Source organism: Eucalyptus grandis, chromosome 6 (assembly GCF_016545825.1).
Source record: "Eucalyptus grandis isolate ANBG69807.140 chromosome 6, ASM1654582v1, whole genome shotgun sequence".
Classification (NCBI taxonomy): Eukaryota; Viridiplantae; Streptophyta; class Magnoliopsida; order Myrtales; family Myrtaceae; genus Eucalyptus; species Eucalyptus grandis.
The window spans coordinates 46,849,198-46,918,075 of record NC_052617.1 but is presented as its reverse complement, the minus strand read 5'-3'; the positions used below and the strand labels follow the sequence as shown (position 1 = coordinate 46,918,075).

Here is a 68,878-nt window from a genome sequence, read left to right as displayed (position 1 = left end):
ACCACCTACGGTGGCCTAGTTGGATAAGGCTCTTATGATCCTTTGCGAAGAGGAGAGGAGTTCGAATCCCGCTGGCCACACGGGATCTTAAGTGTGACGTCGGGGTGGTGGGTCTTCCGCTAGCGTCACCCCGGGTTTACCTCGCCGGTTGTCAGCTGTACGGGGGTTCCCGGGTCATCAAAAAAAAAAAAAAGAGTTGTGACAGCCTAAATTTTCAGATTTCGTTTTCGATTAAATAAATTGGACCTTTCATTGATGCGTCTATAGTGCTATTCTCTGAGCTAATCACTTATGAGATAATTAGACTATATGGGAAAACCATTAAGAGATTTTAACGCAATAGATTTAAGAATTCGACCAGGAATTGACTACTCGACCGTGTTGATCTACAAGGGTCATTACGGCACAATTGAAATCGATCAAAGACCGGAGATAGGTCGATTTGACTAAGATATGTGATTAGAGTGTGGGTGATTCCACCTGATTGCAAAATACTCGTCGATCGGTACTAGATTGATTTTTCTATTGTTTTGGTACCTAGTGCCCGTAATTGAAATCTCGACATTTTCACGACAACCGAGGGTTGCCAATGTGTTGAAGATGTACATTTTGACTCGAGATAAATTGATCACGGGTCAATTGCACTAAAAATTCCTAAAAACTATCCGATAGAATAGATCACACTAATATCGCAACATATTGAAATTAACCGCGAATTTAACCCGATTTCAAAAATTGAAAGTTCTTTCGTGTCACGATCTATTTTGAGAACGTTGACTCATCCTCTGAATAATTTTCGGAGATTCCGAGATTTTTATGGAAAATCAATTCAGACATTGTGAAAAAATAACGGAAATTCAAACGGGCCGAATTGAAGTGAAATTTGTGGAAATGTGTGGGATTTTTCTTCATCGAAATTGGACCTCGATTTGGAGAATTGGTGGGGAAATTGAAGTTCAATTTGTTAAATTCGGAGCCTACATTGGGGGGTGCAATTTTTGCATCAAAATTGAGTTTATTAGGGAATATTCTTGTTGGAAAGTAATGGGAGACAGGCACTTAATTGTAGGGATAATATTGTGGACTTTCCTCCCTTTTTCCTTGGCCAACCTCACACGTCTCTCTCTCCCTTATCCATTCTCTCTCTCCCTCCTTCTTCTTCATTCGACCCTTGCCACAGCCGAAGACCACATTTGCCTTTGCTTTGTTTCCTTTTTGTTTGGCCATTTCCCCACCAAACGACTACACTCGCCTTTCTCGGCCACGCGTTCCAGTCAACCAGCAAGTTTGGTGTTGACTCCTCTTCATGTGCCAGCCTCTGCCATCCACCGAAGCTTCCATTTTTCCCTACATTCTCTCACCGCACACCCACGCATCCAAGTCTTCAACTTCTTCGGTCAAAGCCCCAACGAAAGGCCCCTTCTTTGACTCCTCCAGCTGCCAGCGAAGCTCGAAGCCATCGAAGCAGCTGCCAGCGACACCAGCCTGCTTCCTCTCTCTTTGCTTTGTTCCTTAGCTGCAGCTGCCCGTGTGCGTCTCGCCCTTGATCCCCCAACTCAACGCCAGCAAGCTGCCAGCTAGCCTTCTCATCCATCGCGCGTCTTCAACGGTTAAACTCTCAGCTCCAGCTTCCACCAACAGCTTCTTCGAGCCATCCACAATTCCAGCGAAGCCCGAAGCAGCACAACCCATTGATCCTCCTCCATTTCCATCGAAGACTTGCAGCTTCGTTTTTTTTTTTTTTAGCCCAGCATAATTCAGTCCAGGTTAGGCCCATTTGAAGCCCATGAGCAAGCAGCCCACGAAATTTCTTAACGTTTCAATTATGTTAATTTAGTCATTAACATTTGAGCGAAATTTCAATATAGTCATTCCGGACTGCTGAGCGACGTGGGCCTGGGCTAAAGCTACTTCCACCACATGTGTTGGATTGGGACGCTGACGGCGGAAGATAAAATTGTTGCGTGCCCTCCAAATCTACCAAAAAACCGAGGCAATGGTCTTGAAACTAGGTAGGAGCTGCTGCTGTGTAACCCTCTCTACTAGCCATGTATCCATTCTGTGCACTGTTTGTGGGGAAAGCCGAATGCTGATCTGAGGGTGAGACCATATGCCCTAAGTCCATGGACAGAATAAAAATAGATGTTCCATAGTTTCTAGGGTTTGTTGATGGCAGAGGTCACAGACTGGATTTGAGGTGATGCGTCTTTGAAATAGGTTATCTTTTGTTGGTAGTGCATTGTGGCATAAAGACCATAGGAAAGTACGTATTTTTGGGGCAGTTTTCACTGTCTATATTCTTCGCCACAGTAAACTTGGTGGCTGCTATGATGTCGAGGCACGGTTGCAGCTATGGCTACTAGCTATGTTTCTAAGAGCATGGTAACCACTTTTCATAGTGTATTGGTCATGTTTTGTTGCAGTCCAAATTAGCTTATCATCAACATAGTAAGGTCTTACTGGAATGATAAGGATTTCTGCTATGATCTGATCTTCAAAAAGCTAGTGTAGTAGGGGAACATTCCAGTTGTTGTGGATTGGATTGATAAGATCTGCCACCATCTCAGGTTCTCCTCTAACAGCAGGTCCGCCTAGTATCCCTATAGGTAACCATCTATCTTTACGAATACTAATCATTTTCCCATCACCAACTGACCATTGAATATGAGGTAAAATTGAATCCTTACCAAGCAGAAGGCTCTGCCAACCCCAGGATGGTCAATTTCCTCTGTCCACAAACTGGAAGTCCTTGAAATGAAAGTAAAGGCCTTTAAAAAGTAAACTCCATAGAGATAAATGTCACGCCTCGATCCTCGGGCACACACTCATCCCTCATCTTTGGTCGATTAATAGCGACGTCCCATGATGCATCGCCGACATTTTCATTTTAATACGCATGCGGAAGCATATAATAATAATCCCCAAACAATAAAGCAATGGGATAGAAAAGTAGGGCCAATTTTCCACAACCTTTCAAACCAAACAAACCTTTTATAAGAAACATGTTTATTCACAACATCAGGTCACTTACAAAAGTACCGGCTTAACCAAAAAGGAATTGTCCTATGACCAACAAGCCAGACATGTTTGTCGATTTTGTTTCTTCCACCTTCCCAAACTGCGGGACTTTCGGTTCTCCACAATCGTCACCTAGGGACTTGAAAACGGTTATATAATAATCAGTGAGACAACGTCTCAGCGAGTTCTACCCCCTAAGACCCGATTAGGAAGCTAATATGCTCTAAAGGCTGCCTAAGCACAACACGAGTCAGAGGACGTACCTTGGCCTCAGTTCCTTCATGCAAGTCAGTATATATATCAAATATATACAATCACATCACATCACATCAATAAGATCGAATTGTCGATCAATCGACTTAGTCGATTACAAGTCACCACGACTTTTCCCTGGTCGGTACATTCAATATCATTTACTCTCCAAGATAGTATATCTAGTCATCGAGCCCATTTGCATTCTCCAGGTTAACGTACTTAGTCACCAAGCCCATGTGCCTTCTCCAAGATGGTATATCTAGTCATCGAGCTCACGTGCATTCTCCAGGTTAACATACTTAGTCACCAAGGCCACATGCTTTCTCCAAGATGACCTGCCTAATCACCAAGCCCACGTGTATTCTTTAGGTTGACATACTTAGTCACCGAGCCCACGTGCTTTCTCCAAGGTGATATATTGAATCGCTAAGCCAACAAAATATAATGTCTTTCTCCGAGATGACATCCTTAGCTATCGAGCCGACGTAGTATGGCATTCTTTTTCACATTCTATCATACCCGATAAAATAGCCGTGTGTGGGTACACGGTTGGCCTTAGCCAAAATATAACAATTTTACTTTTCATAAGTCCCACCATTTTCAACAGCTCATAACATACTTTTGGCACTGTAAACCGATGCTCGATTAATTTCCAATCAATTCAGCACGATTTAGCACTCAAATAAATAAACGGATTGGACCACGATAATCAGCATAAAATTTTGGTCGTCGGCTATTCCAGCCTAATTTTTGAAAAATAAATAAATAAATAAATATGAAAATTATTAAATAAATGCAATAAATCCAACTTAGGCCCGTTATAATCTAATTGAAAGTCGAGACGAGCCTGAAAAATTACCGAGACTCGTTCAATAAATACTAGGACCTACTTTCTTGCTAACTACATTATCCATTTACCTAACATGCATTAATAAGTCTCTAATTTAATTACTTTAATCTAATCTATCCACCTAATTGCACTTAATTAAATCTAATCAACCCCTAAGCATCATTAGCATACTAATAAGGGATTAGTGAGCAAAACTCACATGTTTAACAATCCGTTCGGATCGAAACGTTGGGAACGAAGTAAGGGTCACTTTTCTCCAAAGCGAACTTAGGATCCGAGGTTCACAAACACCTCAAAACGCGCTTAGAATATGCTGTGAAACCCACTTCCAAGCCTTCTGTTTTGGCTGCAAAAATAGAAGAAAACAAGTTGGCTTGGTGCGGTGAGGGCAACGGTGGATCGGTGGGGGATTTCGAAGGTTTGGAGGGCGGTCCACGGCGGCTCACGGTGGTTGTAAGTGCTCCGGTGTGGCTCCAGCAGATGCGCAATAGTTGCTAGATCACGGGCGAGAGGGGCGACGGGGTCAGGCGGTGGCTTGCGCAGGCAAGGCGGTGCGGCTCTAGCGGAAGAACGGCGATGGCGTGGCGGTCCTGGCGTGCGACGGCTGCAGTTGGTTCTGCTCTGCTTGCTAGCTGCTGTGGATGCCGAAAATGGAGGGGAAAGGGACGGTGGATGCAGCTTAAGGGAGAAAGGGAGAGAGATAAGGTTGGAGGGCCCCTTGGTTTTGAATTTCCACAAAATTGTCCCCCCAAAGACTCATCCTAGGCCAAGCATCTCCCTTGGCTGTCCATGAGCCACCAAGGCACACCCACAACTCTTGAAATGGTGCATTTTGGCTAGGCTAAGGGGGCATGCGAATTTGTTACAATTCACCATCAATTGGACACTTGATTCACTTCAATTCAACCTCATTTGGCTCGCATAATTTCATTTGGCACCTCAATGCTTCAATTGACATTTTTCCTCACCAATGAATCCATCTTGCATCCCAATTTTGCAATAAAAAATAATCCCTGGCATTTTCTAAACAAAAAGGGTCATATGCCGACTTTTTCCCAAAAAGTCTCGGGTTGCAGAAAAATCTTCTAAGACTGAGTCAATGTTTCTAGAATTTATTGTGACATGACAGAATTTCAAATTCGCAGTTAATTTCACTCAGACGGGTTTTTAGCGTGACCTAGGTTACCGGGAAGTTTTCGGAGCTTTTTAGTACAAATGACCCATGGTCGATTTTCTTCAAGCCACAATGAACCCACTCGACTCATTGGCGACTCTCAATTGTCGTGAAAATCTGGAGGATTCAAATTCGGACACAGGGTACCAAAACGACAGGAGAATCAGTCTAGGGCTGGTCGACGAGAATTTTCCAATTTAGTGGTATTACCCATGATTAGCCACACATCTCAGTCGAACAAATCTATCTTTGATTTCAAATCAATTTTATACTGTGCCGTAATGGCCTCTAAAAATGAGTACAGTCGAGAAGTCGATTCCTGATCGAATTTTCAAGTCTATTGCCTTAAAATTCTTTAATAGCTTCCCTGAATAGCCTAGTTATCTCGAGAGTGATCAGTTCTAAGAATAACCCTATAGGCACGTAAATGAAATGCCTGATTTATTCAATAGAAAACAGGACTGAAAATCTGAGATGTCACAACTCTTCCCCTCTTATAAAAATTTCGTTCTCGAAATTTAAACCTTTACAAAACTTCATCAAAATGGTGGGGGTACAACTGTCTCATCGACTCTTCAGTCTCCCATGTCGCTCCTTCAGTACTGTGGTGTTGTCAGACCACTTTGACCAACAAAATGGTCTTTATACGTAGAACTTGCTCTTTACAATCCACAATTTGAAGCGAGCTTTCAACGTATGACACACGGTCATCCATGTCCAATTACTCAAAATTGAGCACGTGGGTCGGGTCAGGCTCATACTTCCTTAACATCGACACATGAAAGACGTCATGCACTTGCGCCAATCTCGGCGGCAATGCAAGATGATACGATAGGTTCCCGATTCTCTCAAGAATCTCAAACGAACCTACATACCTCGGACTTAGTTTTCCTTTCTTTCCAAAATGCGAAGTTCCACTCATTAGTGACACTTTTAGAAAAACGTGATCACCAACTTGGAATTCCAAAGACCTTCGATGCTTATCTGCGTAGCTTTTCTGTTTGCTCTGAGCAGTCTTTAATCTGCCTCTAATCACTACCACGGCTTCTATTGACTGCTGGACTCTAACTCTAGGCCTATAATCTTTCTTTCCCCAACTTCATCCCAACACACTAGTGCTTTGCACACTCTGCCATACAACACTTCAAAAGGAGCCATCTTGATGCTCTGCTGATAACTATTGTTGTAGGCAAATTCCACTGGGTGTAGCTAATCTTCCCAACTTCATTTAAAGACTAGTACACAAACTCTCAGCATGTCCTTGAGAGTCTGAATGGTCCTCTCAGACTGGCCATCCGTCTAAGGATGATATGCCGTACTGTACTACAGCTTGGTACCTAAGGCACTCTGTAAGCTCTTCCAAAAAGCAGCAGTAAATCTCGAGTCTCTATCTGAAGTTATCGTAACCAGCACTCCATGCATATGAACTACCTGATGCACGTACAGGTCTGTGTGCCTATCTAGACTGAGGTCTTTTCGCACTGCAATGAAGTGAGCCGACTTCGTCAATCTGTCGACTATTACCCAAATATAATCATTTCCTCTTTGACTCCTCGATAGTCCAGTCACGAAATCCATCGTGATATGCTCCTATTTCCATTCTGGGATCTTGAGAGGTTGCAGAAGTCCTCCTGGCTTGAAATGCTGAGCTTTTACCTGTTAACATGTTAAACACTTGGCGACATGTTTGGCGATGTTCGCCTTCATCCCAGACCACCAATAGTGTTGACGCAGATTCTGATACATCTTGGTGCTACATGGATGAATGTTGTAACTGCTACGATGTGCTCTTGATAAGATATCCTTTTGAAGCTCCACATCGTCAGGTACAACTAAACATCCTCGAAACCTTAGCGTTCCGTCATCAGAAACTTGAAATTTAGCCTTTCTCTTCTCAGTATCCTCCTGTAGAATCTTCTGTACATCTAGATCTGTCGGTTGAAGTAATTTGATTCTAATCTGGACATCCGGTTCAATTCTGAGGGTGGTCATAAGACTTGAAATGTAGCCTACCTCAAATTTGAACACCGAATTTTGAGCTCTCTCGATTAAGTTCCACTCCTTAATCAAAATATGAGCAACTGAAGACTTTTGACTCAAAGCATCGGCGACCTTGTTCACCTTTCCCGGGTGATATAGAATATCACAGTTGTAGTCCTTCAACAATTCCATCAATCGGCGTTGTCTCATGTTCAACTCCTTCTGAGAGAACAGGTACTTGAGACTCTGATGGTCCGTGAAGAAATGGAATCTTTTCCCACACAAGTAGTGCCTCCAAGTCTTCAACGCAAATATGATAGCTGCAAGTTCTAAGTCATGCATCAGATAGTTCAACTCATGAGATCTCAACTGACAGGAGGCGTATGTAACAACTCTGCCATGTTGCATCAGCACGCAACCCAATCCTTTGAGTGACGCATCACTATAGATCTCGAATCCTCTAGGACCAGATGGAATCGTCATCACATGTGCGGTAGTCAGCTTTTCCTTAAGCTCTTGAAAACTACTTTCGTACTTGTCTGTCCACACAAATTTCTCTTATTTCTTTAAGAGTTTTGTCAGTGGCGACGCTAATGATGAGAATCCTTCTACAAACCGTCTGTAATAGCCTGCCAAACCCAGAAAACTTCTGATTTCTGTCACTGTTGTTGGTCTTGGCCAGTTAATCATTGCTTCAATCTTGCTCGGGTCCACTGAAATTCCTTCGCCTGAGATCACATGCCCTAAGAAAGTAACACGAGTTAACCAAAACTCGCATTTACTGAACTTGGCGTACAACTAATGGACTCTCAGTGTCTGCAGTATTAGTCTTAAATGATTCTCGTGCTCTTCATTACTCCTCAAATACACCATAATATCATCGATGAACACGATCACAAATTGATCTAGATATTCCTTGAATATCCAGTTCATCAAATCCATGACGGTAGTAGGAGCATTCGTCAACCCAAATGGCATCATTGTGAACTCGTAATGACCATATTGAGTACGAAATGCTGACTTAGGAACGTCCTCCTTCCTAATTCTCAGCTGATGATATCCTGTCCTCAAGTCGATCTTTGAGAAAATCGACGCTCCTTGCAATTGATCAAACAAGTCATCAATCCTCAGCAGTGGATATTTGTTCTTGATCGTTACTTGATTGAGTTGCCAATAGTCGATGCACAGACGCAACGAACCATCTTTCTTCTTTACAAACAAAATTGGTGCTTCCCAAAGTGCTGCATTGGGATGAATGAATCCTTTTATCTAATAGCTCTTGCATCTGCACCTTCAGTTTCTTCAACTCAGATAACGCCATATGGTAAGGAGCCTTAGAGATTGGCTCTGTCCCGGGGGCTAGCTCAATCACAAATTCTATCTCTCTTTCTGGCGGTAGACCTAGCAATTCCTTTGAAAAGACATCCGGAAATTCTTGTACCATAGCAATGTCTTTCATTTTCAATTCCACAACTGTCTATCTACGACAGTTGCCAGGTAACCTTGAGAACCCTTGTCTAATAGACGAGTTACCTCTGGCGACGAGATTAGGACAATCGAGGGTCCTCCTCGATTTTCGACAAACTCGAAGCTCTTACCCTCTAACGAGTTAAACTGAATCGCCTTCTAATAGCAGTTCATTATAGCTCCTTGCTTGGTGAGCCAATCCATGCCAATTATCAAGTCAAAGTCATACATGGCTAGAACTAACAAGTCTATTTTCCCCACTCACTCACCAATCGCTAACTTGCAACTAGAACAACCCAAAGTAGCAATAACTTTATCCTTCAATGGTGTAGATATGCAAACTGCCGGCTCCAACAATATAGGACTTAATCCTAACAACTTAACATACTGCTCGACAATAAAGGAATGAGTTGCTCCAGAGTCGAATAAAGCATAAGCAGGTTGGTCATTCAGTGTAACCATGCTTGTGATCACATCAAGTGTAGCCTTTGCCTAACCCTGTGTGATGGCATACACCATGCCCTGAACTGGTGGTCTCAGCCAACCTCCTTGCGGCGCGTTCTGAGGGGCATAACCCCTGATCTGACCCATTGGCGGTGGTGGCGGTAACTGACGTTGTCCTCTTGGTCGCCTAGGACAATTCCTAGCTATATGGCCCTGTTGGCCACATTCAAAACACGCACCCAGCGTAGATGGGCACGGGGCTGACCCGTGTCATCTTCCACAAAAACGACACATTTCATTCCTATTGGGCATTAACCTGCTAAATCCACCCTTCTTGATGGGCGGGGCTTGGAATCTTCCTCCAGACATAGGCCTCTTTCCTTAGCGAATTCCTTCTCGGTGAGCATTAAACCTCGATCTAGACGAGGGGACTTGTTCGTTCAGCCTTCTTTCGAGCAGTTGTGCTCAATGGTAAACTTCTTGATAATCAATCAAATCAAATGGTACCAACGGTTGTTTCAACTCACATCGAAGGCCATCCTTGAACCTTCGAGCTTTCTCCTTAGGGTCTTCAATAAATCTCGGAGCATATTGAGATAGCTTCGCAAATTTGACCCCATATTAGTCAACAGTCATTGACCCTTGATGGAGTCGTAGAAATTCTTCAATCTTCTGCTGTCTCGCATTCCTCGAGAAGTATTGCTCATTGAACGCTCTGAGGAATGCATCCCATAGCGGGACCACTCATTCGGGAAACACTCTCTTTGGCGGCTCTCCACTAGGTGTTGGCATTGCCCTGTAACTGATATACTGCTAGGGTTACCTTCTCTGCCTCAGTGCACATCAGAAGTGCAAAGGCTTTCTCTAGATCTTTTATTCGCCCTCTAGATCTTTGATCTATAGTGAGGCGGTCTCAGGATCTCCAGTACCCGAAAATCTTGGCAGACTCAGCTTCAAAAACCGCTTCACCAGCTTGTGGATCGGTCTTTCTCTCAACACCTCTATGTTCTCTACTAGAACATCGGCAGGTGCGGCAGCAGGTGTGGCGGCAGGTGCGGCAATGGCTGCAGCCTCAGCAGCAACGGCGACAGCAACAGCAGTAGAGGCGGCTTGAGCAGCAACCGCAACGACGACAGTAAATGCGATAGCTTGATCCTGGGCTTGTTGCCCCCATTAACTCTCTCATGACATCCAAGGCCTGACCAATCCTGATAGTTCCCTTATCACCTGGGGCTGCTACCCTAGCATCAACTGGCAATGGTGCTACACCACTGGCATTGGCCTGTGCTTGTCCCTTACCTTTGCCTCGGGTACCAATCCTGGTCGACGTTCTAACCCGAGTTGAAGGTCTAACAACTCGCTTACTCGGAGTTCTCTGCTCTGGCTCGCTCATGGTTCAGTCTTTACTGATACCTGTCTTCCAAATCCACACTGGATTAGAAGATGAGCAACACACACGCGACAAACAATTTTACCAAACAACTACCATCGACATGCACCAGACATTAATTTAAATGTCTTTCCTACCACTATCCCATGGTCCATCACTCCAATCCCCAACGACCATTGCTCTGATACCACTTAAACGAGGATGTCACGCCCCGATCCTTGGGCATGCACCCATTCGTCACCTTTGGTCGATTAATAGTGACATCCCAGGATGCATTACCGATCCTTTCATTTTAATACACATGTGGAAGCATATAATAATAATCCCCAGACAATAAAGTAATGGGATAGAAAAGTATGGCCAATTTTCCACAACCTATCAAACCAAACAAACCTTTTATAAGAAACAGGTTTATTCACAACATCAGGTCACTTACAAAAGTACCGGCTTAACCAAAAAGGAATTGTCCTATGACCAACAAGCCAGACAGGTTTGCCGATTCTGTTTCTTCCACCTTCCCAAACTGTGGGACTTTCGATTCTCCACAACCGTCACCTAGGGACTTGAAAATGGTCATATAATAACCAGTGAAACAACGTCTTAGTGAGTTCTACCCCTAAGACCCGATTATGAAGCTAATATGCTCTAAAGGCTGCCTAAGCACAACATGGGTTAGAGGACTTACCTTGGCCTTAGTTCATTCCTGCAAGTCAGTATTTATATCAAATATATATGATCACATCACATCACATCACATCAATCAGATCGAATTGTCGATCAATCGACTTAGTCGATTACATGTCACAACGACTTTTCCCTAATCAGTACATTCAATATCATTTACTCTCCAAGATAGTATATCTAGTCATCGAGCCCACGTGCATTCTCCAGGTTAACGTATTTAGTCACCAAGCCCACGTGCCTTCTCCAAGATGGTATATCTAGTCATCAAGCCCACGTGCATTCTCTAGGTTAACATACTTAGTCACCGAGCCCACATGCCTTCTCCAAGATGACCTGCCTAATCACTGAGCCCACGTGCATTCTCTAGCTTGGCATACTTAGTCACCGAGCCCATGTGCTTTCTTCAAGGTGATATATCGAATCGCTGAGCCAACAAAATATATCGTCTTTCTCCGAGATGGCATCCTTAGCCATCTTCTCACATTCTATCATACTCGATAAAATAGCCGTGTGTGGGTACACGGTTGGCCTTAGCCAAAATATAACAATTTTATTTTTCATAAGTCCCACCATTTTCAACATCTCGTAACATACTTTTAGCGCTGTAAACCGACGTTCGGTTAATTTCCAATTAATTCAGCATGATTTAGCACTCAAATAAATAAACGGATTGCACCACGATAATCAGCATAAATCAGTCGTCAGCTATCCCAACCTAATTTCCGAAATATAAATAAATAATTAAATAATTATGAAAATTATTAAATAAATGCAATAAATCCAACTTAGGCCCGTTATAGCCTAATTGAAAGTCGAGACGAGCCTGAAAAATTACCGAGACTCGTTCAATAAATACTAGGACCTACTTCCTTGCTAACTACATTATCCATTTACCTAATATGCACCAATAAGTCTCTAATTTAATTACCCTAATCTAATCTATCCACCTAATTACACTTAATTAAATCTAATCAACCTCTAAGTATCATTAGCATACTAATAAGGGATTAGTGAGCAAAACTTACCCATTTAACAATCTGTTCGGATCGAAATGTCGGGAACGAAGTGAGGTAACTTTTCTCCAAAGCGAGCCTAGGATCCGAGGTTCACAAACACCTCAAAACGGGCCTAGAAGATGCTATGAAACCCACTTCCAAACCTTCTGTTTTGGCTGCAAAAACAAAAGAAAACAAGTTGGTTTGGTGCGGTGAGGGCAACGGTGGACCGGTGGGGGATTTCGGCGGTTTGGAGGGCGGTCCTCGGTGGCTCATGGTGGCTGTAGGTGCTACAGTGTGGCTCCAGTAGACCCGCAATAGCTACTGGATCACGTGAGGGGCGAGAGGGGCAACGAGGTCAGGCGGTGGCGTGCGTGGGCAAGGCGGCGCGGCTCTAGTGGAAGAACGACGATAGCGCGACGATCTTGGCGTGCGACGGTTGCAACTGATTCTGCTCTGCTTGCTGGCTGTTGTGGATGCCGAAAATGGAGGGGAGAGGGATGGTGGATGCAACTTGAGGGAGAAAGGGAGAGAGATAAGGTTGGAGGGCTCCTTGGCTTTGAATTTCCACAAAATTGTCCCCCCAAAGGCTCATCCTAGGCCAAGCATCTCCCTTGGCTGTCCATGAGCCACCAAGGCACACCCAAAACTCTTGAAATGGTGCATTTTGGCTAGGCTAAGGGGGCATACGAATTTGTTACAATTCACCATCAATTGGACACTTGATTCACTTCAATTCAACCTCATTTGGCCCTCATAATTTCATTTGGCACCTCAATGCTTCAATTGACATTTTTCCTCACCCATGAATCCATCTTGCATCCTAATTTTACAACAAAAAATAATCCTCGACATTTTCTGAATAAAAACGGTCCTATGCCGACTTTTTCCCAAAAAATCTCGGGTTGTAAAAAAAAATTTTGAGACTGAGTTGACGTTCATAGAATTTATTGTGACGTGACAAAATCTTCAATTTCTGAAATCGGACTCAAATTCGCGGTTAATTTCGCTCAAACGCGTTTTTAGTGTGACCTAAGCTACCGGGTAGTTTTCGGAGATTTTTAGTGCAAATGACTTATGGTCGATTTTCTTCAAGCCACAATGAACCCACTCGACTCATTGGAGACTTTCGGTTTGTCTTGAGAATCTCAATGATTCAAATACAGACACTGGGTACCAAAACGACAGAAGAATAAATCTAGGGCCGATCAATGAGAATTTTCCAATTTAGTGGTGTCACCCATGATTAGCCACACTTCTCAGTCGAACAGACCTATCTCTGATTTCAAATTGATTTTATATTGTGCCATAATGGTCTCTAAAGATAAGTACGGTCGAGAAGTCGATTCTTGGTCGAATTCTCAAGTCTATTGCTTTAAAATTCCTTAATAGCTTCCCTGAATAGCCTAGTTTTCTCGAGAGTGATCAGCTCTGAGAACAGCCCTATAGGTGCATTAATAAAATGCATGATTTCAATAGAAAACGGGACTGAAAATCTGGGATGTCACAATAAAGGTTGCTTGAATAAACGCCGGGCCTGTTTCCCAAGCATGGCTTTATTGAAATCGATGAGATCTCTAAAACCTAGGCCTCCGGTGTCCTTCCTACTTTTAAGTACTTTCCATTGCTTCTAGTGAATTCCTGTTTTGCGATTATCATTCTGTCACTAGAACCTAGCAATTCGCTGTTCAACAGATTTGCAAAGAGACACAGTAAGTTTAAATATGGACATAGCATACCGTGGGATCGCCTGTACAACAATTTTAAGCAAAACCTCCTTAGCATCTTTAGAAATTAAATTTTCTTTCCATCCTACCAATTTAGCATTCACTCTCCCCAATATCCAGGAAAACATCTCCCGTTTTGACCGCCCTCAATCGGATGGTATACCCAGATTCTAAATTCCTCCGCCAAATTTTCCTGTAGCCTCAGAGGACAAGCCTTATCAAAAAATATTCCGGATTTATTTCGATTAACAGCCTGTCCTGTAGCTAAATAATATTGATTCAATATATTGGCGAGATTCTGACATTCCTGAATTTTATCGTCTAAGAAAAAAATTGCATCATCGGCGAAAAACAAATGAGAAAGGATAGGACACCACCTACTTAGCTTGATACCCTTGATGTGTCCCATGTCAATAGCACGGTTAATAAGAGTTGATATGACATTCACCAACAAGATGAATATATAAGGAGAGAGAGGATCGCCCTGCCGAAGGCCCCTTATAGGATGGAAATAATGTAATCGGTTGCCATTAAGTTTAACACTGAAAGATGTTGTCGTTATACATTGCATCACCCACTGTACCCATGTAGGATGGAAGCCCAACTGGAGAAGATAATCTTTAAGGAAATCCCATTCCACCTGGTCATACGCCTTTAGCATGTCCATCTTTAGAACTGCTTGGAAATTTTGCTTACGTCTCCTGATCTTTAACTGATGAAGTACCTATTGGACAATTAAAATGTTATCTTGAATTTGGCGACGACATACAAAGGCACATTGTTCCATAGAAATCAGATCAAGTAGCCAGGGTTTTAGGTGATTGGCGATTACCTCGGAAATAATTTTATATGCGAAATTGCATAGGCTAATTGGGCGGTACTGGTCCAATTGTTCTAAGTGTGGTACTTTGGGAATCAAAGAGATAATGGTCCTATTAAGATTTGCAGGCATCACCCCTGATATAAAGAAATCCTGCACCGAGAGAAATATACAATCCTGTAGAATATTCCAGTGAGTCTGATAAAAGAGTCCATTCAATCCATCTGGGCCCGGAGCCTTTGTAGTCCCCAACTGGAAAGTTGCTTGGTGAACCTCCTCTCGAGTGACCCCAGCTATTAATAGGTCGTTCATCTCTTCTGTGACAACACATGGGCATTGCTCTAGTATAGGCCCATAATTACGATGACCCACTGTTGTATATAGTTGTGAAAAGAAGGCAGAAGTCATCTCCTTCAAAAGTTTAGGGTCTCACACCCACCTTTGATTGTTCGTCCTGCAGCATACTAATTCTATTCCGTTGCCGCCTTTGAATGGTAGTCGCATGAAAAAAAATTTGTATTCTTATCCTCCCATCTCAACTAGTTAATCCTGAAACGCATCGCCCAATACTGTTCCTCTTGTTGCCATAACTGCTGAATTTCCGCTTTTAGTTTTGTTGTCATCAGTTTATCAAAGTGGTTATGAGGTTGGTTGATGTGATTCTAGAGTTGTTGTTGCAAAGCTGATACTTTTAGATGGCCCTTAAAGAACTTTAAGCGACTCCACTTAGCTAGAACAATAGAGACAGCCTTTAATTTATATGATATAGCAGAATTTTTTACCTGTTCGGAGTTTCAAGACTTGGCAATGACATCACGGCACTCTTGGTCTTGAGTCCATAAAGCTTCAAAAATGAAAGGCTTGTTTCGTCGACCGGATGGTGCTTCAGTGGTTAATAATAAAGGACTGTGGTTTGAACCCAAAGCAGGTAATGCAAAAACTTCAGCTTCAGGAAACATAAGGCGCCATTCCAAAGTACACAGCACCCTATCCAGCCGTTCTTTCACAAAATCATCTCTTGCACGATTATTCATCCACGTAAAAGCACATCTCTTACTATATATTTCCATGAGGGAGCATTCATTCAAAACGGCTCGAAAGGAATGTAACCTATGAGGGTCAGCTAGTCTCTTGCCCACATTTTCCCACTAATAGATCATTTCATTAAAGTCACCAGCGCAAACTCACAGTAAAGTATTTGAATAGCTAATTTGTCTTAGTTCAGCCCATAATATTTGGCATAGCTGACAAACTGCAGGTGCATGAATGTAGGTAATATGCATAATTCTGTCACACATAACATCCGTGAAGATCATGTCAAAAGTAGACCTAACCACACTTAGAGATATCTGATTAGTCCAAAATACTGACATCCCTCCAGCCAAAGCCAACATGATTACTTACATGAGAATGAGGAAAATGTAAACGTCGTTGAAGCCGTTGAAGCACTACCTCTTGATTCTTGGTTTCCATCAAAAAGATACATTCGGGCTTTTCCTTGGCCACAAGGGCCTTAAGAGCTTGAATTGTCAGGGGATTGCCCAAATCCTGACAGTTCTAGTTGAGTAACTTCATTTGTCAGTGGGTGGCTATTTAGGGCCAGTGGCTATTTAGGGCCAACCACCATAGCCCACTGTCCTGCCTCCTCCGCAGCAAAGATAGGTGTATCCATTAGATGGGCTTCATCGAGGTCCTCTTGTATAGGAGACCTCATCTCATATGAGTTATACCTCTTAATTTTTTTTGGCAATGCCTACTTTAGGAGTGAGTCTTGTATTTTTCAGATTCTTGGGGTTCGGTGATTCCATCATTTGGGTTTGAATCCCCTTCATTTTTGCTGTTGCAGGGATCAGCGAAGTGGTGGAAGAAGTCCCTGGCATCATGCCATCATGATGGTGTTGCAATATTGGTGCTGCAGTGATAGTGATGAGTGGTAATATTGGTTGTTTCAGGGGTACCGTTTCCACATTGATACTCGAAGGCAGTAGAGGAACAAGATGGGTCGAAGATGGAGGAGTTTTAGGTATAATCTCGTCTGTGTCCTCTGTTTTATCCTGTGGTTTATAAAAAGTCAACCAATATGGGCTATATTCTTTGACCTCCACACGTAGCCATTGTCCATAAGCCGTCTTGTCTTTGCCGTCCAATTTTGCCTCTTCAAAAGGAAAATCCTTACAATACATCGCATAATGTCCTAGCTTGCCGCAAGAGTAGCAAAAATGGGATAGCCGTTCATAGCGGAAGTCTAGCCAAAGGGTTTTCCTATCGAGACGGAACAAGTGGCTTGTCTTCAGCGGCTCCTGTAAATTAATGATGACCCTCGCTCTACCAGCTCTGAGTGTTGGGCCCTCTTTTGTATTAATTTTAACCTCAAACACTTTTCCAACATGTCTAACAGCTTTGCTTATCATGTTCTCAGTACACCATTCTAATGGGAGACCGAAGACTTGCACCCAGAAAGCACAACTAGAAAAGTCATAACAATATAGTGGTGTATTGGGTATCCACGGCTTAAAAATTACCAAATGACTAGAAAAAGCCAAGGCCCACCATCCAGTACCCACTGTTTCTCTCCATCAGACTTAAATTTCGCAACATACAGACCCACTTCCCTTTGGGATATCTCTACTTGGTTAGTTCGCCAAGCTCGCTTCAAAGTATTATGGAAAGCTTGGAAATTAATAGAGGGATTGGATAGTATTTTACCTACTAAAGTTAATTTGCATTCCTCAATTTTCACAGGCGACGGCTCATCCTCCCAAACCTCGATAGCTTGCTTGGAGCAGAGACGGCCCAACCTGTTGCATAGGGCAGCGAGGCGTGAAGATTCCTCCTGGTCGTTGGGGTCCATGGGGTCAATCAACAAAGAAAAAGGGAAGAAGGGCAAGACATGCAAAAAAAGGTGCGGAACAGGTGATCCATTAGCACCCAAAAAGAGATGCAATTAGCAAGAGGGATCTCCAAGCTGGCCTATTGAATCCAAACTGGCCTATTGAAACCATGCAGAAGTTGAAATTGGAAAATAACAAAGGGCGGAGCAACTAAGTCACTTGGATTGGGAAAACGAAAGAGGTTGAAAGCTGGCCATGGCAATTGGAAGGAAAAAAGGATGGAAGATAGGGGAATTGAAACAATGATGAAACCCCGTACCCATTCTGAGTGAAATCTGGGAATTGAACACTGGTAATCAACAAATTGAAATAGGGGTGGGATGGGAAAACAGGGTAGATGACAAACAGTGGACAGAAAGAAGATGGGATAGCATTGGGGATATTAGGGTTTGGGAAAATAAACTATCATTAAGGTAGGAGAGACTCTGCATTTCGAGAGGTTTTTTGTCTAGTTATAGTTGTCCAGTGATGAATAGTAGACTTGCGGCTTTGGAACTGGAAGCAGCCTTCTAAAGAAATAGTCGTTGTTGGGGAATCGTATACTTTGTTGAAATGGGCTGAAGATCTCGGATGGCAATAGTACATCCATAGAGATCTTATCAAGAACCTCCAGCAAGTGTCCTAAGGTTGCCGGAACTTGTATCGTTCTCTATGACAGTGCAACTTTAAAAGGCTTTTGCTGTATGCTGTACTCTTCTGAAAACTGTCCGAGATTAATCGAGTGAGGAAGGGAATGTTTCTGGGATAAATGAATATATCAAATGATATTTTCGTAGTTGTATATGCATTATTGCTGATTTTGGGTGTCGCGCCTGTCTTGGGTTTTTTAAGAATTTAGTAGCCATTGTTGAAAAATGTAGCGTGAATCCAATGTGAAAAGCCAGAAAATTCTGGAAAGGTTCAGATTGATCCTAGAATTCTCATTACTAGAAGCTTCGGTGTGTTTGTGACCGATGGAGAGAAGTCTTCCGCTCATCTTTATTGCAGTTCATGCCTCAATCAAATGTCATCCCCACCAGGCCTTTCCTGTTGGTGCTTGAAACTAATTTTCAGGAAGCAGAAAGATGCTCATTTCCACCTTCTCTTTTGCACGTAATTGTTACATTTTCTCAATTGATCGACCACATTGACCAAAAGATGCAGACTGCAGATTTTCTTAATGCATTTTCTAGGCCCTATTATTTACATGAAATCCTAGTATGCTCGGTCATCTATTTACTGAGATGGTCGATCCAAGGTGTTACAGAAAGAGGAGTGTCTTATTTCAAGTCCACTTAGCCAAGGGGGAGAATTGTTAGGAAAATAATGCTCATGAGTATGAGCCTTCAGATTTTTCCAGGTCTCATGGGCACCCTTTGACTTTCACCATGAAATACACAACAAATCCATGACTGTCATTGAAGATGAATTTTCACCAGGAGAAAAGCATGCCTATAGATATCTTTGAAGTTATGACTAAGCATGAAGAGGAGAAGATGGGTGTAGGAAAGACAGCTCGTCTTGTCGGGAACAAGTTCATAAGATAGACGAATTAAGTAGTGCATGCAAACCTCTTGAAACACACATGATGCGAATATATAATTTCATTACAGTAATCCGTAAACAAAGTATAATGCTGTTGTGAACAAAGAAATGCCTGTGGTGGCAGTGTTGCACTAACATATGTCCGATGCTGTATTTAAGTCAGAAGTTCATTCAACAGCTTGTCAAAGTTTATGGACGATGACCCATTCGGTTCTGTTGCTTCCTGTGCTAATTTCTTCCACTCCGCGATTCTTTCCTTCATTTGTTTTCCCTTGTTTCCTTCCATCAAATCCCTCACTAGCCTTTCCACTTCCTCTCTCTTGACCACACCTGATAACTCCAAACCAATCTCCCATTTACGACAAGCGTAAGTGCAGTTTGTCCTCTGGTCCCCAAAAGATGGCCAACAAATCATTGGGACTCCTGAAGACACACTCTCGATTACAGAGTTCCATCCACAATGTGTCAAGAACGCTCCGGTGGACAAGTGGTTGAGAACTGCCTCTTGTGGACACCAATCTGCGTACATACTCCTTCCTTCTGTTTCTTCAAGGAATTCCCGGGGAAGAACTGCTGAATCCCCACTTACAAGGTCAGGCCTAATTATCCACAAGAATGGGTGTTCGCTGTTGGCCAGTCCCATTGCAAACTCAATAAGCTCTTCTCTTGTCAAGACAGCTATGCTGCCGAAATTAACGTATAGAACTGACTTCGGTTCCTTTGAGTCGAGCCATCGAAGACACTCTGTATCTTCTGTCCACAGATTGCAGTCAATAGATTTGAGTGGGCTCTCTTCCTGCACTAGTTTGTTGACTAGTAACGAGAGTGGGCCAATTGCATAGACGCGAGGAAACATTGATGATAAAGCATTAAGCACTTCTGACTCAAGGGCATCAAAGGTGTGGAAAATCATTGCTGAGGCTGTATTTGCTCTCTCAGTGACATCCATCATAAAATTGAACAAGATATCATCAGGATCCGTGGTACGAAGGAAGGTTGGCAGGTCCCATAATCTGATGTCCTTCATTCCTGGAATCCAATCGATTACTGTATCCAAATGGCCGTTTGTTAAGTAGCTGGTATCTGCAACACACGGGATATTCTCAGTCTTTCATATATAGCGTATTACACCATAGAAAATCTCTCTCTCTCTCTCTTTTTTTCTTTTTTTTTAACGAGGAGGTAGTTTTAGGTCAGTAGACCTCGGGCTCAAGAAATACCCCGGTGACCTAGGACTGGTAAGAAACGAGCCAAACCACAGGTGGGTGGGATCGGAATTGTTTGTACCAGATGTTCTGGGTGGTCATACATAAGCCATACGCATAATCCACACACACGTCCGCTGCTTAATCACTGAGTCTACTCACAGGATTCAAAACTTGTACCTTTTAATGGAGCAAGGCCCTTTTCCTGAAGAGTCCGGTATTGTTTGAATCCCATGAAGGCGCAGGCAGGGACTGTCCACAACTGTATGATAGGGATGCCGAATTCTTGAGCAGCTTCATTGGTGGCGAATGACATGGCTCCATCCGAGAAAATGCAAGTGACCGGAGGGACATCCGAGTTTGATGCAGAGTGGTTGAGATTGGAGATGAGATCAGAAAATGGAGCAGACATGTTCTTTCTGACAGCATCGCATAGAGCCATGAGGTCTTGGCTTGAGTCTGCATCCGAGGGAGGAAGGCCGTCGGTGATGGTCAGGAACTGAAAGCCACGGAAGCCATCGAGGGCTCGAGGTCCCCTCGACTTCAGTAGGCGTCGATGGTTGTATTCTGTGTTCACGAAGGATATGTTGAAACCTTTTGTATTCAGCAGCTTTGCCAGTTTTAGCATTGCTCCCATATGGCTTTGGTACGGAGCTGAGATACAAACGGCATGGCTTCTCTTAGCTGAGGCTAATCTAGTGTCCATCTCTCTCTCTGTCTCTCTCTCTCTGGTGACACTCAAACCAGAACCTAGGGGATAGGAAAGCTGATATGAATGGTCAGTTTTATATTTCATATGAGGGGGAAGATGTACTTGTTGGAAATTACGATCCAAAGTCCAAGGGAGTGTTAGAGTAATTAAACATTAAGTCATGCATCTAGTAAAGTTCTACACGCCTCCGCATGCGGCTGCCCTATTAAAGTAAGATACTTTTCTCGTCACATGCGACCGTTTTGAATGATCGAGAGGCAAACCTCCACAAAAGACAAGCGTGAGCTTTCAATTGGATTTTCCAACGTAAGAAAGATTGATGACGGTTGGTTCCTTTTCACTGAATGGTAGATGAAACCGTTAGTTGTCATCGCAGTCATAATGCTACGCCGGCTTTTGGAAACAAATGACACTATGGAGAGAAGTCAGCCCCCGAGTTTTCCGACCTGACCTACCTTTGGAACCTACTTTCTATCCCATAATAGCCGTCCGGCGAGATAAAAAATAATTGTGGCTTTGGACTTAGCTGAAAGCAGCTTCCTAAAACGGTTGCTATTAATGAACAATTGGCATATACTCTGTTGAAATCGGCCAAAAGATCCAGGATGGGAACAGTGTATCTAGAGAAATCTTACCAAGAACCAAGAAAAAGTGTCAAAAAAGTCATAAATTTATCGTTTTATGCTAACTTAATTATAAACCTTTTGATGTAGTATCAATTTACTCCTTTAAGCTAATTTTGGTTGGATATTTTTGACGTGGACACCAGTTTGTCTATGTAGCATGACCAACGCCGACGTGAACAACTTTTAATAATATTTTACTATTTTTCTGAATTATTTTTTTAATACTTTTTCCCCTTTCTTTTTCCTTTTTGGTTCTTTCCCTTCCTTCTTCATCCCGGTCATTGAATCAGACGAGGGCAAGCCTTGCCGGCCCAACACGTGGTCGCCCTCGTGGCCTCTAGCGACGGCTCAAGCCTCACCCAGCCATGGCGAGGCTTGCCCTCATCTACCCTTGGCTCTAGTTAATCACTAGAAAATCGGCTGAAGGAAGAAGGAAGGGAAGAAAAAGAAGAAGAAGAAGAAGAAGGAAACGGAAAGAAAAAAAAAAAAATTCAAAAAACTATTGAAATATTATTAAAAATTGTCCATATCAATTGGCTATGCCATGCAAGCCGATTGGCATTCATGTCAGTAATATCCAGCCAAAATTAATTGGAATGACTTAATTGATACTATGTCAATAGGTCTAGGACTAACTTGACACCAATACTTACGCTCTTCTCTCAAAAAGTGAATAGGAATGCTCCAAGCTTACCGGTACCTTATATACTTTTTTCATATATTGCAACTGTAATATTTGGTAGCAGTGCTGTTTCCAAGGGTGTCGTGGATTAATGTAGGGTCCTAAAATCAACTCTCGCGTTTGCGTGAAATCAGGAGAATGCCGGCTCATCCAAAGGTGCATGCAGGGTCCAAAGGTGTCCCAGAAGAGGAGTGTCTGAGTGCTCGTCTTCTCAGCCGAGTGGAGAGTTGCTTGGAGAACGCTCATAAGCATGAGCTTGCAGAATTCATCACCAGGACGGTGGTGGATTCTGACCAATTTGCCGAGTAGCTCGAGAGAGTTTCGTACTCCATTTTCTCTTGGTAAATTCAAGGGGTCTCAACCAGTGGAGCCGAGGATTCATGTACCCTGAAATTGTAAAAGACAGCAGCGACTCTTCCTTGGGAATTTGTGCAGATTCATTCACTTGAGACTGCCCAATGATGATGCTTTCAATCACTTTCCAAGATGGCGCAACTTGTTAGCACTAAGGATGAGCTGTTCCTGGTCCTGAGACGATGTCCATGTGTTGTCCGAAAATCTTATTACCAGACGTTCTTTGGAGGCAACTTTTGTCTGTTATAGGCTTTGGACTAGCTGAAAGCAGCTTTCTAAAGAAATAGTTGTTATTGGGGAATCATATACTTTGTTGAAATGGGCCGAAGATCTAGGATGGCAATAGTACATCCATAGAGATCTTATCAAGAATCTGGAGCAAGTGTCCCAAGGTTGCCGGAACTTGTTTCATTCTTTATGACAGTGCAACTTTAAAATGCTTTTGCTGTCTGCTGTACTCTTCTGAAACCTGTTCAAGATTAATCGAGCGAGGAAGGGAACGTTTCTGGGATAAATGAATGTATTGGATGATATTTTCGTAGTATTAACATTAATGCTGATTTTGGGTGTTGCACCTGTCTAAGGTTTAGTTTAAGAACTTTGTAGCCATTGTCGAAAAATGTAAAGTGAATCCAATGTAAAAACCAGAAAATTCTGGAATCGTTCAGATTGATCCTAGAATTCTCATTACTAGAATCTTCGGTGTGCTTGTGACCGATGGAAAGAAGTCTTCTATTCATGTTTATTGCAGTTCAAGTCTCAATCAAACGTCATCCCCACCAGGCCTACGATGCAGAAAGATACTCATTTCCACATTCTCTTTGGCCCCAGTTTACACGTAGTTCTTGCATTTTCTCAGTCGATTGACCACATTAGCCAAAAGATGATGCAAACTACAGATTTTCTTAATGCATTCCAGGCCTTATTATTCACATAAATCATAGTATGCTCGGTGTTGACACCTAAATTTTGTCAACCTTAGACATTCATTTATCGCATAAAAAATTAGGGATTGATTTTTAATCTCTAAAAAATATATATAATTAAATTGCATAACATGTAGTTTTAAGAGCATTTTTATTGCATTTGTATAGAACTGGTGACCTATGGATTTGACTTGATGGTTTTGAACTTAAATTTAGCAAGTTGGACTAAGCCCGCGGTGAAAGGGAATTGACCCAAGCCCATTATTTTCTAATGATCAAAAATTAACTTATAAGAATTTGTGATTTGATATTTTCAGTGATTTGGTGCAGGATTTTTCATATATTCATACAATCTATTCATATATCCTCAGTAAAATGGAGATATTGCAAGCTCATCTTTGCAAGATATGAAATTTGATAAAATCCTATTACAATCTTGAATTTCTAACAATATTTGATAAAATTTGGTAGAGAATATTCATTTTTTTTTTTTTTTTTGCACAATCCAATGTGGAAAGTTATGAAGTGCATACAAAGGAAATCAAATAAGGCAAGAAGAGATGTGGAAAATTTAAAAAAAAATAAAAATTGCATGTAGAGGTACATATTTCGACAATATATTCAGGAGGTTATAGGCAAGCAAAAGTAATCTTCATACATGTTGAGAAAGGTAGTGTGAATCTAGCGTGAAAAAGGAAATAAACTATTCTAGAAAGCTTTAGAGTGCGTTTGGGAAGACTTTTGGAGAAAGTTTTTGGGAAAATATAAAGGCTTTGGGAAAATGTAAAAAGCCTTTGGGAAAATGTAAAAAGCCTTTGAGTTAAAAGGTGTTTTTCAAAATGCAAATTGTGTTTGGTAAATATTATTATAAAGTCTATTGTAATTATCTCTTTGAGTAAAATGGTGTTTGGGAAAATTATAATTGCAAAGCCTTTTGCTATTCAAAAAAAAAAAAAAATTGGCTAGCCAGAACCAGTAGTTGCCCTCGCCGGCGGTCCGGTGAAGTGGAGGAAATCATGCACTGTGACCCACGCGACCTTTGGCCACCTCCGCAACAAGGTCATGGGTTGCCGGAGGTCACAGCGAGGTGGAGGAGGTCGCGCACCACGACCCAGGCGACCTCCGCGATCCAAATATGGTTCGCGGCAAGGTCGTGGGTCGCCGAAGGTTGCAGCGACAGCTCGCCGCGACCCAGGCGACCTCCGCAAACCAGATCTAGGTCGCGGCGAGGTGGCGGAGGTCATGCGCCACGACCTTGGTGGCCTCCGCCACCTCGGCGACCCGGGCACGCGACCTCTGCCACCTCCGCAACCCAAGTGTGCGACTTCCGCCACCTCCGCGACCCAAGCACGCAACCTCCGTCACCTCATCGCGACCCAGATTTGGGTCGTGCAACCGGTCGACGACAGTTGCCGGGGTGCTACGACCATGCTAGCCTTTCTTACCCGTCGTCGACCCATCACAACATCTCACCGGCCTCTCTCTAACGAAGAAGTAGATGAACAGTGCCCGATCATTCCCGAAAATGTTGAAAGCCCAAGGCTGTCTTGGGCTTTCAGCCTTCGGGATGCCAGCATTCCTTGAACGTGAGTTTCATTGGGTGTTCCCAAACACCTAATATTTGGGCAAATGGGCTTTGAACCCCAAAAGGGCTTTGCAAAGTGGTTCTCAAACGCAGTCTTAGGGTGCGTTTGGGAACCCCTTTTCAAGGGGCTTTGGGGAGCTAAAGATGTTTGGGCCAAAGTGGAGGTGTTTAGGTACCATTTTCGAAGGGGCTTACGGGGGAAGTTGGCATTGGCAATCTTTTGAAAGCCCAAGGTAGGTCTAGGGCTGCCTTGGGCTTTCGGCATTCTCGAAGGTCGGAGGTCACTTTGTTCACATGTCTCTTGTTCACTTCTTCTCCGGCGGCGTGGACGAGCTCGAGAGGCGGCGATGGACTTGGCCGAGGTCGGCGGGTCGCGGCGACCATCACCGGCGAGTCGCGCGACCCCGGCGAGTCGCCGCGACCGCTTGCGAGTCCCGGCGACGGCCCGCGAGTCGCGTCGCCGCGACCCAGCTCTGGGTTGCGCGACCTCAGGCGCGACCCAGATCTAGGTTGCCGGAGGTCGCGCGACCTCGCGGCGATGGGCGTGACCCGGATCCGGTCGCCGCGAGGTTGCGCAACCCGGGCGCGACCGCGCGACCCAGTCTGGGTCGTCGGAGGTCGCGCGACCTCGCGGCGGCCGGGCGCGACCCGGATCTGGTCGCCGGAGGTCGCGCGACCTCAAGCGAGACCCGGATCTGGTCGCCGCGAGGTTGCGCGACCTCCGGCGACCGGATCCGGGTCGCGCCGGCTCGCCGCGAGGTCGCGCGACCTCCGACGAAGGGCTGGGGGGTCGTCCGGCCTCGGGCGACCCTCGCCGGAGGTCACCCGACCCTAGGCGGCCCTTGCCGGTCGTCTCCAGGGGCCGCCTGAGGCTGCCGACGGCCGCCTGCCTCTCTCCGGCGAACTCTTTTATTTTATTTTTTTATAGTTTTTTCTTTTTTTATTAATCACCAAGTCTTTTGTAAATGTAGTTTTTCCAAACACTATTTTTCCCAAAGTTACTTCAAAATTGACTTTTAAAGTATAATTTACCAACCACGGTTGCATTTTGGAAAACATTTAACTCGAAGTCTTTGCGTTTTCCAAAGGCTTTCCCCAAAAGTAGTTCCAAACGCACCCTTAGTCCCTCGCCTATACAAACCGCCCGCAAACGGACGAAGAAGGGAGCGGACATTAGATTAAAAAAGGGGAGCTTCTCTTTCGTTTTTTTCAACAGGTCAACAAAGGACTTTGTCCTATCTCTGACAATGTGCAGAAGGAAAAGAAAGGGAGAACGTGAGCAGAAGGGAGAGAAGGAAAGTTAGAGGAAAAGAATAAAAAGGAGAGAAGAAAGAGGTAAAGGTAAGGGGTTCATCTTCTTCAGCCTGTAGCTCCCGACGCTTAGCCCCCGCTGCTTCCATCCTTTCGACGACGCCATCCAAGCTTCTAAGCTACTGCCGCCGCAGCTGCTGCCCCTCCGAGTGCCGCCAGACTTGCTCGTCTCACCCTCGCCTAAGAAGATCAAAGCCATTGGAATCGCTGAGGTCGTGCCCCCGCCCGCGTCCTTCACGTCCAGCGTCGACCTCTCCGCCCACAGCTCTCCAACACCCGCGGTTGCCATTCCTCCAATGCATACACCACCGCTCCTAGCCTCCCAGCGACGAGCTGCTGTTGTTTACCGCGCCACCACTGCTGCCGATGACCAGCCCGACAACGTCGCACCTCCACTCGACGACGCCACCTCTGTCCTAAGCTCGACCGCCTTGACGTCACTTGCTGCCCCGACGTTTGCTGTCCCCGGCAACGCTCCCGACGCCCGTTGTCCACGGTCACGAAGTTGCCGTCCAAACCCCCTATGTCAACCGCTGTTCCTCCTCGTGTCCGAACCGAGTCAATTCTGCAAGCTTTCTATTCTTGTGGGTTCACTGGTCGTGAGCCCGTTGCCGCTGAGCCGATCTTGACGCAAACGGTTGTCCGTGAATCCTTTGCGCCGGTTCGGTATTGGAAGCAAATAATCCAAACAAGGTAATTTTTTATAACCAAATTTCATCTTGATATTATTGCCTAATTGGAATATTTTATGTTAATAGTGATTTTGTTGAGACTTTAGGCATTATCCAATATAATATTATCGACAAAAAGATCACTATAATTACTAATTTGATATGTAAGACTTTTTTTTTTTAGCGCATTGATGATGTTTTAGCTTCAAAATCATTATAATTATTAAATTGATCAGTGAGATTTCAAATTAATTTTTTTAATTATATTGATTTTTTTGGGCATGTTATGATGTTTAGGATTATAATAATTGTTAATTTAATCTGTGAGACAATAGATTATTTTTTTCAATTATTTTAACCCTTTATTTGAATTCTCGACGAATATCTTGAGTGGGTTGGATATAATGCTTATACTTGGAAATTACTTGTTTTGGAAAACACCCAAAAAAATAAAATTGTGTATTAGATAGGATAGTTTCCTAAATTAGGATTTCATGTTTTTTTGGATTATATTGCATGTTAGAATATAAAAAGATTTCTTGATAACATTGCCTAGTTTGAATAGGATTGCATTTTTAGATAATTCTAGAATTGATTAGAATATATTCTAGATAGCATTTTCTTTCATAGATAGGTCCTAAATAATGCTTGCATGTTTATATAATATTGCATCTTTAAAATAGTTTTCTAAGATAGGATAGGGTTTAGGTCAAATTAATCCGTAAACTAGATTAGATAACTATTCATTTTAGATAGTTTAATTAGGATTTTCATTAATTTCGAATTTTAATATAATAAAAAAAAAGAGCTTGTGCATGTCATGTAGGTTAAAATTTCAAGACAAGAGAAAACCCAAAAATAATTGCTTGCTTTGGTGTGTTGAATTCCTTTGGTGCAATTTATTTGATTTATTGAGTCTTCAATAATGTTTGCGCACTCACATGATCAATGATAGTGATTTAGGCTAAAACCAATCTATATTGCCTACAAAGATATTTTTGAAAATAAAATGAATTGTACCGAAAGAACACTAATGAAATTAGTATTATCACCAAGTCTCCGTACCCACAATCTTTAGTTTGTAGGAGTAAAATAATTATCCTGTTATTTTATTTATGTGTCTAATCGACCTACCATAAACTGATTAGTGGCGATTTCTAGATAAAATTCATTTGCGTGCTAAAATCTTGAACTTAAGTCATGAATTGATATGGGCTTAGGAGAATCGAGTTAAATCTAGACTTAGTAGTCTATTAGCCAAACTCTAGGTGGTGCATCCAAGGTTAGGTCGCAACACTCGGTCATCCATTTACTGAGATGGTCGATCCAAGGTGTCATTGAAAGAGGAGTGTCTTATTTCAAGTCTACATAGCCAAGGGGGAGAATTGCTAGGAAAACACTCATGACCATGAGCTTTCAGATTTTTCCAGGTCCCATGAGCTCCCTTTCACTATCACCATGAAATACGCAACAAATCCATGAATGTCATTGAAGATGAAATTTCACCGGGAGAAAAGCATGCCAATAGATATCTTTGAAGTTATGACTAAGCATGAAGAGTAGAAGATGGGTGTAGGAAAGACAGCTCGTCTCGTAGGGAACAAGTTTATAAGATAGATGAATTAAGTAGTGTGTGCAAACCTCTTGAAACACACAGGCTGCGAATATATAATTTCATTACAGTAACCCATAAAGAAAGTATGATGCTGTTGCAAAAAAAGAAATGCCTGTGGTAGCAGTGTTGCACAAACAGACAGTCTGTTGCTGTATTTAAGGTAGAAATTCATTCAACAGCTTGTCAAAGTTAATGGACGATGACCCATTTGGTTCTGTTGCTTCCTGTGCTAATTTCTTCCACTCCGTGATTCTTTCCTTCATTTGTTTTCCCTTGTCTCCTTCCATCAAATCCCTCACTAACCTTTCCACTTCCTCTCTCTTGACCACACCTGATAACTCCAAACCAATCTCCCATTTACTACAAGCGTAAGCGCAGTTTGTGCTCTGGTCCCCAAAAGATGGCCAACAAATCATTGGGACTCCTGAAGACACACTCTCGATTACAGAGTTCCATCCACAGTGTGTCAAGAACCCTCCGGTGGACAAGTGGTTGAGAACTGCCTCTTGTGGACACCAATCTGCGTACATACTCCTTCCTTCTGTTTCTTCAAGGAATTCCCGGGGAAGAACTGCTGAATCCCCACTTACAAGGTCAGGCCTAATTATCCACAAGAATGGGTGTTCGCTGTTGGCCAGTCCCATTGCAAACTCAATAAGCTCTTCTCTTGTCAAGACAGCTATGCTGCCAAAATTAACGTATAGAACCGACTTTGGTTCCTTCGAGTCGAGCCATCGAAGACACTCTGTATCTTCTGTCCACAGATTGCAGTCAATAGATTTGAGGGGGCTCTCTTCCTGCACTAGTTTGTTGACTAGTAACGAGAGTGGGCCAACTGCATAGACGCGAGGAAACATTGATGATAAAGCGTTAAGCACTTCTGATTCAAGGGCATCAAAGGTATGGAAAATCATTGCTGAGGCTGTATTGGCTCTCTCAGTGACATCCATTATAAAATTGAGCAAAATATCATCAGGATCCGTGGTACGAAGGAAGGTTGGCAGGTCCCATAATCTAATGTCCTTCATTCCTGGAATCCAATCGATTACTGTATCCAAATGGCCGTTTGTTAAGTAGCTGGTATCTGCACCACACGTGATATTCTCAGTCTTTTATGTATACCGTATTACAAAAATAAAATCTTTTTTTTTTTTTATATGAAGAAAGTTAGTTTTAGGTCAGTAGACCTCGGACTCAAGAAATACCCCGGTGACTTAGGACCGGTAAGACACGAGCCAAAGCAGGGGTGGTTGCACTCGGAATCGTTAGTACCAGATGTTGTGGGTGGTCATACATAAGCCATGCGCATTAATCACCAAGTCTACTCACAGGGTTAAAAAAAGAAAAGAAAAAACCTATCTTCCTTGTATATGTACCTTTTAATGGAGTGAAGCCCTTTTCCTGAAGAGTCCGGTATTGTTTGTATCCCATGAAGGCGCAGGCGGGGATTGTCCACAACTGTATGATAGGGATGCCGAATTCTTGAGCAGCTTCACTGGTGGCAAATGACATGAATCCATCAGAGAAAATGCAAGTGACTGGAGGAACATCTGAGTTTGATGCGGCGTGGTTGAGATTGGAGATGAGATCAGAAAATGGAGCAGACATGTTATTTCTGACAGCATCACTTAGAGCCATGAGGTTTTGGCTTGAGTCTGCATCCGAGGGAGGAAGGCCATCGGTGATGGTCAGGAACTGAAAGCCATGGAAGCCATCAAGGGCTCGAGGTCCCCTTGATTTCAGTAGGCGTCGATGGTTGTATTCTGTGTTCACGAAGGATATGTCGAAACCTTTTGTATGTAGAAGCTTTGCCAGTTTTAGCATTGCTCCTATATGGCTTTGGTATGGACCTGGGATACAAACGGCATGGCTTCTCTTAGCTGAGGCTAATTGAGTGTCCATCTCTCTCTCTCTCTCTCTCTCTCTCTCTCTCTCTCTGGTGACACTCAAACCAGAACCCAGAGGAAAGAAAAGCTGATATGGATGGTCAGTTTTATATTTCATATGAGGGGGAAGATATAGTTGTTGGAAATTGCAATCCAAAGTCCGAGGGAGTGATATAGTAATTAAACACTAAGTCATGCATCTAGCAAAGTTCTACACGCCTCTGCATATGGCTGCCCTATTAAAGTAGTATACTTTTCTCATCACTGCGATCAGTTTATAAATTGACATGCTATCGTTTTGAATGATCAACAGGCAAACCTCCACAAAAGACAAGCGTGAGTGTTGAATTAGATTTTTCCAACGTAAGAAAGATTGATGACGGTTGGTTCCTTTTCATTGAATGGTAGATGAAACCGTTAGTTGCTATCGCAGTCATAATGCTACCTCGGCTTTTGGAAACAAATGAAAGTGTGGGGAGCCGTCAGTCCACAAGTTTTCCGATCTGACTTATCGTTGGAACCTACTTTCTGTCATGTAATAGCCGTCCAGCGAGATAAAAATTACTCGCGGCTTTGGACTTAGCTGAAAGCAGCTTCCTCAAACGCTTGTTGTCAATGAACAATTGGCATATACTCTGTTGAAATCGGCCAAAAGACCCACGATGGGAACAGTGCATCTACAGAAATCTTATTGAGGAAAAATGTTTAAAAAAATCCTAAGTCTATTACATTTGTGCCAATTTAATTCTAAATGTTTTGAAATCGTGTTAATTTAGTAATTCCAATTAATTTTGGCAAGATATTGCTGACGTAGACGTCGGCCGACTTATGTGACATGACCGACGCAAATATAGACAACTTTTAATAGAGTATATGCCAATTGTTCATCGACAACAAGCTAGAGGAAGAAGGAAGGAAAGGAAAAAAAAGGGTAAAGAAAAAAATAAATTCAAAAAATATTAATATATTATTAAAAATTATCAACATCATCCGGCCATACCACGTAAGTCGGGCGATGTCCACGTCAGCAATATCCGATCAAAATTAGTCAGAATGACTGAATTGACATTAAGTAAAGATGTTTATGAATAAATTGACACAATTATAATAGATTTAAAACTTTTCTTACATTTTTTCTTTCAAGAACTAATGAGGAGTGTTCTAAGCTTACCGGTACCTTATATTGTTTTTTCTTATACTGCAACTGTAATATGCGATAGTAGTGCTGTTTCCCAAGGGTGTAGTGGGTTAATGTAGAGGACTAAAATCAACTCTCGCGTTCATGAAATCGAAGAATGCTTGCTCATCCAAAGGTTCATGCAGGGTCCACAGGTGTCCCGGAAGAGGAGTGTATGAGTGCTCGTCTTCTTAGCCAAGCCGACGGTTGCTTGGAGATTGCTTATAAACATGAGCCTGCAGATTTCATCACCAATGATGATGGCGCAATGTAAAAGATAGCAGCACCTCTTCTTCCGTGAGAATTTGTGCAGATTTCACTTGAGACTGCCCGACGAAGATGCTTTCAATCGCTTTCCAAAGATGGCGCAACTCGTTAGCACGTGTCGCAAAGAGACTAGGTGAGAAAAGAAGACTACAGAGAATGATGGGACCTATGGAAATGAAAAGATATGGGGAAAATTATTTAAAAACTCATAAACCTATTATAAGTGTGTCAATTCAATTATTTTTCTTTTTTTGTTAATTCAGTGCTAGATTTTTTTACAATTGTATTAGTTCAGTCCATCTACCCAATTTTGGGTGGCCAACGCTGACATAGATATCGGCCAATATGACATGAATAATTTTTAATAATTTTTTAATTTTTTTTAATTTTTTCTTTTCTTTTTTTTTTTTCTTTTCTTCCTTCTTTGGTTTTTATCCCCACAGTGGCCGGTGAGCCTAGAGAGAAAAAAAAAAACAAAGAAGGAAGAAAGAAAAAAAGAAATGGAAAAATAAAAATAATAAATCCAAAAAATAAAATATTATTAAAATTTGTCCATGTTAAAATCAGCGCTAATTAAAATTGGTTGAATGGATTGATTTAGTATAATTGCAAAAATTTTAAGATTGAATTGGCATAATTGCAATAGGATTAGGATTTTTTTAATAATTCTCCCAAAGATACAATGTGCACTTGTTGCCAATTAGGACGGTGTTTATTTGGCTTTAGTTTAAATTATAAATGTCTCTTTAAAAGAACAATTGCTTCATCTTTTGCAAATTTTTATTCACCTTTCTCGCCAACGCCTCAAATTGATAACATATTATGTGAAATTGCCAACTATTTTTGCGCTATTTACTAATTTTTCTCCGACTAAATTTTCAACTATAGTTTTATGTGACCGACTCTCATTTTCGTTTATACAAAATTTTAATATGTTTCTTTTCAATTTATCTGTCGTTTCATTGAGTTACCACTTTAATTTAATAATCTTATTAGGGAGAGCCGGTTTAAAATCGGGAACCGGCTTGGAACAAGAGATAAGAGGCAGCTTTACGAATTGTAAGTTTTGTTGTCTGGTGGTGAGGATGTGGACTGGGAGTGGCGTGAGTTTAAATATGGGCCTAGGGCCTTTTTTTTTTTTTTTTTTTTTTTTAGTTTTAGACTGTTAATCTGTTATTTAATAGAACGATTTATTTTCACTAATGTGCTGATAGGTTTCAAAGCCGGTTCAAAACCGACTCTACCCCCAAAGAGTCGTCTTGGTTAGTTTGGTCATCGGGTAGAACCAACGAGGCAACGAGTTCAAGGCTCAAAACCGGGAAATGAACTGAATCTTAATATATGATTTGTTTTCGAGGTTTTTAATATATGAATCTACAAAATTCTCTCAGGAATTGATTTCGAACTAGAATGGCTAAGTTGATTTTAGCTGGTTCTTAGGTTGAACCTGGAACATTGCTGCCTTATAACTTATTTAGACAAAAGTCATTAGTAATATTTGATATATTAACATTTTATTTACACTCATCAACATTTATAGAAATTTACCAACACGCAAACAAATCATTATATTTTGGTGCAAAAAAGTGGAATCATTCGATAAACTTGCACGAGACGGCTAAAAAAGAACGTTCTTCCTTATATATATATATATAAGAAAACTCTTGGTTTGAAACAAGGAAGGACATTTAGGCTGCGTTTGTTTGTATTTCTTTTTTTGTTTTTAAACACTTTTTCTGTTTTTTTGTTCTTTTGTTCAGGAACAAAAAAGAAAAAGAAACAAGAAACACAAATTTTGTGTTTCTTGTTTCAAACACAAATCGAAACACTTTTGAAATTTTTCTTCCTTTTCTTCTTATTTTCTTTCTTTTCTTCTTTTGGCCGGTCGCCGGCCTCGGCCATGGCCGGCGACCGCCAACGAGGGCCGGCGGCCTCGCCCAGCACGGTGAGGCTCGCCGCCCCGGCGAGGCCGAGCTCGCCCGGCCCGGCGAGATGTCGACGCGTCGGGCCGGGCGAGCTCGATCTCGCCCAGATCCGGCGAGGCCGAGCTCACCCGGCGGCCGGCGAGGCTCGGCCTCGCCAAGCCACCGCCAGTCGGCGTCGCCTAGCGGTGGCCCGGCGAGGCCGAGCCTCGCCGGCCCCGCTGGCGAGGCCGCCGGCCCTCGTCGCCGGTCGCTGGCCATGGCGAGGCCGGCGACCGGCCAAAAGAAGAAAAAAAGAAAAATAAGAAAAAATATAAAAATAAAAGAAATAAAAAAATTATACAAATTTACCAAACGTGTTTCTATTTATTTTTTGTTCCCGGAACAAGTTTACCAAACGCGTTTTTTTGTTCAGAAATTGTTCCCAGGAACAGAAACATTTTTTTTATTTATGTTCCCTGGAACAATTTTTAAACAGAAACGCAAACAAACGCACCCTTAATGATTCTTATGACTTGCAAAGAAAGTTGATTAAATTGCGAGTTCTTATACAGCCTACCATTAGTAGAAAAACCATGTCACTTTCAACGAGCGGTGGTGACAAACTACCTTGAATCATATAACTTACACAGTTTTTGGCAGTGATGTGTAATTAACTCATTGATCATAGATGTACTCAAGAGCTATACTGCTATCTACAGTATGTGAAAATATTTCCACTGCCAATAAATGAAATTCAAACTCGATTCCCAATTCTTTCTTTCTTTAAATTGAAGTTGTGCTAATTCTTTCAAGCTGAGAAGTCAACACCTTGAAGTTAAAGAGAGATCACCATGCGTGAAGTGCTGGCCACTTTATTTACTTTGTTCCTCGGCTCTTTCCTTCTACCAGATCAAAACCTTCTTGATAGTGCATTGAAGAAGGAGACAGAGAGGAAGAAGAAGCAGCAGCTTAAGCTTTGCACAAGAGCACTAGTAGTTCAGATGAAGTAGAAACCACACAAGGCAAATGCATAAAGAACCACTAAGCAAGACGAGCCCTAGTGAACTACTTGCTAGAATCATCAACTCCATTGCTTCCGCTAGCATCACCTTCTTCTTCCTTTTCTTGTTCACTATCCGATTATCATAGCCATGGACATGAGGAGGATAGTTCCAGCCGCTTTGGTGGCCCCGTGGACAATCTTTTGGTCTCTCCCTCTGCCTTACTTCGTCTATCCGCCGTCTTAGAACGTCCAAGTTCGCGTCCACCATATTCGCTGCCTTTCCTGTCGAACCAAAAGATTATTTACAGATTAATCGCATAAGAAACATAAGACAGTAATCCTAAGCCATCTACATGCGAAGACTTGTCTTGTATTTCCTTAATGATGATTATGGCAGGATGAATCACAGAGAGATCAAGGGAGGTTTTCAATGTTTTACTGATTCAATAACCAAATTTCTTGCCCCGAAAATTTATCAAATGTTATGCTTGATAGGACAAAGCCCTTGGAATCACGATTGATATAATAATGGCCATTTTACCAGAGAATATGAACCTACCTTCGTCTTTAAAGCTTCGCGATATCACTCTCGGGTACGTGATCGATGTCTTACGCCTGCAAGTGCGAACCGGGCCTTTCACTCTGCAAAAGCTTGGTGGAGACGATGAACAGGCCATTGTGTGGTGCTTACTTTGAGGGGCTTGTAAGTCTTCATATTCAACTCCTCTCACTTGGCCCCTTTACTTATTTATAATAAAGAGATGAGGTTAATCAGAAGCTGTCGTATTGGACAGATGTACACTTGTACACCTGTGCACTTGTCCTAAGATACTTGCATATTAGTACATCATATGTATATATTATCACTTTTTTATACGTTCATAAGGTCTTTTTACTTCATCCTTCGTGCATATACAATGTATCTGCTTCTGATAATTTATTAAACCGCACATAGGCTTAACAGTTTGACTTTCTATAAGAAATGCAAAAGTCATGCACTTAAGTTACAACACACGGTGATATTTTTCGTCATGGGATTAGACTAATGATTAGAGTCGCAGGATTTATTCTATTTCGTTGAACAGAACTATAAGAATATACCCACTACATGAAATTAAGCATAAAACCAACCTTAAGTTTTGTCAACACCTCGTTGAGACACCTGAATGTGCGCTCGATACGTTCCCTATTCTAGATCCTGCGCTTGTACTGTTGTCCTAGGATACATGGATACATACTACATCATGCATGAACTTTACAGCACAGTGATATCAACTCGAGTTATCGTTAAGGCATCATGTCTGATATATTGATCCTTATATGATAAGATTATTGATTAGAGCCGCCAGATTTTATGCTTTTAAGTCGAATAGAAATATGAAGATAAATCCAATACATCAATATGAACATCGAATTAAGCTTAAGTAATGTTTTTTTTTTTTTTGGTAAGGTTTTTTTTGTTTTTTTGGTAAGGAAGCTTAAGTAATGTTAAAACCTTCTTAAAACCCTTAAATGTGTGCTTAATATATTTCTTACTCTAGATATTTTTAATGCGCAAGCTTTACCCGGTGATGTGCTTTCGATGGTTATTCTGGCAAATTTATAATTCTTATGCATATATTATTTAGTATAGATAGTTTCTATCTTAGGTTTTACCCAGTTTCTAATCCTTATCATATATGGTTTGTGAATATACAAATTCTAGCTAAAACTTTAATTAGCGATTTGCTTTTGATGGGCATTTTGACATATATAATTGTTACGCCTATATTGTTTTTATTCAGGGTGATATTCTAATCTAAACGTTTAGGTTATCATTGCGTTACAAAGAAGTAGTTTGGCTCAGAATAATCAGCATTAGCGAAAGAGATGGAACGGTCGTTGTCGGAATCTCTTCTCTCTCTCTCTCTCTCTCTCTCTCTCTCTCTCTCTCTCAGTGAAGATTAGTTCAAGGGATTGACTCTGAACATATACGTTAATTGTTAATTACTACGCCTAATCTTTGATTAAACTCTCCAACCGTTTATTGAAAAGATCCAAAAGGCGTTGAACATCACTATATTGTTAGGTCCCCGACCTATGCGCTTTGTCCTTTAGTTGGTTAACCAGAATAGAGGACTTGATTAACCCATTTAGCGGATGTATGTAATCTCTCCTTTTCAAGTCATGGCGTGCAAGATTTAAACTAATGATTAGCAGCACATAACGACTCAGACAGAAGAAATAAGGTGAGCTTGTTGTCTAACGTGCACATGATAACAAATAGGGTCGAGCCTCGCCCTTCTTGTCATAACATGATCCATGATGCACGTGATATCGTTTCACTATGTGTTTCTGGTAAGTTATCATCAATTTAAGAGGTACATTAGTTGTGAAAATGGCTAATAAAAAAGAAATGTGAAATGAGTTTATTATCTACTTGTGAGATGATGTTGTTGATTCTTTGCTTAACCGTATCTTATGAGTATCTCCATCTAGCTACAAAAAGATGGACATAACCATACTAAGTCCCTACACTTAGGAAACATATTCCGCATGAATTATTCTTCCAAATTTATTCAGATGTCACGAGAAAAAATTAGATTCTCTGTCTCTCTTTCCAATCATACAAAACTTGATATTTTAAGTTTTAGTGATGTGTCGTGCCTAACTTTACATTAGTCGAAATTATTGGACATTCACCAAAACAGAGGAAAGAAGCAAAAAATCCAGGGGGAATTCGATCATAGGTAATTTGAGGATCGGTGAGATAGCTTAAAGATTTTGATTAAAATTTTTAACAAAGTGACAAGGACAAGTTCATGTGGATCCGGGATAACTAGTCATAAGAAGGCAAATGGCGATGGAGTGGTTGGTGTTTATAAAAACAATAAAGAAACCTCAGTAATGTGATTTGGCCACGTATCCTTGGGACAATTTGACTCCTGGCTTCTTGGGTAGCGAGACACGTCTGTCACATAACAGAGGAACAGTGCAATCCGCTGCTGGCAAGTGTTGATTTTGTGAATATCGTGCACAAAAGCTTCAAAATCTAATGGTGACCCATGCGTGAATACTCTTGATGAATCTCACGTTGCTTGCATTTTTCCATGTACAACGCGAATGATCTATGCCGAGTCGAGGATACCAGTGATCCGCAGCACTACATCTCTTTATATCGACCATCAGCTCATTTTTAGAGCACAGTAATATCTAGATTTTTAGTCGATTCGTGCCAGGTTGATTACTAGTTTATGGTTTCGGACAAATCCATGTGCTCATGACGATTTGCATGGAGGACTTGGCATTAAGACTGACAAACTCCGATTATTCAAGTTTTTCCCCGGATAAACGCCAGCTGAGTCTGCTCCAAGTGCCGATCTTTGCGAGCTCCAGAGGAGAGGAGAAGTGATGCAAGTCACCACCACGTGTCGAGACGCGTGGTGCTAACTAGAGCTCTAGTCCTAATCACGGGGATGAATGATGGATGCACTTTGCCAGCTTTTTGTCTTTATAAAAAGAAACCCACGTAGTACCAATGTCCAAACGTTACGCTACAGCTGGAGAGAGAGAGAGAGAGAGAGAGAGATGTTAGTCATCTCGACATGATTAATATTTTCTGTGATTTTTTAAATTTGTTCAATCATGAGAGGATAAACAAGTGTACCATTATCGGAGTACCGTTTGCGTTATAACTTTAGTAACAGATGATGGAGTTAGGCATATTTTTTTTAAAAGGGGTCGATTCAATGATGGCCACCTTTAAGGGACAAAACAATTGGACGAGACTTATATGCTTTATACTATATCAGGATTTTGACTTCGAAGCCTTTTTCCAGAATTTTATCTTCACAATTATTAGATTTAAATTGTCCATGAGATCGTTCAGAACGCGCTTTCCAGGAGTAAGTGTGACTTGCATGAGCGATGGCCACGAAAGTCGAAACCTACACCAAAAGATAAACATCGAGAATGGGATTTGTATGGCAAGGAGGACCAGAGGAAAATTAGGCGTGATGACTCGATCTATTCTCAATAAGGGCTCACAGAGTCCGATGGGTTCCGTCAAATTTTACGTAACTCCATATAGGAAACTATTGGAGTAATCCTTCCGGGCAGAAAGTATTTCAATGAGATTATCAACACCACATGACGACATGATACCACCTATCCCTTTCAATAACGCTAAAAGAACCCGAAATTAGACTCAGGACACTCGTCAACCACCAAACCACATTTCAAAAACAGCCATGGTGATGACCATGTCAGAGTCCGAACATAGGAGAATAAACCGGGGCACACCTTCCAGAATCTTCCTTTTTTCCTTGTTCCGCCAAAGCCGCTTAACAGAAACTCCAGATATCAGCAAGTCTTCAAGCATTACAACTTTTTACACGCATAAAACCCATTGAAATGACATCAGCAACTGCACGCTGAAAAGCTAGATCAACTAGACCTACTATTGAGCTCTCTGAAAAAGCTTCACGCCAGACATGTACAGCCGGAGGTCTACAAGTCTCTACTCTGGACAGAATACACATATCAACTAGGCGTTGTATTTACATGTCCATGTCATCGAAGATTTCCTCATCTTCACCATAGCCTAATTCATTTGGAAGCAGTCCCTCCACCACCAAGTTGCTGCCAAGGCAATGGCGAAAACATATAAGTTTCATCAAGGGAAGGAATGACATGACTAAACTAAAACTTAACACACCCACCTTAAGCACAAAAATCGGAAGCTAACAATGCGCTTCAGTTTCCGATTATAGAAGAAGAAACTGAAAGACCATCTGAAGGGGCCCAAAAAAGAGAGTTAATGATTAACATAATGGAAACCACTTGCACAAGTGAGGCGAAAGTGAACAGACAATTACATTGCTCCTCTCTCTGAAAACGGGTCTGCATCTGAATTGGGATTATAGCTGTATATTTCGCATTCGGATAGCTTAACAACCTGCATGGCTATGAGTTAGGGAAAGAAACACTTGCTGACGGAACATGCAGCTATATTCTTGCAAAATTCACCTCATCCAGAGCCTCTTTTAAGGTTTCAAGAAGGGAACCATCACCATTTGCCTCCACCCATTCCTGGAAATTAACAGCTAAACATTACAACTTCATTGATATCAAATACAAGTAACAAAAGGTGGAAATAGTACACTTTTGTGGGATAAAAAATTTATGGAATAAGCAGGAGAACTCAGAAGGGTAAAGAACCTCAAACCGAGTTTCTCCTCCTCATCCATAGCTAATGTAGATAGAAAAACCAGAACCTCTTGACATTAAAGAAGATCCTCTGCTCTCATTAGTAGCGATAAACAATAACAAAAGCAATGACAGTAATAAATCGATTACAATTAACTACATGTAAATTCCATAGAGAAGATTTCTCGAAATCACTGGAACTTGCAACAAGAATGACGAGGAAAAGGAAGAAAATGGAATGACAGGTGACACCACACTTTTGCATGTCAAATTGATAAAAACCAACGTTAATTCAGATATGAGTAAACCAAGTTCACAAGGAATTACCTTGGATGCTTCAAACATGTACATATCAAAGATCTGCTTAAAACTGTCCCAGCTTTCCTCAGTAAAGAACTGATGAGCTTTCACCACACTGGAAAACCAACAGACAGGTAATCCTAATACCATTGCTAGAACATGAATTGCTAGAATCAATATCCTAATAAAGACTCTGCTTAGTCATGTGATAACCAAACGTCATTGGGTTACGAGTTGATTGTGAGAGAAGCAATATCAGCTTGGGAAATGGAGAGACTTGAACTCTCAGCTCCTCCTAGAGCAACAGTTCTCTGAACTGTCTGTCAACCTTTGACAACACTCCCAACATGATCACGAAAGGATTATACAACGGGTTGCCATGTCGCCTAGTCAGCTGACGAAGACATTACCCATAATCCTTCCTTCTATTGCAGTTACAAAATAGAAACGAACATACAGATGTACCTGAAGTCGTAATCTGGATACATGTGATACAGCGTAAGAACCAGATAGATCAATGTCTTTCGGCTGCATTGACCATAAGCAAAAATCCAGTCAAACAAACATAACAAGTGAAAACCCCATATATGTGAAGCCAAGAACTCTTTTGCACCTGGATCTGCTCAACAAGTGATCGACTGGCGAAGAAGAGTCAGTGTCTGAAGATCTTCCGAGATAATCAAGAATCTGAAATTGAATAGGAAAAATTTCAAATATGAGACATAAATTGTAAAACAAGATCCAGCACGACATATGCATACAAAATACCAAAGGCCTCTGTCCACCTAAAGAGAGACAAGGGAATTGGGGTTGGGAGTGAGAAAGTAAGGCCCAACCTGAGACGATGAACGAAAAGCACACAAAACAGTACTTGTATGGTGATAACCAGTCCACTTATACAGGTCTTAAATATCTTGATGCATTTTTTAGCATTTTTTTTAATCCTAATCAGTGAAACGTGGGGAAGTACATAGCATTGGGAATGAAATTTATTTTGTTAGGATTGTGGGAATGAAATTTTAATATCTTCAACAAAATAAATTGGTACTAAGAACATATTTCATCCAATATATTTCTACAATTCCAAATGTTAAAGATAACTACACGAGCACAATTTACTCTAAGCTTTGCAATTTAATTATGTAACTAAAGAGCTAGCAAGATTCTCCAGAGGATTCATCTCACAATAGTACCAGAAAAAACATCGACAACAGATAGGTATAGTTATACACTACTATAACATGTCCCAACTTGTCGAAATTCTCTATTTTTTTAGAAATGATGAGTCGGTGTATCGTTATCATGTCATGTCATGTCGCGTGTCGCCTGTTGGTGTGGGTGCTACTTAGATACTAGTAGCAATGATTAGCCAATATGAACATTTCTCATTAAAAGGTTGTTTACTATAATCTTCTCAGGTGCAATTACATGAACTTTCACCATGCACGCTGTTCAATCTACTGCATCTGGATTAGAAAAAAGTCGAAACATATTGGGATAACAAGACCAGACTGGCATAGAAACTCGGCTGTTAATTAAAATTGAAATTGATCCCATCTGTATGTCAAATGTTATATGGGAGAAAAGGAGGAAGAATATATAGCCAACAAAGCAATTCCTTTCAACAATTATAAAGTCCTATTCAAATTAAACGACATCTTGAATTAACCTGAACTTACCTCATGCTCCAAACTGAGGGAAAGTTTTTTATCTGTTCCTGTATGCTTGCCTACAATGAACAGCACGGGAGGTCACAGTCAATTAAAATGAAGCAAACCACAAAAAAGAAAAAAAGAAAAACAGAAAAAAAGAAAGCAAATCATGCGTACAGGAGTAAGCTTCAAGGCACCCTTTGATGGTACATTCGCCAAGACTCAAATTATCCAAAAAATCATTTATTCTGCAATATTTCGATTGGGAAGCTTCACTTCAACCATTCCAGAAAAGCTGCTGAGATTCTGAAAATACTACCTAGGAGATTACCGTTCCAGAGGAGTGTATTCTAGGAACTTCATTGTGCAGGTAGTATGATGAGTTCAACAGCCTTCTCAAGGTCCTGTCAGACAATTAAAGCTTAGTAATAAAAAAACAAAAAAAAAAAAAAAAAAAAAAAAAAATAAAGAAAATAAAATAAAAATAAAAATAAAAATAAACATAAAAATAAAAAAGCTGAGTAATTAATTGGATATGGTTACAGCTCAATGTTACTCTTCTATATAAATTCCGGAGGAGAAAATCAAGGAAAAAATGATAGCACATTTGATAAAAAAGATTCCTAGCCAACTAAAAGAAGGAGACCGAGCACAACAATTCTCCTAGCCAAATGGAAGGAGGAGATCAAGCAATCCTCACGAAGATTTTACCTCTCCATCATGTCATAGTCAGAGTTGCTAAATTCACACAAGATATTCCCGATAATTAATATTATCATCTCGAATGCATGCACATTGAGCAAACAATACCCTCATTTTAGTGGAAACAGTAAAGCAGGCAGCAATTACCATGATGAAAAGGGGAAAATGGCGTCCAAGTTGCCGCTTCCAATCTAAAATGATACATTAGGCGTTTACGCACATTTCACCAAACAGGTCAAATATAGTTTACATCGATCATTAGACCTACTAAAGCATAAGTGTTCTCTCCAAAATTCTCCCAATTGCCAATTGATAAAAACATTTCCTTCTCTGTTCAGCTCGTCTTCTTGGTTTCATTTAACCTGCAGGTATAGCCATCTGTTTAGAGCTCTATCTGGGCGACTCAAAACTCAACGACGAGCGCGTTTCGGCACCTACAGCAACGATTTCAACTCCGACACTTAAAATCAAGAAGTCCAAATCAGTCCTGACACACAGCGAATACCTATCCACCAGCTCAGTCGCGTCCACAGCGCTTAAAGCTGCAAGTACAAAAGCACACGCGAGTCCTGCCTCCCGTGAGAAGAAACATCGCAAGGTCAATGCTAAACACCGCGGGAACTCCATACAACAGCTACACACATCTCCTCCGCACCATTAACCACCAAGCCAATGAGAACAATCCGACGCCGCGCCTAGCAACCTAAGCGCAGAGTCCGCTCCTCGGCTCAAACACCCTAGCCGCATTCCCAGCCCCGTCTCACAAAGCCAGAAAACCTCACGACTAGTCACCCGACCAACCCGACCAACCCGACCAAAACCTAGCGAGGCGAAGGGAAAACAGCCGAATTCCGGCAGAAACCCGCGACGAGACGCGGGAACACAGGGCGACCGCCGCGGGGACGGGCGGTTTCGGCGGCAACAGCAGATCGGAAGCGGCAGCAGAAGAGAGAGAAGCGAGCGAGGCAGGAATGAGGGATTGGAGACCGAACTTACCTCCGGCGATCGTGGCCGGCGAGACGGAGCGCCGAGACGGAGGTGCGATTACGCGGAACGGGCGGGCGGATGGGATCGACGGGCTTCTCTTCTGGCTTCGGTGTTTGAGGTTGGGAGGGAATCGGGGGCATCGAGGATGGAACCCTAATTGGAATATTCTGAACTGGAAGCCTCCGCTCTGTAATGATTAATTGATGATCCGACTGCGGTTGGGTGGGCGCTTTCGTGGAAATGGACCGGTTCCGGATCAGGTCGGATCGGATCGGATCGGGTCAACTTGGGCGGGCGGTTCGGTCATCAATCACGACGATTTCGGAATCCTTTTTTTTATTTTCCCGCGGAAAAGCTTAACGCTAAGTAAAAAAAAAAAAAAAAAAAAATCGATAATTCTAAAGTGTTGGATATTGTTTACTTAGGGCATGTTTGTTTTCACTTCTTTTTTCTGTTTAAAAACAGTTTTTTTGTTTTTTTGTCCCTGAGAACAAAAAAGGAATAGAAACGCGTTTGTTTGCGTTTTTTTTTTCCAAATCTACTTTTTTTGTTAAACACATCCGAATGCAAATGTTAAACAAAAAAATTTAGGAACACTTTTCTCTCTCTTCCATTTTCTTTCTCTTTTTTCTTCTTCTTTTCTTCTTCTTTTTTCTTTCTTTTTCTTTGGCCTGGCCGTCGGCCGTCGAGGGCCGAGCGACCTTGCCGGCGTCACCTTGCGAGGCCGAGCGTCGCCGGCCGGCGAGGCCGAGCGTCGCCGGCCCCCGGCGAGGCTCAACCTTGCCTTGGTCGGGCGAGCTCAAGCCGCCAGATCCGGCGAGGCCGAGCTCGCCTGGGCCGGCCGCCGACTCGGCCTCGCCGAGCGTCGCCGTGGTTGGGCGAGGCCGCCGCCCTTGTCGGTAGGTTGCCGGCCAAAAGAAGAAAAAATAAAAAGAAAAATAAAGGAAAAATAAATAAGAAAATAAGAAAGAAAATAGAAAAATTAAATAAAAATATTAAAAATTAAAAGAAATAAAAAAATTATACAAATTTACCAAACGTGTTTCTATTCTTTTTATATTTTCGGGAACAGATTTATCAAACACGTTTTTTTTTGTTCAAAAATTGTTTCTTGAAGTAGAAATACTTTTTTTTTTTTCGTTTCCATAAACAATTTTTAAACAAAAATGTTACCAAACGCACCCTTAGTATATCAATTTCGTTTGATCGATTTTCGTATAACTAGCATTTTTTTTTTCCAAAAGAGTCTTGTTGATTTTTTATTTTTTTTTATTGGTCGAAAGGAAATTTTTTGCATTCATTCGAGCAAAGTTTGGACAATAGAAGCACTAGCTTCAGAACATAACAAGTCCAAAAGACAAGAGGGAGGATAAAAAACCCATTTAGCTGGAAGGGCCTTTCTTCGATGGGCATTGGCGACCCAGTCCGCCACTTTGTTGCACTCTCGTCGGCAATGGGCTATTCTCAGATTTGGGAAAGTAATAACACGTGCTTTTACTTCACATATTATCGCATCTACTTCCCAGTTGCTTTGCGGTGTACTTTCGACTAACGCTTTCACCAGTTCAAGATTATCTGACTCCAACTCCATCTGCTTTTCTTCTCTTCCTTCAAAAAACTTTAGGGTTTGTAGCACCGCCTGTGCTTCCGCCTGAAGCACGGAGGAGACTCTGACCGTGCGCGCAAAACCATCAACAAGGACTCCTCGGCTATCTCGGCATATGCAAGCTATAGCCGCTTCCCCTGTTTCTTGAAGATAGGAGCCATCGACGTTTATTTTGATCACACCGTGCGTCGGGGGAGTCCAGATTTGAGGTGAGCCGTATTTTGTAGAGGTTCCTGTTGGAGTCCAGATGAAATTCGGAGGGTTCTCAGTTTGATTTAATCGCTGCAATGGCAGATTCCGGGTTTGGGCTAAGCCGAGCGTCGGAGGGGTGGGTATTTGAGATGATGTTCTTGTCGACGACCTCCAGATCTGAGATGGAGGTGGTGACCTCTGTTCCTGGCGCTGCAGCAACCGAGTCCCGTTTTTCTTCGAGCCTTTTGGCAGAGGAGTCGAACTTTGAGGTAAGTCCTACGGGTGTGTCCCGATCTGAGTTGGGGGGGATAGCATCTGCTCCTGATTCGGGCTTTGTGGTGAGGGATTCCGATTTTGCGTCTTGCTATGCGTCAAAGAAATGGGATTCGGGATCTGCTATGTACTGTGCATCAGAGGATTGGGGTTTGGGGGGGAGGTCTCCGTTGAAGCCTCCCCGAATTGGGATGGACGCACCGACGCTTGCTCTGTTTTGGTCTGTTTTTTCATCCATCTAATGAAATTTTATTCCATGGCCGGTGCTGAGGAGATTATGTGGTTGGGTTTCAACGGTTTTTCTCTAAAGCACCAATCGTTACGTGATTTCCAGATTTGCCACAGCAAGAATGCTAATCGCTCAAAAGACACTGAAGTATGTTGAAATTTTGCTAGCCATTCCTCTATCTGAGTAATCCCTTGACCATCTCTTTGTATTGTCACTGTAGCAGCTTCCCAGACTTGGTTTGTCCATGGGCAAAGGAGAAAAAGATGCTCTACCGACTCTGGATGTTTGTTGCAAATTGAGCACATGGCCTCAGGTATGATATGTCTCCAATATAAATTCTCCTTTGTTGCTAGTGCATTTTGACAAATTTGCCATAGGAAAAATATGATTTTAGGTTGAACTTTTGATTTCCATATTCTATTCCACAATGATCGTGGAGCATGATAGGATGAAGAAGCATGGTTTTGCTTGTGATGTTCTCCTTGTGCTTTGAGCTTGTTGTATGCACTTTTGACTGTGAAATTCCCTGTTTTGGTTGGCTTCCAGACTAATTTATCCTCTGGAAATTGGGGGTTTAGGTGGATTGCTAGAATTTCTTGACACACGTCATGGTCGAATAGTTCTTGTACTCTATCCTCCTTCCAAGTGGCAGAATCTCTGGTTATAAGTTCCGACACCCGTATTGGGTCATCTCTATTTGTAGGTCCTCCAATAACTCCTCTCGGTAACCATTGATCATTTCTGATGCTGATTTTTTCCCCATTTCCAACCACCCACTGTAACGAGGGACTGATAGCATTTCTTCCCATGAGTAGACTTTGCCAACCCCATGATGGTCTTGAGCCTTTCTCTGCATGTAATATATCTGTGTGTGGAAAGTAGAGTCCTTTGAAAATTTGACTCCAAAGAGAAGTCGGATTCTGAATTAGTCTCCATGCTTGCCGCCCCAATAGTGCCTCGTTAAATTTAATTAGATCTCGAAAGCCTAGCCCACCTTCATCCTTTCTTGCTCTGAGAATATCCCAGTTTTTCCAATGTAAACCTGCCCTGTTTTCATTGTTTTTCCACCAGAAAGCTGCTATTTTCTTTTCAATGGTACGGCAAATAGATAGGGGAATTTTAAAAATGGACATGGCATATTGTGGTAGGGCCTGCACCACAGTTTTAAGTAGAATTTCTTTCCCTGCCTTTGATAAAAAAATTCTCTTTCCAGCCCTCCAATTTCATGTTGACTCGTGCAAGAATCCAGTTAAACATTTGCTTTTTGGATCCACCCCAATCAGAAGGTATCCCGAGGTATTTCCCGGTCTTTTCCAACTCTGGTACTCTCATTTCTTTAGTCAAGTTATTCCTCAGTTCTCTTGGACAATCTTTACTAAAGAGCATACCAGACTTGTTCAGATTTATAGCTTGTCCAGACACAAAGCAATATTGATTTAGGATCATTGCTACATTTTGACACTCGACCAATTTGCCTTCCAAAAACAGGATTAGGTCATCCGCAAATAGTAGATGGGATAGTGATGGGCAGAATCTATTCAACTTAATACCCTTAATGCTACCATTTTCCATTTCTCTTTTCAGCATCATGGATAGGACGCTTGCCACAATAATGAATAGGTATGGAGAAAGTGGGTCACCTTGTCTTATCCCGCGAGTAGGCTTAAAAGAAGCTGTAGGTTCCCCGTTTACTTTGACGCTGAAAGATACTGTTGAGACACATTCCATGATCCAAGAGACCCAAGTATCGCAGAAACCCATTTTCAGCATGCTAGCTTTAAGAAAATCCCATTCCACGCGGTCATACGCCTTCTTCATATCTATCTTCAGCACCGCGTGAAATTTCTTTTTCCACTTTCTGATGCGTAACTGATGGAGCACTTCTTGCACTATTAGGACGTTATCTTGAATTTGTCGCCCATTTACAAATGCACTTTGCTCTGTTGCTATCAAGTCAGGCAGCCACTGTTTTAGTCTATTCGCCATGATTTTTGAAATGATTTTATAAATATAGTTACAAAGGCTAATAGGGCGAAACTGATCCAACCTCTCTAGATTTTGCATTTTCGGTATAAGGGTGATATATGTGTGATTCAATTCAGGATTAAGCTTTCCTGAGTTAAAGAAAGACTTGACCTCTCTGAATACTTCTTCTTGAATATCCTTCCAGTGATGTTGATAGAATTTTCCACACAGACCATCTGGTCCAGGAGCTTTGAGAGCACCCAACTGAAAAGTTGCTGTGGTAACCTCTTGTAGGGTGACTTCTTCAATCAGCACGCGGTTCATCTCCTCTGTTACAAGGTATGGGATTTGGTCAATGACTGGTTGGATATTTCTTTGCCCTATAGAAGTATAAAGCTCTTTGAAAAAGTTTGCTGTCATCTCCTTTAAAAGTATGGGGTCCCGACACCATTCATTATGCTCATTTTTCAGCATTACTATCCTGTTTCTTTGACGCCTTTGCACTGTGGTTGCATGAAAGTATTTGGAATTTTTATCCCCCCATCTGAGCCAATTGATTCTGGATCTCATACCCCAATATACTTCTTCCTGTCTCCATAGTCTCTCTATCTCCATTTTCAGCCAATTCATTCTGTTTGTGTCATAATGTGCATTTGCGTTGTTTGAAATGGCCTGCATCTCTCTCTTCAACATTAAAATTTGTCTTTCTGCATTTCTGAATCTCCTTTTACTCCAAATTGCTAGCTCTTCAGCCACCTTTTTTAATCGAACCGATATATTTACATTCTCCCCTCCAAAGGAATTCCAGCTTTCCAATACAATCTGTTCATAGTCCTCCTCCGCAACCCAGAAAGCTTCGAATTTAAATTCTTTTTTACGTTTAACTTGTTGGGGAAACAAGTTTAATAAAATGGGACTATGGTCCGACCCAATAGCTGGTAACGCAATAACTTCCGCAGATGGAAAAGAGACCCTCCAATCCATACTACATAAAGCTCGATCAAACCTCTTCCTAATCAACTCATCCCCTCCTCTATTGTTTGCCCAAGTATAGGCACAACCCTTGCTTTCTAGATCCATAAGAGCACAAGCATTTGTAAAATCTTGGAAAGCTTTACACCTATAGTATTCAGCCGCTCTTCCACCTATTTTTTCCCATTGATATAATATTTCATTAAAATCTCCAACACACAGCCAAGGGTCTCGATTCAGCCTAGTCATCTGATAAATTCCATCCCACAGCTGTAATCTTTGCTGAAATTCAGTCGGTGCATAAACAAAAGTAATGCGCATTCTATGCTTTGTCTCTTCCAAGTAACATGTTAAGTCGATAAAAGACATAGTGCAGGATATAATAGTTATGGTAACCTGTTCATTCCAGAAAATTGCTAATCCCCCCGCCAAGCCTCTTGGATTTACTGTGAAGCCATTCTGAAACTTTAGTCTTTTCTGCATTCTTTTCACTACATCTTCTCTATTCTTCGTTTCCAATAAGCATAGGACTGTAGGCTTTTCTTGAGCTACTAAAGCTCGTAAAGACTGAATTGTCATGTGTAACTCGGTGGCTTATTAGGGCTAGCCACCAGAGCCCATTGTTGTGCTTCTTCCCAAGTCTGAATTGGAGTCTCCAACAATTGAGTCGCATCTAAGATTTCATTATTGGAATGCTGCACTTCATAAGGAGAATATCTCTTCTGGTTTTTTACTAACATGTGGTTTCATGTTCTTGCATTTTTTCAGGTTTCGGGCTTCCAGAGATCCTTTACTTGCTAAAGATACACCTCCACTCTCTCTCAGTTCTTGTGAAGGATTCAGCACATCCATATCCTCTTCCCAAGCCATAGGCTCCTTCATCTTGGCCTTCCCGCGCTCGTTTGCCCTGCTGGTACTTATATTCTCCAAATCTGTTGGGTTACCCTTATACACCACAATAGGTGCTGCATCCAGTGGAGTTTCAGGTATGGCTTCTGCTTCCATCAATTCTTCAATCGACTTCCCATAAAATAGGTCCCAATAGGGGCTAACTTCATTAACTTCCGCCTTCAACCAAGGACCAAAGGGTAAGTCTTTCATGTTTTTAAACTTCTCCTCAGTAAAAGGAGCCTCCTCACAATTTTGAGAATAATGTCCCATGCGCCCACATGAGTAACAGTAGTGAGGCAATCTTTCATATCTGAAGTCCAGCCATAATTTTTTTCCTCTGTTGCTGAATATCGACCCTGAAATCAGAGGGTTCGAGACGTCTATCTTGACTCTTGCCTTTCCTACCTTGTAGGATGTATATCCCCTAGATTCAATCTTAACCTCCGAGACACTGCCTATTTCCCCAGCCACTTTTTTTATCACCCTCTCCGTTATCCATTCAATTGGTAAACCATGTATATGCACCCAAAATTCACATGTTTTGAAGTTGTAACATGCAGGAGGTATATTAGGCTCCCATAAATTCAGCAAGAGTAAGTGATTTGCAAAAGACCAGGGACCCTGTTGAAGAACCCTATCCCTGTCTGTTTCCGACCAAAATCGGAACTCGAAGATACCTTGGGCTATCGGGGATATCTCCACATTATCCATTTTCCATACTCGACGCATAACATTCTGAAATGCTTGAATATTTACCTTTGGATTTTGATGCAACTGGCCGATTAAAGATAATCTGCATTCTTCAATCTTCTCTGGGGTTATTTCATCATCTACTGTTGTAATCTTGTCTTTTGGCCACAGCTTGCCCAGTCGCTTACAAAGTGCAGCAAGGCGGACTTCAGATTCTTCCGATTCATCCATTGAAGAGCTTACAAAATCTCTGAGAGCGTGCACTAGCTGAAACAAAAACCAGGTCAAAAGAGATGAAGATGGGAGAGGATTAGGGTTTTGTGGGGAAGAAGAGGTGGCGATTTTAAGGGGGAAAGGTGATTTTGCGGTGTCGATTGGGTGGGTCAGCCATGATTAACAATGGAACAGTGAAATTTGTAAGGAAGAGGTTAGGGTTTTGGGTTTCAGTGACTACCAAAGGTAGAGGGAGCTCTCCTACGAGAGAGGAAACTCTCCTGCGAGAGAAAAAGGAGTCTTGTTGATGAATGGCCTGATTATCTATACTTTTTAAAAAAAAAAATTGTCTGAAATATCAACTTGAAGAGAAAGAACCCACTAGCAGGATCTCATAACAAAGTACATTTCTAAGGGCCTGCGGACCGTGGGCCAACTAGTTTCAAGTAGGGCTTTTTCCCCTTTACTACTTAGTCGGCCAAATCATCCGTGGCCCAACGACAACGGACTGGCTTTAATTACAGAATAGTGAAACTAGCCCATGGGCTTCGTCGATAAGGGAGAGGTTTCCGTGGTAACTGATTTGAAGACTTCATACTTTTCAATAAAACTAAGACAATCTGACTCCAAGGTAAGTCTTTCGCCCCCACGAGAAGAGAGAATTTCAAAGTTTCCATAATGGCTAAGGTTTACTGCTTGCTCGGCGGAGGAGATGAGGACGTTCTTTGCGAAGCCATCGATCAAAATAATCAAACTATATTTGATCAGATTATATTTTCAAGTCAAATATACTAATTACACTTTGTAGATACATAATTTTTTACACACGATATAACCAAAGATTGATCGAAAATATTATTTCTTTAAAAGATCAATAAAAAATACGATTGAACCGTGCTCATTCGGAGCTTCCAATCGATGCTTAATTTGCCTGAACTGGAAGTTAGATCTTAAGATATTGTATCTTTTAATCACAATCCTCCGATGATGAGGTTACGGGAATTTTATGATTTGATCCGATCAATTAATTCCAACTTAAAAATACAAGTCGCAAGACACTGTGAGACTCATGATGATCGAATTTTAATGAAGGAAAACAAGATTACTTTTCACCGTGACCGTCCATTTGGTTCTCCCGAAATCCACAATATCGAGACTGTTTCGAAGATTGATGAATCATGTTTTCCAAAAGCTACGGCCGCAAGCATTTCCCGGGCACAAAAGTCGTGTCAACCGGACGGATAAAGTTCTAGCCGGTCAAAATTTGATCAAATTTGACTAACCAACCTACTAGTCCTCTGACCAAAAACAAAATTTAAAATCTGACCAAAAAAAAAAAAAACCTACTAGTCCGGTGTTCCGACAAAAAAAAAAAAAACTACTAGTCGGGTGACACGCCAGCACCACAGGCATGGGGCGGCTCGGATAGCTGCTGCGCAGGATCGGAGTAGCCCTGTGAAGGGTTGGCTCGGCCTTCATTTGGGCAAAGCCCCTGTGGATGGGACCTTCATCTTTCATCTTTCTACCATGTAAATCCATTCTAAACCACTCTCTCTCTTTCAATTACAATATCTCAAGTTCCTGACCTTAATTTAAAAGAATTCGGGTGAGATTCCGATTTGAAGGTTCCAACGATCCTAAGAGAGTACGGATCAATGCAAATTTGCGCGACAACAAGTAAGGCTTCCAAACCCTCTAAACAAAATTAATATAGCTATAATGCTCAAATTAGACTAGAGCTAGCCAAATAAATAAACCATTATTCCAATGGCTTAAAATTAGGGCTTTCATGAATAAATAAGCCAATCGTAGTGCCTAATTTACCCTTTAAAAACACAGACATGTGACCCTTTTCTATGCTGACTCTTGGATGGGGCAGTTCCGTCGCCCAACAGTGACCGGCGAGGTCTCGGCCAAGATGATCAAGGACAGGGAGAAGCACGCGGGCTCGCCAATCTCGACGCGCCAACTAGTTTTCCATAGCATTGTCAGTTATAAAACTGATTTTAACAACCTTGGTTATAAGTCAAAAGGAACTGATTTTCTGTTCCCTCTTCTCAATGGAATTATATTTTTTTTTTGGGTTCTCAAGCAACGGCCAGACAGTGTACAGTTTATGCCAGATTTCTTGTATATATGTGTATACATATACATTTTGATAATTCCCTTTTGGCTGTACAAACTTTCCAGGATGAAAAAAAAAAAAAAAATTGTAGAAAATGATCTGATCACCTGCAGCTGCACTGTATCATTTGGAAGACTAAAACAACACACCATTTTTCGTGGTGTAGCCTCCTCATCTACTGCCAAGTTATATAAGTGAAGAGATATCCAGTGATTCCAGACAACAGCTGTGAAGTCCTCTCTGTCCTTCCTTCCTCTTCACTTGCTGTTAAGAAGAAATCACTCGCAAGAAGAAACCACTCAGCGCCTTTCCGAACCATCGAAATCCCTCAGAACGGCCCTGGTTCGATTCTGGGGCAGAATTCAGTTGGCACGCGTAGCATGAGGCGGAGGCTGCTGGGTAGGATTCTCGGTCTCTTCGTCTGATGAATCGAATGATGAACTTGGAGACACCTGCGGATTGCTCCCGAGATCAGTAAATTACTAGTGATTCGGTTGCCTATCAATAAGCACTCGTGCTCGGTAAAAGAAATGAAGCACAATGTGTTTGGGTTTGGGGAACATCAGCAGCATTAGGGACGTGTCCTGTACCTGTTCGCGCCGGTGGCGCTGGATGGCAGTTAGCACCCTTACTATGATGTAAATCGGCAGGATAATCCCCACGGTTCGTAAAAACAGTAACTGTCTCACAAAGAAATCATACATTAGCCGCGAGTCTTGTCGCTGTAAAGCTAAAAATATTTGTGCTAGTTTTCTTCGACTTACCATTAGCAACGGCAGTGAGTATTCATGAGTGCCGCTCAGCAAGACCGGAAGAGTGTGTCTCAGAATCAGAAGAACCATGAACTGCATCAAAGTGTGGCAGGTTTAGCATCTGGAAAAATCCCGGAACTATCTAATGAATGAACAGAGTATCTCAAGGTGAACTTTTAACCGAGTCGATGCAAGAGATGGCCATTTTCAGGTAGTAATGCGCGTGTGCGATTCTGTTTTTGGAGGGAAGGGGGAGAGGGAGAGGGAAATTACAATGCAAGCCACGGAACGGCAGCACATTAAGCTTCTTGATACAGAGTGCGACTGCTCGTTATATGCCGGTTCAGAGAAACTGTGATCAGGCGAAACCATCGCTATAAACCGCGGCCCATTCAAGTCTCCCCGGTAGACCTCCCAGTTTCCCCTGAAACATAGCAAAAGAACATGCTGAAATTGGAGCTATCGCAATAACTAATTTTCTTCAGCAACCTGATGAGAGAGCTTAAATTAGATAGGTTTGTTGTTTAATTACCGGAAGTTCATTGGAACCCGACCAAACTGGAATAGTGGCGGCGGGGCGGTGTAACCAGGCTTGAATTGCTGAAATGCAGAAAAACCAGCCAAGCAATGTGACATGGAGTTAAGAGTTTAAGCAAGGGAATGATATATGTTGAAGCAAGCGTGCATGATAAAAGAGAAGGAAACAAATTTTACCTGATGACAGATCTCGCACAAAGTGTTGCCCTTCTCATTACACCACCTCTGCACGCATCTGCGGTGAGCATACTGAAGGATTCAAGAAAGAGGAAAGAATGATTAAACAAAATGCAGCCAGAGGATTGAAACTATGCGGTGGAACCATATAAACGAAAGACAGAATTGGCTTGTTAGCTGGCAAGAGACTCTAATATGAAAGATCTGGCAACAGGACACAGATCATCTGCCGCAGCAGGACCAAGCATGACATCAACAATGAAGTCCATTAACAACTTTGCGATTGCACCAGAGGCGCCTTATGCAGATAAAGTAATCCAAACCGAAAACGGTCTATTTTTTTAAGAGGAAATACATCCCATCCACATTCTTGGTACATTTTTCTACTCCTACCACATATCACATGGGCAAACTAGTAGCATTGCTGCTCGAGCTAATGATGTTTAAGACCTTAGAAGTCTTTACTACAAGGAAGAATTACATAAGAACATCAATAAAAAATCGTTCCAGGTACTTTTTCTGTTAGACCGGTTAAAACAGATTGACGTGGGCTGGTGGTGCATGATACTTGTGCAGATAAATGATATCGACCTCCATGGAACTTACAAAGAGGTTGATTCATAGAAATCATCACTGGAAAAAGCAAATGAACAGCATCTTACAAAACGTAGAAAGGACGACTCAACTAACCTTCAAGCTGCCACAACAAGAGCATGGTGTCTCCATATTTCTGTCATCATCTTCGTCCTGGCATATGCGGCACTCAACCAATTTCCCTGTAGAAGATACATTGCCTAAGTCGACCTTGTGCGAGGTGGTGTCAGCTGGTTTCAAGTCCGAAGCCGCCTTTGCAGCTTCAAGATACCGGTTCTGGCTCTCGATTGCAGCTCCCAAAGTCGACTCGGTGAGCAAGCGATCCACCAACAGCACGAAGTGATCCCCCATTTACTTCAACCAACAGATAACTTGCTTCCTTCGCAAGAAACTCGTACTAGTGATGGCCAAACCAATTCAATTCGATGCCTTCTCTTTTAGCAAACTTCTGAAACAGGAGACCATTAGGATGATTAACAAGTAGCAACAACTAAGCCAAGGACACAGAAAAGGCCAAAGAGACATCCAAAGAGAAAACAGCGGAAGCCAATCACAGAGACAAAGGGGTGGCAACAAAACATCGAATCAACTATTTCGAACATTGACAATGATTTCCTAAATCAATATAGAGCTAAAGAAAAGCTGTACTCTTGATATTAACGTGCAGAAGGTAAAGAGCAATAACAGAACGGGAGACTATCAACAGAAGACAAATTGCCTCTGTTCATACTATCAACAAATGAGTTGAAAAATGGATTAGAATGTAACAGAGTCATATCGTGACGTTCAGAAAACAAAAAGTTTCCAGCTTTACACCGAAAAATTAAGATCATCAAACAAGAACAGGTATGAGAAAGAAATAAAAGATGCAAAAGATAGCATCCTCCCTTGACAGCAAAACAAAAAGACATTCTTGATGGTACCGAATTACCAAACAAAACGAGCAACCGAATGAAAGGGGTGTTCTCAAAAGACATCATTTTCTTCTATGTACAAAAGCGGGGGACAGAAACAGAGCACCTGGTGTCAGAGAAACCAATCAGAGAACAAAGTATGAGGGAAAAGGAAGGCGACCCAGATGCTAAAACAAGAAAGCCAGACACTTTTTCTTCCCTTTCTTCACCATTTCAAAAGCCTTGAACGATGACTATTGAATAGCTTTTTTGGCTTATGGAAAGGGAAAAAGATTCCAGGGGAAAAGGGAAGGAAGCTAAAAGGGGAGAAGGAGACTTACAAGAAGAGCATGGCATAGCTTCAAGCTTAGACAAAACAAAGTCCCTACCTCTCTCCCTCCCTTTCTCCCTCCGTCTCTCTCTATATGAAAATCTCTTTCTAGTTTCTTTCTTCTCTGAAGCAAGAGGAAGAGAGAATGGAGTGTTGCGAATGACTTGGGGACATGGGACTCGTGAGGAAGCTAAAAATAGTTATACAGAGGAAACAAGATAGAGACAGAGACAGGGAGAGAGAGAGAGGGAGAGGCTAAAAGCTTGTGGATTAAAATAAACAGGGACAAAACGAGTCGCTTTCTCAGCTCGAACAACTCTTCTTTCTTTCATGGGTTGTGTTTACGAGTTAGTTAATCGTTGAAAACATAGAAAGAAGGCAAGAGATTCCAACGGTAAGCGCAAGAACAACCTGCGATCGACACGAATTCTTTTATCCCTTCGCCTTTGCCGTTTTGACCGCTCATTTTAGCTTCCCTCTATAATAATCCTCCTTTTTGCCTATTTTTGAGGTTTTCTATTCCATGTTCTCCTTTTCTCTTCTCAATCTATTTTCACTTGTCTTTATCTTTGGCTGAATTTCTTTTTGTTCAGTACTTATCTGTCCAAAATATGTGGAAGAAGATTTCCTGGGCCCGGATTCTCAATTGGACAATCTCTGCAATCGACATCTATAGACGCGATCATGTATGATAAACGAGATCAATATGCCTCTTTACATTGAGAGTATATCCCAATTCCCTTTTTTCACCTTTTTTCTCCACTTAAATTTCCGTAGTTTTGTGCATTCCTTGACTAGTGAGATTGTTTAGCGTCAGCCAAATATAATATGAAATGAAGGTTTTTGGAATGGACGAGGATCTTGCCCTGTTTTATAACTTCGCTTGCACTACTAACACGAACAGAGCGCAATTTCTTGCGTTTTGGACCCATCTTTTACATTGAATCGAAAGCAATGGAACTCCACAAATGCAAGCTAAAGGTTTAGATAATATATATGTATACGTATAAGCGAAATTGATATATATCATAATTAAATCCTTACTAAGCCATCACTAGAGATTACGGAAACTTGCATGATCACACCTTTGATTCTCCAATTGACACGTGTGAACACAAATGCAACGCAAGCGATGAAGGTCAACGGGTTTATAATAAATTCCACAATGCACGGTCCACATAAGTATAGGATTAGGGATAATCTTTATCAGGAAATTCATTCCCACCCTCGTATTGTTTTCTTAGGTAAATGTCGTGACTCTCTCACCTCCAATAACGAGAAGGATTATTCAATCGGTCAATTGGTACTTCGAATTATTAATTAGGTAAAGGAGTGCACAGACGGTTGTTTTCAAAATTTCAAGCATTGGAGACGGCGGGTCAAATTTTTATATCCCAGCAATATAATTAATTGGTTTGTAAAAACATATTCAAATGAATTGTCCAATGTGAGAAGTAAATCTTAGGATGGTATTTGCAAATTTCCCTCTCTCTGTTTTCCTCCTAGGCTCATCGGATTCGGCTATCATTACCGGGTATTTTCCAAGATAAGAAGTCTTCAATCGATTCAGTTGAGATCAACGACATTCGAGACGTCAAAACTATGCGTAAACAGCTTTAAAAATCGCTCCAGGGTTCGTGTTCGTGAGACCAAGCTTCAATTAGTTAGGATGGTGGACGCCTTTGACCATTCGGATGACGACCATTTCTAGATGGTCGTCGGTTGGGGGAGGGTTTGGTTGACCAGATTAGGTGGCGATCTCATCCATCCTCTCCTCATCGCATTAACTCACAGGTTTACGTATCGAAATAGAATACAATCGCTCTCTCTCTCTCTGATTGGAAGGGGTCCGCGGTCGACGCTTGACAACAACATAAGTAGAAACAAATTACATGCATGATCTCATGCATATGATCATTTGATTGGTTTGGTTGGCAACCGTACCAAAAAGCAAAAGGAAACCCTCGATCCCTCCCTCCATCTCGTGCTCGAAAAAGAGGGATAATTAAACCACTCGTCACCCTTCCATTTCAACGCAATTATTATTCTTCAGGATGATCGTGTAGGTGCTTTAGAAAAAAGGGGTGGACGGCGTGGTTGACCTACCTTATTAGCGAGAATATAGTAAAGAAATTATCGACCTAAAGCACCCTCCAAGTTATCATTAGGGTTTAGGGAATTTGTAGGGTTTCCTTGTGAGGTTCGCACGTGTTGGATATGGCGGATATTGGTTTTCTTGAGACAATTATAGAGCTGGGTAGTTAAGATTATTTGATGCTACGAGTTTAGGTTTAGGGTGTGTTATTAGAGTTGCTTTTCTTAGATTTGTTGTTTAAGTTAAGTTGATTATAAGTAAACCTACGCAACCCGAGTGGAGAAGCGGACAAGACGTTGCTTCTTTCCGTAGGTTTCGATGTCAATTGTGCAAAAACCATTAGATTGAGTTGCTAATCCTAAGGTTTTCGTGCATAAGGTTTCTAGATGTGGAATTAGGTTTCCTCCTTTTATTTTGTTAACGAAACCAGTCGCCTAAAGCTGAATGATTGTGTTAGTTTCTGCATAATAAATTGAGGTGCCTAGTCTATAGCTTCGAGTGCTTTAATCATTTGTTCAAGGTTTAAAGGACGGGAAAATTACCAAAAAATCGTAAACTTATTGTGGTTGTGCTAGTTTTCCCTTAAGCCTTTTGTTAATTTGTTAATTCAAGCATAAATCTTTTAATTATGTCAATTTAATCCTAAACCCATTTGACGATTTGTCGATTTACTTTTAAAAACTTTTAATAAATTATCAATGTAGTTTTTTTGATTAATTTTGGCCACAAATCACTGAGGTAACAATTTAGTTAGCTCTACCTATCCAACACGAGTGGTTGATGATGTGACGTGGATAATTTTTTAAATTTTGGAACTTTTTACTCTTTTTTTTTTTCTTTTTTTTTTTTTTTTTGCTTTTTTTTCTTCACAGGGCCAAAGACGCCATCGGCCACTAGGCGACTAGGTGAGGACCGCAAAGCCCTACCCATTTTTTTTTTTCACCTTCTCCTTGCTCTAGCTGGTGAGGTTGACCTTGCTGGCCAATGGCGAGACCGGCCTCACCGTTGCTGGGCAAGGCCCCGCCAGATCTGGCGAGGCTTGGCCTCACTCAACCATGGCAAGAATCAAGCTCGCCGGCGTCGATGAGGTCGACCCTCGCCATAGCTCGCCCAACCATGGCGAGGGTTAACCTCGCCGGTGGCCGGCGAGGCTCCTCACCCAAGGACGACAAGGCTCGACCTTGCCATGGTTGGGCGAGGCCGAGCCTCGCCAAATCTGGTGACAGCAGCCTCATTGACCACCAACGAGGTCGACTATCGCTAGTGGCTGGCAAGGCTCCTCGCCCAAGGACAACAAGGCTCGACCTCACCATGGTTAGGCGAGGCCGAGCCTTGCCAGATCAGGTGACGGCGACCTCGCGGTCGCTAGGCGAGGCTCACCTTCACCAGTGGCCGGCAGGGACAAGCCTTGCCATCGACCAGCAAGGCTGACTCCGGCCAGCCAAAGGAATGAGAAGGAGGAAAAAAAAAAAAAATATTTAAAAAATTAAAAAAATTGCCATGTCAACTTTCGCCGGATGGTCGGCATCCACGTCAACGCCGATCGGCCAATTTTGACTAGATGGACTAAACTGGCACAATTGTAAAATGTTTATGACTAAATTGGCAAAAAAAAAAAAAAAAAAAACTTAGAACCGAATTAACATAATTGTAATAAATTTAAAACTTTTTTAGTAATTCTCCCCAAGAACTTTGTCTCTAATGTTTTAGCATTCCTTCGATTGAACTTAGCGGCTTCAGGGGTTTATCATATAAATTAATGCGACATCATGAGATTGCTCCTTATTACATGAGCTTGATAACTATGGCAGAGTCCAAGGAAACACCGATACACGACGGAAGGGTGAGAATAATGAGAGACGAAGTTTTGGAGATGCATAGAGAATGGATGTCTTGAGTTATAGGTTTACGTAAAAGAAAGGGCAACTCTTCATCGCCAAGAAAGGATTTGTGGAAGTTTCCTTTGAGGAAAGCCTTTGCTTTCGATTGAGCGCCGGATGGAGGGGCTGAGCACATGAGTAAAGGACATGATCTTCAATGTCTTTTCACTGCCCCTTTCTTGTTCATGGACTCTTCTTCAAAAGGACAAAGTTAGGAAGTCATGTTTCCGGTGGGCAAAACCTTGTCCAAAGAAGGTGGATTAAGCAGTTTGCGTCTAGGGAATTCGTTGATTTCCTGCTTCTCAAATTACTAATTATAATTGAAGGTTGTACTAGAAAATAATTTTATAACTTCCTATCGAATCCCTCTCTCGTACTTAAACCAGAGCCGTTGTGATAAAAAGTGCTCACGGCGATGTTTAGAGATTCACAGTTCATTGAACATTCATTCGTGAGTAGAGACTCCTAATGATCATGAACCGTCAGATGAAATATCTACTGCTAAATCGTTGCAAGCATTTCGCTGTAGACCCATGTGCTGGTTTAGCGAGAACAAACCAAAATTGCCATCGAAGGAGGAAGAAGTCCAAGCCCACCTTTCTATTCATGCGAATTATAATTGAACACTCCTGTTTTTTCAGCCCATCCAAATTGATATCTCATCCATTAAGCCTTTAAGTCGAAATGGGGTTAAGAGATCGGCCCCGTCTTCTTGTTTATTTCTGGGTCGACGTACTTTACAAGGCACTGTTCGGGAAGAAGAAACAGAGTCAATCAAGCGACCCTATGCAATTGACTCTTCTTTGCTTCATGTTGTCTCAAGTCGTGATAATTGGTTCTTGGCCTGAAATCTAAAAAGTCAATGGGTCAACCATCTTCCTTCTAATAATCTATCTGGAATTCCACCCGTAAGCTGAGAAGAGGACTAGGTTCCTGTTCTTTTTTATTTTTCAGCTTTTTCGTGTTTTGCTATTCCCCTCTCAAATTGTCATTATCAAATTCAGGTCATTGACCTTCGCAAATATGTATGCATGTGTCTTAGGAAATCTTGATTCAAGGGTAGTTGGAATGATAGGAGGGGCAATATTTATATAAAAGCACTTCTGACATGATTACAATTGTAGATATTTTTTGTCTCAATCTATCAACTATTTGCATTAATTATACTTTAAAATATAAGTATCCATTTTCTATATTGCCCCTAAAATTATTCTAGAGTACTCAAAAGACCTTATGTCGGAGTTATTTGGCTACTCTCTCAGCCCATTTTGCCATGAAGACCTTTGGCTCGTGACAAATAACTTAGAGATCTTCGGTGAGTGGCGGAAGTTGGCCTTTGATGTTCGTTGGTCAAAACGACGACAAGGGCTAATTAAAATGATCTGTGATGGTTGCCGTTGGAGACAATCTTCAATCTCTAGAAACAAGGCCTAATTAAAATGATCCCCCACAGCTAGGATTACACGATAACAGCATCCCCCAGAAGAGCTTGATATCTATGGAGGACGCGTGATAGAGTTCCAACATGGCGGCGTTCTAGGCAATGCTTATCTATAGTCGAAACTCAGAAGAGAGATAAGGGGAGATTTAATTATAATTGGAGCTTTTGGAGGATGAGGCGCATAGCCATATGTCACGGGCCGAGAGTTTCCTTGGCCTCGGAAACGACCCGCGGGCGCCTAGCGAGCGGAATTCGCCAGGCCAGCCCTTTCTTTAGCTGTTCCACGAACGATACGGTGAATGATTCTTCGTGCGAGATCCTACCACGCTCAGCTTTGCTCGGGCGTCTGATCCATCGAGTAAGGCAGCAGTTCTCTTTAGGTACAACAACTGGTTTCGGCCTGCCATGGCCTCGTCAGGAGAGCGGCATCAGCTCCCGACCAGTTTGTGCACGGGAGGCCTACCCCGTCTTCAGAGCTCCTAAGTAATGTAATCCTTCTATCCTAGAACTCCTAGCACCAACCGTCCTGACGCCACTCCCACAGACCAGTTGTGTTCTACCCCTTCTGCCTCATACTCTTCACCAGATAACCCCAAGCGCCACTCACAAGTGTCACGAGTACGGGAGGATTCACGGACCGTGACACATACACCACGGTTGTTCACGTATATTATTAATTAATTACTAAATAATAAACAAAAAGATGCACAGAATTTGCTTCTGTACTGATTAATGAGAAAAGAAAATGCTAGAAGGGCTTTTGCGTCGTTCTGGTCTGCGCCGGTCATTCCCTCTTCCCTCCAAAATTTTCCCCAAGCTAGATAACGGTTAACGACCTTCTCAGCGAGACCCAAACAGAAGAAAAGAAGCCTCTCTCTCTCTCTGCAACGACTTCAAGCGAGAGCCTTTCGAAAGAGAAAAACTCCATTTTTCACAGCTCCAACAATGGCGACTCCGGTCTCCGCCATCGCCCTCGTGCTCCTCTCTCTCCTCCCGCTGTGCTCTCCCCTCCCTCTCGAGTTCCTCAAAGAAGCCACCCATGTTCTCTCGAACTCGGGCTTCGTGTCCATGTCCTTAACTCTCAATCTCATCTCCAAAACCCTGATGTCCCCTCAAGTCCCCTCCCTCACTGTCTTCTCTCCCGCGGATGACTCCTTCGCACGGTTCGGCCAGCCGCCACTGTCTCTCCTTCAATTACACTTCTCACCCCATGCGCTCTCTCTCGATACCTTGAGGTCGCTTCCTCGTGGGGCCAAGATATCCACCATGAACGCAAATCATTCTCTGATGGTCACCACCTCGCCATCTGATTATCAGGTTGAGATAAATGGCGTCAAGATTGTCGGCTCGCCGGTGTTCAACGATGGGAACTTGGTGGTCTTTGGGATTGAGATGTTCTTCGATCCAAAGTTCCAAACTTCGGCTCCAGTTCAGAGTCCAGTCCTTGACCTTGAATGTGTAGCGCCAAGATACGGCGGTTTGGAGGATCTTTCTGGCGGGAATGTGTTTGGTGAGGCTTGTGGGGCAATGAGATCAAAAGGCTACTTTGCGATGGCTTCTTTTCTTGGTTTGCAATTGATGAAACTGAAGGGCGATAATCAGATGTTGACAGTTTTCACTCCGTCCGATGAAGCGATGGTGAATCACAGGGGGAGTTTCAGCGACTACCCTTCCATCTTTCTGCGGCATGTCATTCCGTGCAAGCTCTCGTCCAGTGATCTACTGGAGTTCAACAATGGAATATTGGTGCATACCCATCTGGAGGGATTTGTTATCGAGGTCACAAGAAGTGGCGACCGTTTGATGCTTAACGGAGTTCCGATGACTTCGCCAGACATTTACACAAGCGATTGGCTCAGCGTCCATGGCGTTCTTGATGTCATCGCAGCAAGAGAAGGCGGACAGCCCGGGATGGAAGTTTCATCTAAAAGTGGCAGAGTGTAGTGAGGATTTCTAGATGAATCTTCCGTTTCAATCCTCTTCTTTTTCTTTTGCTTTCCGAGATAGGTCTCTTTTATTGTGATCACACATCATCAGTTCTTGCTTTTCCACTATTAAGTCTGTTCAGCTGTCCTCGAAACCTATACAGATAATAGCTCACGTCTGCAATTTTTCTTCATTATTGGTCCATAATTGCTCTGGCTCCGTGAATATCTCTGTCAGCATCTGATTCTGCACTAGATAATGTTCAATGGGCTGTGATGAATGGCTAGTCTGTCAGATTCAGACTTCTAGATTGAATCAAATAGATTGATCTCCATATTTCTTCAATATATAGAAGATATGATGTCTGTGGTTTCACTTTCCTCCACATGACCACCATCTTCTTATCTCGGTATGCCGTACATCTATTTCTTTGCGGTCATAGTAAAGCAGCAGTCTTTATTGGGAAGTTCAAGTTCAGTTGCATTTCTCTAAAACCGCAAGCGATACATCTGATTATGCACATATTACATCAGCACCTGCTTATGGAATTTTCTTCTGTGCATCGTGAATTAGCATGCTCATCAGAGCACCCAGGGTTTCTGAAACCCGACACTACACCCAAATTCATCCTTGCCAGCACATAGCAGCCCAGTGAGTAAAACCTGTCAAGAGTTCAGTCATGTTTTCGGTCTGTGATCAGCATTCATTCTACCAAACTTATTTAACTTACCAAAGCACAATCCAGACAGTGACAAGGTCCTTTTCTGCCATCTGTTTCTTGGTGTTCTCTTGCCCCGTCAATCGACCCTCCCTCACTGTTCATAGTAATCCGGTCACCAGCTGGGTTCTTCCTCTTCTTTTCATCAGCTTTAGTTGCTCCTTTCTTGCTGTTACATGCTTCACTCAAACCATGACTTGAAGTCTGAAGAATTCTTCTAGAGCTACTTTTAACCCTCTGCAGGGCCTCTTTTTGGAAGATGTCCTCGCATCTTTTTTCCAAAGATACCAGAATAAAGATGCTAGTTTCGTAGTTACCATGTTCCTATCATTCTCTTTCCAGTTCTGAAATTTCAAGCGTCAATTCTTGGATTGGGGTAAGAAAGGACGAGGTGACGTTGTTTGACTAATGACCGCAGTCAAATACTGGATCAAAATGTCTCTTGCAAAAGTTGATCATTGTAGCCACAGTAACCAAACATGTTTTTCACAAGTGAGAGTTCAGTTTCAGGGAACAGTTTATACCCAAATTGCATTTCAAAACTTTCTTGTCGATGGCATCAGAGCTGGAAGGGATACTTGCCACCACCACGAGAGCTTCTGCTTTTGTAAGCCTGCAAGTTGATTTAGTAAGTCTGATTGTTCTTCACCCTTTGTAAATTCAAAGACATATGTCAGGACTCTCGAATTAGGCGTTGGAGCTGCAACGAGTCCTCTCTCAGTCATGCAAAGGAAAGGAATACCAGCAATCAGAGAAAAGTAACAAATTCAAAGAGAGCCAAAGGAGATTGATGAAGACTCACCCTTTAAGGGATCAAACGGCCCAGCACTCGTTGGTTTGCCCAGAAATCGAATGACTGTTATTCAACCAAAACATTCTTCAGCACGTTTTTCTTTCTGTATCTTCCCTTCCTTGTTTCACTCTCTTCCTCCGAGACGTGAAGAACTAGAACAAGGCTGGTCCATTCAGCAAGTTCTGTGCGAGGTTCCACTAATGTGACCGCCCCGCTAAGCTGTTATAGCAGTACACAGCGACCGTGTGGTTACAGACCGGCTGAGAGGAGTAATTGCTGTTGTCTTGGCGACCTGATGAGGGAATGAAGGAACCGAAGTAGCAATAGAACTCTACAAAATGTTGAATCCTGTAGTGTAAACCAGTTTAGTTAGACATTCTGCTGCAGCTGAGCTTTCTCATTATGCATATGCAAACATGCATACGCAAAAAGAGCTTGTGAAAGGAGGATCACTTTTGAATACCTGGCTCTAACAGGAAGTCCAAAATAAACTGAATATCTTCAAGTCCCTTTAAATGCCGACCAACAGTGGCACGCACCTAAGACAGTTTTTAAGTCCACAATCGATTGAATCATACTTATAAAGGGAGTACCCCACTGTTTCCTCAGATTAAGAATTCAAGATGTCAAAAATTGATTCAAGTTACTTGAGACGCGTTTGGTAACGATTTTGTTCCAATGAACAATTTTTTATCAGAAATGATTTATTTATGATTCTGTTCTCGAGAACAATTTTTGAGTAAAAAATGCATTTTGTAATTTCTCATTATTCCCGAGATAGAAATAAGTTTGGTAGGATTCTTAAATTTTTTTTATTTCTTTTAATTTTTTTTAATTCTTGTATTGTTTTTTCTTCTTCTTTTTTTTTTTTTCTTTTTCTCTTTAGCCAATCGTTGACCACTATCGTGGCCGGTGACCGGCTAGGCGAGGCCCGGCAAGCTCATTGGAGCCTCGCCAGGCCGGTGCGAGGCTCGACAAGCTCGTCATAGGCCAACCTAGCCACAACAAGCCTCAGCCTTGCCTAGGCGGCACAAGGTTGGCCTTGCCTTGGGCCTCGTGCCAGCTAGGGAGGCCAAGCCTCACCGGTGGCTAGGCAAGGTCGACCTCAACTAGCCAAGGCGAGGCCAAGCCTCGCCATGGCTCGGCATCTCCGAGGTCGGCGACACTTCAGTGAGGTTGCCAGCCCTTGTTTGGCCGGTTGCCGACGCCAACCATGGCTAAGGCCGTGCGACCGGCCAAAAGGAAGAAGAAGAAGAAAAGAAGAGAAGAGAGAAGAGAGAAAAAAATAGATTCTAGAAATTGTTCTTAGGAACAAAAAGCTATTTTTTTTTTTCTTTTTCATGTGTTCCAAATCTATACCCGGAAATAAAAATTTTATCAAACAAGTTTCTATTCTTTTTTCGTTCTCTGGAATAAAAGAACAAAATAGTTGTTTTAGCGGCCTTCTAACAGGGATCTACTAGCGTGGGGCCGATCGTGGGGAAACAAAATTTACCAAATAGGGCCTTCATTTCCACCATCATATGAAAATGTCGAATTATGTATGTAGTATATCAATTAGCAATCCAGAGAAGGAGCAAGATAATGACCTCCTCTCATGTGATGGCAGCATTCCCAATTGCTCTAAACACTTCCTGAAAAGGCACATATTCCTTTGAACTGGTTGAGAGTGCCCAAGAAATATTTGCTAACATATCCACTTAATCACAGATGACCCCAATAAAACAGCGAAACCACAAACCAACAAGCACATGCGTGTCATCTTACAATGAGTCCAAAGATTTTAGACAAAGCTTGGTTGCTAAAGAGCACACTGGTTCGCAATATGACATGATTTACATATCAGATGGAGTAGGCTATCACATAACAGAAAACATCCGAGCAGAGAATGATGCAGGGGTCATGCATATGAAGAGTCGATTCATTCTGACAAACTCTCAAACATTAGTAGACCGAAAAATCCATCAACTCAAACTAAAGAAACAATTTAGTCGAGTAAGCAAAAAATTAGAGAGATCTAGATCAAGGAAGTAAAGCAGATCTTATACTAAAAAGAGCATGTTTCTGGTCTTTTCTAAGTAAGCCGTGAAGTCCCAATCCCAACAACCAACCGGGGCGGAATTCTCTCCAGCCAACAGTCAAAATTTGAGTGCACTGCTTCCATATACCGTTCTTCCTAACATCCTATTGGAACAAAAAGCGGAAGTGAGAGAACTTGCTCGCAATAACCACTCGGAATCGCTAGCAGCGGAAAAGAACACATGAACCCCGCACAAATTTCAATCTATCTTTCATAGCCAAAGATAACTGGTTTCTGGACCTTTTTGACATATCACCTCAGCACAGTCGCTTGGCATCCCAATTGTTAACAGGCAATCAGTAAAAACGTCACTCCATAGCAACAACAAAGATGCCGACACTACTACAATGATAAAAAGAAAACATGACAGAAAACAAACCCGGCAGATAGGATTGAAGCCCAACATTTGTGCATCTGTGCAAGGAGGAAAACAGACCCAAAGCTGAGGATCATCTCCAAATACCTGGCTCTATCATGCCTACTCTATCAGTGCAGAAGGATGCAAAACGACAGAATTGAAGCCCAACATTTGTACATCTGTGCAAGGAGGAAAACAGACCCAAAGCTGAGGATCATCTCCAAATACCTGGCTCTATCATGCCTACTCTATCAGTGCAGAAGGATGCAAAACGACAGAATTGAAGCCCAACATTTGTGCATCTGTGTGAGAAGGAAAAAAAAAACCGAAAGCTGAGATCATTTCCAAATACCTGGCTTTAACATGCCTACTCTATCAATGCAGAAGGATGCAACTGACAAGTGAATTGGGAGCAATAATTGGGAAGTGTTGGTATTTGCAGAAACGTGTTTGATGTGTGTGCAAGGGAGTGTTTTGTATGTGAATTATCAAGAGAGCAAAATAACTAAGAACAAAGTGGGCAAGGGCAAAGTAACAATGAAAATGTGTAAAAGGGAGTGACAGAAGAGAAGTACAAGGGAACACAAAAAGGACTTTTTTACTATTTATTGTAGTACAAAGGGAAGGAGAGAAGCTTGCTTACCTTGTTGGTCTGCCGCGCTCCCCCCTCCTTCCTATTTTATTTTTCCATGAGCTCCTTCCACCATTTTTAGATTGATGAGACTATATATTTATTTTAGACTGAAAAGCACTTTCAACTGAATCTTCATCTTGTGCCATTAGTCTTTTCTCATGTGCTTCTAGAAAGCCAATTAATTCCTTCACTGATAGAGTCGTCAAGTCTTTCTTTCTATAGTTGTGACTATAGGGTTTATTTTTTAGTAAGTGACACCAATATTTTCTCAACAACCATTTGATCAATTATCTCATCTCCATAGGCTCTCATTTGATTAGCTAGTTCCTTTAATTTTCCAGGATATTCTTGTACGGTCTCATAATTTTTTCATTTTAGAATTCTCAAAATCTCATCTCAAAGTTTGGAGGCGAATAGTGCGTACCTTTTCCGATCCTTGAAATTCTTCTCGTAGTATTTCCCAAGCCCCTTTTGCAGTCCTCGCTCCAATTATTCTTGGAAATACCGTTTCCGAGAGTGCTTGCTAGATAAAATATAGTGCC

General features: G+C 42.0%; 6 protein-coding genes and 1 long non-coding RNA gene across 15 annotated transcripts; 1 reads left to right on the top strand and 6 right to left on the bottom strand.

The window, feature by feature from the left end:
• Positions 1-19,244: 19,244 nt before the first annotated feature.
• LOC104453740 (7-deoxyloganetin glucosyltransferase) lies at positions 19,245-21,187 on the bottom strand. Its single transcript, XM_010068358.3, has 2 exons — positions 20,605-21,187; positions 19,245-20,302 (listed from the first exon to the last, which is right to left on the bottom strand). Exons 1-2 carry the CDS (start codon positions 21,128-21,130, stop codon positions 19,374-19,376), a joined length of 1,455 nt encoding a protein of 484 aa, XP_010066660.2. The 5' UTR covers positions 21,131-21,187; the 3' UTR covers positions 19,245-19,373.
• Positions 21,188-28,885: 7,698 nt separating this feature from the next.
• LOC104453741 (7-deoxyloganetin glucosyltransferase) lies at positions 28,886-30,891 on the bottom strand. Its single transcript, XM_018859756.2, has 2 exons — positions 30,283-30,891; positions 28,886-29,990 (listed from the first exon to the last, which is right to left on the bottom strand). Exons 1-2 carry the CDS (start codon positions 30,806-30,808, stop codon positions 29,062-29,064), a joined length of 1,455 nt encoding a protein of 484 aa, XP_018715301.2. The 5' UTR covers positions 30,809-30,891; the 3' UTR covers positions 28,886-29,061.
• A 4,084-nt stretch (positions 30,892-34,975) lies between these two features.
• Positions 34,976-35,848, bottom strand: LOC104453738. Its single transcript, XM_010068357.3, has 2 exons — positions 35,703-35,848; positions 34,976-35,425 (listed from the first exon to the last, which is right to left on the bottom strand). The coding sequence occupies exons 1-2, from the start codon at positions 35,818-35,820 to the stop codon at positions 35,130-35,132; spliced, it is 414 nt and encodes a 137-aa protein (XP_010066659.2). The 5' UTR covers positions 35,821-35,848; the 3' UTR covers positions 34,976-35,129.
• Positions 35,849-39,323: 3,475 nt separating this feature from the next.
• Positions 39,324-44,164, bottom strand: LOC104453737 (repressor of RNA polymerase III transcription MAF1 homolog). Of its 3 annotated transcripts, XM_018859704.2 has the most exons (13): positions 43,981-44,164; positions 43,253-43,346; positions 43,132-43,175; positions 42,614-42,686; positions 42,460-42,530; positions 42,310-42,359; positions 41,244-41,317; positions 41,096-41,158; positions 40,658-40,745; positions 40,151-40,213; positions 40,000-40,079; positions 39,844-39,915; positions 39,324-39,763 (listed from the first exon to the last, which is right to left on the bottom strand). In XM_018859704.2, exons 4-13 carry the CDS (start codon positions 42,643-42,645, stop codon positions 39,682-39,684), a joined length of 675 nt encoding a protein of 224 aa, XP_018715249.2. In that variant the 5' UTR covers positions 42,646-42,686; positions 43,132-43,175; positions 43,253-43,346; positions 43,981-44,164; the 3' UTR covers positions 39,324-39,681. The 3 variants fall into 3 exon arrangements, with proteins under 3 accessions (XP_018715249.2, XP_010066658.2, XP_010066657.2); XM_010068356.3 differs by having other exon boundaries at positions 43,132-43,346; XM_010068355.3 differs by lacking the exons at positions 43,132-43,175; positions 43,253-43,346 and having other exon boundaries at positions 43,981-44,163.
• A 1,324-nt stretch (positions 44,165-45,488) lies between these two features.
• Positions 45,489-51,291, top strand: LOC108955120. Of its 4 annotated transcripts, XM_039316205.1 has the most exons (8): positions 45,489-45,786; positions 45,872-46,038; positions 46,307-46,418; positions 46,495-46,584; positions 47,485-47,567; positions 48,531-48,575; positions 49,977-50,194; positions 50,961-51,291. In XM_039316205.1, the coding sequence occupies exons 3-8, from the start codon at positions 46,320-46,322 to the stop codon at positions 51,041-51,043; spliced, it is 618 nt and encodes a 205-aa protein (XP_039172139.1). In that variant the 5' UTR covers positions 45,489-45,786; positions 45,872-46,038; positions 46,307-46,319; the 3' UTR covers positions 51,044-51,291. The 4 variants fall into 4 exon arrangements, 1 of the variants encoding a protein (XP_039172139.1); XR_005552363.1 differs by lacking the exons at positions 45,489-45,786; positions 45,872-46,038 and having other exon boundaries at positions 46,312-46,418; positions 48,442-48,575; XR_005552365.1 differs by lacking the exons at positions 45,489-45,786; positions 45,872-46,038; positions 47,485-47,567 and having other exon boundaries at positions 46,312-46,418; positions 48,468-48,575.
• Positions 51,292-53,056: 1,765 nt separating this feature from the next.
• Positions 53,057-56,657, bottom strand: LOC104453736. 4 transcript variants are annotated; one of them, XM_010068354.3, is made up of 8 exons: positions 56,422-56,657; positions 55,284-55,632; positions 54,594-54,665; positions 54,412-54,479; positions 54,153-54,303; positions 53,892-53,972; positions 53,718-53,807; positions 53,057-53,579 (listed from the first exon to the last, which is right to left on the bottom strand). In XM_010068354.3, the coding sequence occupies exons 2-8, from the start codon at positions 55,536-55,538 to the stop codon at positions 53,490-53,492; spliced, it is 807 nt and encodes a 268-aa protein (XP_010066656.2). In that variant the 5' UTR covers positions 55,539-55,632; positions 56,422-56,657; the 3' UTR covers positions 53,057-53,489. The 4 variants fall into 4 exon arrangements, with proteins under 4 accessions (XP_010066656.2, XP_039170979.1, XP_010066654.2 ...); XM_039315045.1 differs by having other exon boundaries at positions 55,284-55,635; positions 56,470-56,657; XM_010068352.3 differs by having other exon boundaries at positions 55,284-55,635; positions 56,422-56,656.
• A 5,360-nt stretch (positions 56,658-62,017) lies between these two features.
• Positions 62,018-66,144, bottom strand: LOC120294769. Its single transcript, XR_005552063.1, has 3 exons — positions 65,728-66,144; positions 64,484-65,612; positions 62,018-64,415 (listed from the first exon to the last, which is right to left on the bottom strand). It is a non-coding gene; the product is annotated as an uncharacterized LOC120294769 (long non-coding RNA).
• Between the last annotated feature and the right edge of the window lie 2,734 nt (positions 66,145-68,878).

What these genes read in the sequence shown, in the direction of transcription:
- LOC108955120 (XM_039316205.1), top strand. Translation starts at nt 46,320, where the DNA reads ATGTGGTTGGGTTTCAACGGTTTTTCTCTAAAGCACCAATCGTTACGT. An exon ending in ATCGCTCAAAAGACACTGAA is followed by an intron (nt 46,419 to 46,494) that starts GTATGTTGAAAT and finishes TCACTGTAGCAG; the next exon opens with CTTCCCAGACTTGGTTTGTC. An exon ending in TGCATCCAGTGGAGTTTCAG is followed by an intron (nt 50,195 to 50,960) that starts GTATGGCTTCTG and finishes TTTTGGCCACAG; the next exon opens with CTTGCCCAGTCGCTTACAAA.
- LOC104453737 (XM_010068356.3), bottom strand. Translation starts at nt 42,645, where the DNA reads ATGAAGTTCCTAGAATACACTCCTCTGGAACG. An exon ending in GAATACACTCCTCTGGAACG is followed by an intron (nt 42,531 to 42,613) that starts GTAATCTCCTAG and finishes GAAATATTGCAG; the next exon opens with AATAAATGATTTTTTGGATA. An exon ending in GTGCCTTGAAGCTTACTCCT is followed by an intron (nt 42,360 to 42,459) that starts GTACGCATGATT and finishes TGTTCATTGTAG; the next exon opens with GCAAGCATACAGGAACAGAT.
- LOC104453738 (XM_010068357.3), bottom strand. Translation starts at nt 35,820, where the DNA reads ATGGCCTGTTCATCGTCTCCACCAAGCTTTTGCAGAGTGAAAGGCCCG. An exon ending in GCGAAGCTTTAAAGACGAAG is followed by an intron (nt 35,426 to 35,702) that starts GTAGGTTCATAT and finishes TTGGTTCGACAG; the next exon opens with GAAAGGCAGCGAATATGGTG.
- LOC104453736 (XM_010068354.3), bottom strand. Translation starts at nt 55,538, where the DNA reads ATGGGGGATCACTTCGTGCTGTTGGTGGATCGCTTGCTCACCGAGTCG. An exon ending in TGTGCGAGATCTGTCATCAG is followed by an intron (nt 54,480 to 54,593) that starts GTAAAATTTGTT and finishes TCTGCATTTCAG; the next exon opens with CAATTCAAGCCTGGTTACAC. An exon ending in CGGGTTCCAATGAACTTCCG is followed by an intron (nt 54,304 to 54,411) that starts GTAATTAAACAA and finishes GCTATGTTTCAG; the next exon opens with GGGAAACTGGGAGGTCTACC.
- LOC104453740 (XM_010068358.3), bottom strand. Translation starts at nt 21,130, where the DNA reads ATGGACACTAGATTAGCCTCAGCTAAGAGAAGCCATGCCGTTTGTATC. An exon ending in GGGCCTTGCTCCATTAAAAG is followed by an intron (nt 20,303 to 20,604) that starts GTACAAGTTTTG and finishes CGTGTGTTGCAG; the next exon opens with ATACCAGCTACTTAACAAAC.
- LOC104453741 (XM_018859756.2), bottom strand. Translation starts at nt 30,808, where the DNA reads ATGGACACTCAATTAGCCTCAGCTAAGAGAAGCCATGCCGTTTGTATC. An exon ending in GGGCTTCACTCCATTAAAAG is followed by an intron (nt 29,991 to 30,282) that starts GTACATATACAA and finishes CGTGTGGTGCAG; the next exon opens with ATACCAGCTACTTAACAAAC.